The sequence below is a fragment of the Dama dama genome, chromosome 1, assembly GCF_033118175.1.
Source record: "Dama dama isolate Ldn47 chromosome 1, ASM3311817v1, whole genome shotgun sequence".
Classification (NCBI taxonomy): Eukaryota; Metazoa; Chordata; class Mammalia; order Artiodactyla; family Cervidae; genus Dama; species Dama dama.
In genome coordinates this window covers 84,603,588-84,668,595 of record NC_083681.1, presented here as the reverse complement: position 1 = coordinate 84,668,595, position 65,008 = coordinate 84,603,588, and the positions used below count along the sequence as shown (strand labels likewise).

Sequence of the window (65,008 nt, the reverse complement as noted above, 5' to 3'; positions counted from 1 at the left end):
AGTTCATCAGGCACTCTGTCTATCAGATCTAGTCCCTTAAATCCATTTCTCTCTTCCACTGTATAGTCATAAGGGATTTGATTTAGGTCATACCTGAATGATCTAGTGGTGTTCCCTATTTTCTTCCATTTCACTCTGAATTTGGCAATAAGGAGTTCATGATCTGAGCCATAGTTGGCTCCTGGTCTTGTTTTTGCTGGCTGTACAGAGCTTCTCCATCTTTGGCTGCAAAGAATATAATCAATCTGATTTTGGTGTCATGCATCTGTTGATGTCCATGTGTAGAGTCTTCTCTTGTGTTGTTGGAAGAGAGTGTTTGCTATGATGAATGCATTCTTTTGGCAAAACTGTATTAGCCTTTGTCCTGCTTCATTCTGTACTCCAGGGACAAATTTACCTGTTACTCCAGGTGTTTCTTGATTTCCTACTTTTGCATTCCAGTTCCTTTAATGAAAAGGACATCTTTTTGGGGGTGTTAGTTCTAGAAGGTCTTGTAGGTCTTCATAGAACTGTTCAACTTCAGCTTCTTCAGCATTACTGGTTGGGCCATAGACTTGGATTACTGTGACATTGAATGGCTTGCCTTGGAAACTAACAGGGATCATTCTGTTGTTTTTGAGATTGCATCCAATTACTGCATCTCAGACTCGTTTGTTGACTATGATGGCTACTCCAATTCTTCTAAGGGATTCCTGCCCACAGTAGTAGATATAATGGTCATCTGTGTTCAATTCACCCATTCCAGTCCCCCTTACTTTGCTGATTCCTAGAATGTTGATGTTGACTCTTGTCATCTCCTGTTTGACCACTTCCAATTTGACTTGATTCATGGACTTAACATTCCAGGTTCCTATGCAATATTGCTCTTGATAGCATTGAACCTTGCATCTATCACCAGTCCCATCCACAACTGAGTGTTGTTTTTGCTTTGGCTCCATCCCTTCATTCTTTCCGGAGGTATTTCTCCACTGATCTCCAGTAACATATCGGACACCCATCCACCTGGGGAGTTTCTCTTTCAGTGTCTTATCTTTTTGCCTTTTCACACTGTTTATGGGGTTCTCAAGGCAAGAATACAGAAGTGGTTTGCCATTCCCTTCTCCAGTGGACCACATTCTAACCCAAACCCTAATGTTAGTTCACTTATTCCTCAAATGTCAATGTTCACTCTTGCTATCTTCTTCTTGACCACTTCTAACTTACCTGGATTCATAGACATAAAATTCCACGTTCCTATGCAAAATTGCTCTTTACAGCATCAGACTTTACTTATACCACCATACACACCCACAACTGTTTCCGTTTTGACTTAGCCTTTTCATTCCTTCTGGATTTATTTCTTCACTCTTCTCCGGTAGCATATTGGGCACCTACCAACCAGGGGAATTCATCTTTCAATGTCATATCTTTTTGTCTTTTCATACTGGACAACTGAATATTAAATTCCAGCTGAATTGTTAGGCAGTTAATATTCAGGAGGATTCAGGTTTTTGTAGTTGTTCAGTTGCTAAGTCTTGTCTGACTCTTTGTGACCCCATGGACTGCCATACGCCAGGCCTCCCTGTCCTTCACTATCTCTGGGAGTTTTCTCAAACTCATGTCTGTTGAGTGGGTAAAGCCATCCAACCATCTCATCCTCTGCTGCCCACTTCTCTTCCTGTCCTCAATCTTTCCCAGCATCAGAGTCTTTTCCAATGAGTCAACTCTTTGCATCAAGTGGCCAAAAGATTGGAGCTTCAGTCCTTCCAATGAATATTCAGGGTTGATTTCACAAGAACTTTCTCTTTAACACATAAAAATTATTAGTACAGCTCAATTTAAAAAAAAAAAAACTCATGACAAAAACCACTACTATATTGTAAATTAGCCTCCAACTAATAAAATAAGTGAAAAAATAAATAAACAAAAAATAAATTTCATTCCCTTTAAAAAATAATAATAAAATAAAAATGAAAAAAAAAAAAAAAACAACTCACCAAAAAAATCAGCCAAAGGTCTAAATGCCTGTTTCTCTAAAGAGGTCATAGAGATGGTGATAAAAGCACATGAAAAGATGCTCAGCATCACTAGTTCTTTGAGAAAGGCAAATCAAATGTACCATGAGGTATCACCTCACATTGGTCAGAATGGCCACATCAAAAACCTACAACAATAAATTCAGCAGAGGGTGTGGAAAGAAAGGAACCCTGCTACACTGTTGGTGGGAATGTAAATTGGTACACCCATTAGGTAGAACATTATGGAGGTTTTTTTAAAAACTAAGCACAGATGTACCCAGTGACTTAGAAATCCAATACCTAGAAGTAGATACAGAAAAAAAGCAAAATTTAAAAGACACCTGCACTCCAAAAACCATGGCAGCACTAGGTATTGTACCTATTGTAGCCAAGACAGGGGAGCAAATTAAGTGTACAAGGACAGACGAACAGATACAGAAAATGAGGTACATATACACAGTGCAATATGGCTCAGACATAAAGAAGGACGAAATAATGCCATTTCCAGTTGAGGGGAAGAAACAAGAGGTGATCAACCTAAGTGAAATAATTGAGAAAGGGAAAGACAGATAATAGAGAGTATCACTTCTGTGGAATCTAAAAATGGATACAAATGAGTGACATTACAAAATGCAAACAGATTCACAGACTCAGAAACTTACACTTACCAAAATGGAAAGTTGGCTAGTGGTTTGGGGAATAATTAGCTGGTACAGATCGATATTAGCATGTCAAAACTACTGCGGTTTTGTTGTTTAGTTGCTCAGTCCTGTCCGACTCTTTGCAACCCCTTGGACTGTAGCCTGGCAGGACAAAGGAAGTCCATGGGATTCTCCAGGCAAGAATACTGGAATGGTTTGCCATTTTCTTCTCCATGGAATCTTCCCGACCCAGGAATTGATCCCAGGTCTCCTGAAAGTCTCCTGCATTGCAGGTGGATTCTTTTACCACCGAGTGAGCAGGGAAGCCATAAAACAGGTGCTGAAGGACTCCAAATAGTCACAAGTTTGACAGGGCTTTAAATGACATCTGCCCTCAAGAAATGTCCTGGGGTATTTCATCAGAAAAGAATTCCAAACAGGGCCAAGTTGCAAGAGGCCAGTTTCAAGAGATAAATTGTACTCACAAAGTATAAAATAATAAAGCACATGGATAGACAGTCCACACCAATAATTATTAAATCAATGCCAATCAGAACTACAATAAGGTGTCACCTCACGCTGCTCATGGTGGCCATCATCAAAATGATCTACAAAGAATAAAGATTAAATAAATAAAATAAAACATCTGCAGAGAATATACAGAAAATGAATCCTCCTACAATCTTTTTGGGAATGTAAATGGTAAAGGTGCTATGGAAAACAGCATGGAGCTTCCAAGAAATACAAGACATAGAGCTATCCTATGACCCTGCAATCCCACTCATGGGCCTAGGTCCAGAGAATGTGAAGTGAAAGTCACTCAGTCGTGTTCAACACTTTGCAACACTATGGACTATACAGTCCATGGAATTCTCTAGGCCAGAACACTGGAGTGGGTAGCCTCTCCCTTCTCCAACGGATCTTCCCAACCCAGGGATCAAGCCCAGGTCTCCCGCATTACAGGCACAAACTTCACCTGCTGAGCCACAAAGGAAGCCCAAGATTACTGGAGTGGGTAGGTAGCCCATCCCTTCTCCAGCAGATCTTCCTGTCCCAGGAATCGAACTGGGGTCTCCTGCATTGCAGGTGGATTCTTTACCAAATGAGCTATAAAGGGAAGCACAGTCCACAGAAAATCACCATTCAAAATGACACGTGCACTTTGATTTTCAGGGCAGGACTATTTCAATAGGCAAGACATGGAATCCACCAAAAGGTCCAGTGGAAGAAAAGTGAAGACAAGGCAGTACATCTATAAATGGAACACCATCAACCATAAAACGGAGTGAAACAAGGATGCTGTCAGCAGCATGGGTGTGCTAAGAAATCATCACACCAGGTGAGGGAACTCAGAGACAGAAAGACAAATATCATGAGATATCACTTACGGGCACAATCTATAAATTCATACCAATGACCTAATGTACAAAACGGACTTCACAGCCTGCGACAATCAAATTATGAGTATCAAAAGAAAGAAAGAAGGGATAAAGAGTTTAGGATTTATATACACACTAAGATCTAACAAATTGATAAGCAAATAGGACCTAGTGAAAAGAACAGGGAACTCTACTAAAGAGATTGTAATAATCTATATGAGGAAAAAAAATGGAAAAAGAATAGATTCACTTCTATGTAAAATCAAATTAAGTTCCTGTACAGCTAAAACTAATAAAACAATGGAAATCAACCTGACTCCAATAGAAAATCAAAATTACATTACAGAAAATCCATCTTGGGGACCCCAGACAGTGGCGACCCTACAGATTAGGTCTGTGATACACTATGATATTAATATGACACCGCCAAAGGTTTTCACCCAGCAGAACACAGAGCAGCAACCCATTCAAAGGTGCCTGACCTCATGTGAATGTCCCAAGATGAAGAAAAGAGAAAGGACCACAGGTGAATCAGGGCAACACCCTCCATTCAGATGTTGGCAATCTCCAAGGGGCAAGACACACAGAGGTGAAGAGCAGACACGGGGTCTCTGGGCACAGGATCCTAAACCGTGTGGACGGGGTGAGACCCACATGGTCCCCATACCCTGCACCTGGGGCCACATGACTCTTGGTTAGGACACCAGGTCCCTGATGGCTGGGCCCCAAAGGCGGAAACGAGTAGGTTCCTGGAAGCTTCTCTCGTCCCAGAGAAATCCTCCTCTCCTGCCCTTTGGTTCTGTCTGATACTGTTTTGACAGCTGTCACGATAATGTTGAACACACTGCTTTGGTTCCAGCAGGCTCCGTTCTTTGTTTTCCCACTGAGGTGTTGAGAAAACACACCATGCGCAGGACTAGAAGACGGGGGGCAGGTCTGGTGTCTGCTGAGCAGGGACGGCCGACGGGAAGGCGATCACATAGTAACCTCACCTGCTGCCCGTTGGTTTTTTGCCTGGTCCTTGTACCCTGGAATGAATTAACCAGGTGAACCTGCCTCCCTACTCAAACTGAATGCACTGAAAATCTGGGATAATTACCAAGTAGCCCACCTGAGGAGTCTCCATGAGCCTCAGGGCAGGTGAGCCTGGCAGGAGGATAGACTAAGGGCCCTACTGCAGTACTGACCCCTGGGAGGGCCATGGAACCCCACCCAATGTGAGGAGGGCACATTACCCAGAGAAGCCCACCTCAGCTCCAGACCCCAGACCTCTGATCACTGACATTCAGACACAGGCATGGAGTTTGCCAGGACGGAGGCCAGGCCCAGTCCGCCCCCAGGTCTCCACGCCCTCGTGCACACAGAACATGGTCAGGTGTCAATATTCTCATTGCAGAAAGCAAGCAGTCTTGTCTAAACATAATCAGTGCAGACAGGATTGAAAAGTCAAAGTATTCATCGTTCACACATGTCTGACTGTTTGTAACCACATGGACTGTAGCCCTCCAGCCTCCTCTGTCCATGGGATTATGCAGACAAGAATACTGGATTCAGTTGCCATTCCCTTCTCCAGGGGATCTTCCCGATCCAGAGATGAACCCAGTTCTCCTGAACTGCATGCAGATTCTTTTACCATCTAAGCCACCAGGGAAACTCCAAGACAAGACAGAGAGGTCTAAATCTACCATGCAGACAGAACTTGGTCAGGTTTAAACTAGCGAAAAGTTGCTCTCCCTGGAAGCACAGGTCATACACAAGCAGGGTCTCTCATCCCTGGACAGGGGCCTCACCCTAATGTGGGAACTAGCAAGTAAGTTTCTTAAAGAAAATATCACCACTGGGTCCCACATGTCACCCACATCAGGAAACCGAAAGAATCTTTGTCATTAAACACTTTAACAGGCAAAACAAATCTGTTACCAGTATCTTTGGCCATGTGGTGGTCAGGATCCAGGGAAGATCCAAGGATTTCTTAGAGTTGAGTCCAGTGTCTTGTAAAGACAGACAGACAGTGCCCTGATTCCTTCTCACATGTTTCCACAGGAGGCAGCCACACTGGAAGCCTTCTAGAAAAGGATACTCTTTATCAGAATAAAAATTGTTGAAATGGAAAGCATACTAGTTAGTATTTGCGAACCTAAAATATTCTTAAAAGCTTGGCCCCAGATCTTTGAGGTTCCCACTGGTTCCTTTGTGTTCAGATTGTCAGGTTAGAAACAATCCGTTGTTTCAAATTGGTTTCTTTTAATTCTGTTATTTCCTATTATATGAATGAAAGGTCACACTTGAAAAAATACAAAAGAAAATTCTTGTAAAAAAAAAAATTGAGTCAAGGAGCCCATAAGCTGTATGAACTCTGCCTTCTAATAATTTCAATTTCAAAGACTGAGGGCAGGAGGAGAAGGGGATGACAGAGGACGAGATGGTTGGATAGCATCAACAACATAATGAACATGAGTTTGAAAAAACTCTGGTAGATGGTGAAGGGCAAGGAAGCCCAGCATGCTGCAGTCTATGGGGTTGCAAAGAGTTAGACATGACTGAGCAACTAAACAACATCAAGCTTCAGTTTTATGCCTGGAGAAACCTGATAAAATAGGCACCATGATTTTGTCACTTCTCTGTTGAAACTCTGCTAAAATGAAATTGATATTCATATCAACATGTAAGAGTTTCTGAGTTTTGAGATGTCACACCAAGGTAAGAGGTGCTGGTGAGAATAGAACGCTGCCGGTGGGCAAAACGTTCTTCAAACAAAGCTCTGTTTCAAACTGGATTTAAATACAACACTACATGGGTACATGAAGTATGAACCAAGAGCCTAAATATAGCAGGCAATATGTAAAAACAAATTTGATATCCCATATGTGAGAGTAAACGCTACTGGTTTTTGCAGTAGTCATGTACGGATGTGAGGGTAGGACCACAAAGAAGGCAGAGCACTGAAGAAATAATGCTTTTGACCTGTGGTGCTAGAGAAGACTCTTGAGAGTCCCTGGGTCTGCGAGGAGATCAAACCAGTCAATCCTAAAGGAAATCAGTCCTGAACATACATAGGAAGGACTGACGCTGAAACCAAACCTCCAGTCCTTTGGCCCCTTGATGTGAAGAGCCGACCCACTGGAAAACACCCTGATGCTGGGAAAGACTGACGGCAAATGGAGAAGGGGATGACAGAGGAAGAGATGTTTGGATGGCATCACTGACTCAACTGTCATGAATTTGAGCAAGCTTCGGGAGTTGGTGATGGGCAGGGATTCCTGGCGTGCTGCAGTCCATGGGGTCACAAAGAGTCAGACACAACTTAGCAACTGAAGAGCAACTACAACAACATGAGAGTGAATGTTTCTTGTCAAACCTGCAGCTGGTATGCACACATTGGTTTAGGACACTCTCCAACACAGATTGTCTCTAAGCTGATGAAGTGTGTCACAAGTGCATGAATCAAAAGGTAATGGATTCATTCCAGAATGGGATAGAATGTAACTTTGAACAGTCTGTAAAACTTACAGAGTCTGTAATCCACTCAAGTTTCAAATAATAAAACATTCACCTGAAATTTAAAGCCTCTTGGAAAGTTGCATCCTATCTATGAAAACATTCCATAGATTTCTTTTCATAATCATTTTTCACAGTGATAACACATTAACTCTTCAGTTGCTGATATTTTTACAAAGATAAACTTGTCCTCATGGGTGTGGGAGATGAAGTGGATCCATTGTGATTGCTCTCTGGTCAAGTGTCTCTCGCTATTTCTAATTATGTTCTATATCCACAATGTTTATTTTTACATCCATCGAAGTCTACTTCTCAGATCTTTATGTACACCAAACAATAGATACCTGGTGAGTTCAGATTATATTAAACACTCTTTCCATAACTTTTCCAATGTCAACTGAATCAGAACAAGCTGAAGCAGGGAGAAGTGTTAAAATTTTAAATGATCTTTAAGGACCCTAAAAAAAAAAAAACTTTAGACAGAAATCCTAACCATTACTGGTCTATACAAAAGAATCACAATGTGTCTTTTTCATGAAACTCCAACAACTGACTAAATAGAGTTGCAACAAGTTGGAGTTATGCTTGATTTGAGTTGAAACAGTATGGATGTGGGCATAGGAGGATATATAGGTGATACATACTTAAGGAGGTAACAAGTATGAATCCAAAAATGTATAAGCTATACTTTGTAAACAAAGACGAAACATTTAACTTGTTTTCACTAACTCACCCTTCCAGACTTTGCCATCATCTACTGACCCCCTGTGGACTTGTTGGTTTAGTGCCCTCAGATTAAAACTAGTCACATGCATCTTGCTTAGCTGTGTTCTCTTTGTTTGAAATTGTTTATGTTTCTCTCTCCTAGTATGCTCTTATAAATGCCACTATCTGTATCACTTATTTTGTCTATAAGGTGGTCTCCTTCATTGTCCACTGTGTAACCATCCTCCGTGTATACAGATATTTACATGTCTATGTATATAGATATCTATGTCTATATGTATCTATAATAGATATTTATATCTGTATATACATAGATAGTTATGTCTATATGTACATATACATTTATATGTCTATGTATATAGATATTTATGTCTCTATGAACCTAAGTATTTATACATCTATGTACCTACAATGTGTATTTCTATGCATATAGACATTTGTATATCTACGTACCTAGACATTTATATCTCTATCTGGATATTTACATATCGATGTACCTAGATATTTACATTTATGTACACTTATGCATGTACAAATAGATGTCTTACCAGTATAACAGGGCCTGTAGCAAAGGGAGCACTCCTACAAAAAGACCTGACTTGGCAACTGAACAAAAACAAAATAGAAAATACACTCGCTTCACCTGCCACCAACAACACATGGTATATCAATGTTACTACAATATGAAATAAAGGTTACTTTAAAAAAAATAATGCTTAGGGGGACTTCCCTGCAGTCCAGTGGTTAAGATTCTGTGCTTCAAATGCAGGGGGTGAGGGTTCGACACTTGGTCAGGGAACTAAAAACCCCACATGCCACATGGACTTGCCAGTAAATTTTTAAAAATTGAAAATAAATAAATAAGAATGCTCAGAAAGAACACACAAGGTTTTGGGTGTTTCTTCAGGTACATTCCATATTGAATTACACTCTTGGGTTAAAACTTGAAAGTTTTCACTTTCAAGGCAATCACAACTGGGAATGAAAAAGTCCTGACGCCTTGTGGCCACTTCCTGCAATAGCACCCTTAAAACTTATGCTTAAGATTTGCATTTCTCTGATAATGAGTGATGTTGAGCATCTTTTCATGTGTTTGTTAGCCATCTGTATTTCTTCTTTGGAGAAACCCACTACAATATTGTAAAGTAATTAGCCTCCAACTAATAAAAATAAATGGGGGAAAAAAAAAAACTTATGCTTATGAGAACATTTCACGCAAAGATGGGCTCAGTAAAGGACAGAAATGGTATGGACCTAACAGGAGCAGAAGATATTAAGAAGGGGTGGCAAGAAAACACAGAAGAACTGTACAAAAAAGATCTTCATGAACCAGATAATCACGATGGTGTGATCACTCATCTAGGACCAGACATCCTGGAATGTGAAGTCAAGTGGGCCTTAGGAGACATCACTACAAGCAAAGCTAGTAGAGGTGATGGAATTCCAGTTGAGCTATTTCAGATCCTAAAAGATGATGCTCTGAAAGTGTTGCACTCAATATGCCAGCAAATTTGGAAAACTCAGCAGTGGCCACAGGACTGGAAAAGGTCAGTTGTCATTCCAATCCCAAAGAAAGGCAATGCCAAAGAATGCTCCAACTACTGCACAATTGCACTCATCTCATACACTAGCAAAATAATGCTCAAAATTCTCCAAGCCAGGCTTGAACAATACGTGAACTGTGAACTTCCAGATCTTCAAGCTGGCTTTAGAAAAGGCAGAGAAACCAGAGATCAAATTGCCAACATCCACTGAATCATCGAAAAAGCAAGAGAGTTCCAGAAAAAAATATCTATTTCTGCTTTATTGACTATGCCAACGCCTTTGACTATGTGGGTCACAATAAACTGTGGAAAATTCCCAAGCGATGGGAATACCAGACCACCTGACCTGCCTCTTGAGAAATCTGTATGCAGGTCAAGAAGCAACAGTCAGAACCAGACATGGAACAACAGACTGGTTCCAAATCGGGAAAGGAGCATATCAAGGCTATATATTGTCACCCTGCTTATTTAACTTCTATGCAGAGTACATCATGAGAAATACCGGGCTGGATGAACACAATCTAGATTCAAGTTTGCTGGGAGAAATATCAGCAATGCAGATGGCACAACCCTTATGGCAGAAAGTGAAGAAGAACTAAAGAGCCTCCTGATGAAAGTGAAAGACGAGAGTGAAAATGTTGGCTTAAAGCTCAACATTCAGAAAACTAAGATCATGGCATCTGGTCCCATCACTTCATGGAAAATAGATGGGGAAACAGTGGCTGACGTTATTTCGGGGGGGGGTCCAAAATCACTGCAGATGGTGACTGCAGCCATGAAATTAAAAGACACTTACTCCTTGGAAGAAAAGTTATTACCAACCTAGACAGTATATTAAAAAGCAGAGATGTTACTTTGCTGACAAAGGTCTGTCTAGTCAAGGCTATCGTTTTTCCAGTGGTCATGTATGGATGGGAGAGTTGGACTGTCAATAAAGCTGACTGCTGAAGAATGGATGCTTTTGAACTGTGGTGTTGGAGAAGACTCGAGAGTCCCTTGGACTGCAAGGGGATCCAACCAGTCCGTTCTAAATGAGATCAGACCTGAGTGTTCATTGAAAAAACTGATGTTGAAGCTGAAACTCCAAAGCTTTGGCCACCTTATGTGAAGAGCTGACTCATTTCAAAGGACCCTGATGCTGAGAAAGATTGAGGGCAGGAGGAGAAGGGGACGACAGAGGATGAGATGGTTGGATGGCATCACCAACTCAATGGACACGAGTTTGGGTAAACTCCGGGAGTTACTGATAGACAGGGAGGCCTGGCGTGCTACAGTCTATAGGGCTGCAGAGTCAGACACGACTGAGTGACTGAATTGAACCGATAAGGGGAAAGAATATGAAGAAGAATAGATATCTATATCTATATCAAGAATAGATATCTATATGTATACCAGACAAGCTGGAATGTAAGGGATGCTGATGGTGACTGGTTCTGACTCTCAAGACTTCAATCAACTGAAGCTTAGAGTCTTCCACAGCCCAAGACCCTTAATGAACACGCCTGTAAAGTTAAAGTGTTAGTCATTCACTCATGTGTGACTCTTTGCAACCCCATGGACCACTAGCCTCCTCTGTCCATGGGATTCTCCAGGCAAGAATACTGGAGTGGACTGCCCCGCCCTCCTCTGGGGATCTTCCTCATTTAGGGGTTGAACCCGGGTCTTCTGCTATGCAGAGATTGTTTACCATCTGAGTCAACACAGAAGCCGGAACATGCCTGTACTCATAGATTAAAGCTTACCCAACTTTGTGGTTTACAAAGACCCTGCTCTGGAAAGCTCCATGGTGTTCTCCATGGTTCTGCAAGTAATACACTTTTCCTTCCCATGAGCTTTGGCTGGGTTGTACCTTCTGGCTCTACACTCACCATGAGGTAAACTCGCTTCTCTGGTAACATTTCTCCATACAGACTCCCAACCACTACTTGACACTAATTCTACAGTCAGTCGCTTTGCTTCCAATACATGGAAATCACATTACTTTTCTGTGAGCAAAGCTACCTAAGGGCCAGAAACAGTGTCCCTATTTTATCTTGTGAAGCCAGTAGGTGTCACGCAATCTCAGCTCAGTGGATCGACAGTCCTCCAGATCTATGCCTCGGCTTACAGAAAACACTTTCAGGGCTTTCAGATTTTACTTATACCTCATTTCTGAAGGCTTTTCATACCTACATTACATATACAGATGGCTCATCAGTGCCCCTTCCACTTTCAGGTTAAAAATCCTCCAAGTTTTTTCTAACATCCTTATTCCACGCGTTGTGTTTAAATCTTTGATCATACGGCGTTTATCTTGTGTCTCATCAGAATGTAGCTAATTACACCGTTTCCCTTGAATACTGCAGTACTCACCACATAAGAGTTCTTGCCAAAACTGGATTTGACAAGGTAGGGCACAGGGGGGCTTAGGATACACTCCGGGAGCACGGTTACAGTCTGGTGGAGCCGATATACCAGTTGAGGGCACTGGAAAAAAACATTCAGCCTGAGGACAACCCGCCCACTTGAGGATCCAGGCCTAAGCGGCCATGCCTGAAAACAAAGAAACCAGCCAAGATGCACATGCGCGCTGGAGGCTTGACAGAGACGCCCACAGAGCAGCCAATCCCCGAGTGGAGGGGCGGGGCCTCCATCACGCTCCCCACCCTCCGGCCGCCTATTGGCCAGACTGCCTCAGTCACAACGCCGATTGGTCGCTTGTGCCTGACAGGGTACAGGCAGGCTGCTGGCCCTTCACTTCACCTCAGCGCAGAAGGACTGGACTTCGCTGAACCTCTAGCTCTCCTGGGGACAGGGTGGGCAGCGCGGCAGGACGGCGGGGAGGCTGACGGGAACGCGCCCTGCGCAGCCCTCATAAACCCTTAGCCTGTTGGCTTCAAATTCCGGGTTGGGAGGCCCGAAATCCTGTCAACGTTGAGTAACCTGAGTCTCGATCGGAAGGGGACTTGCCTCTCGTCAGCTTCAGGGATTACAAGTCCCTTCACCCACAGAAACACCAAACCCCTTAGTGTTGTGACCCTCAAATACCTAGATTAACCCCGGTTCCCCTCAGCCTGAGGCACCCTAAAAATAGCACCCGCAGAGAGACCAAATTTCCTCAACCTCGCAGACCCTGAATCCCTCCGCCTGGGAGCTCTTAAAACTCTTCCTCCTCAAGACCCTAAGTGTCCTGCCTGTCGGAGACCTAAAGTCCCTTACTAAGAAACCCCCGATTTCCTCAGCCTCACAGATCCCAAGTTTTCTCACCCTGCGCATTCTACATCAGCCAAAAGATCCCCAGTCTCCTCTGTCTGAGGACCCCAGTTATTTCAGCCCGTGGGACCCAGATCTCCTCAAGCCAAGCAACTTCTCCCTTAGACATAGAACCTACGTTAGGCCCAGATTTTTCTGAGTGTCCAGGAGGAGATCCTCAAAACCCTTCCTGGAGAAACATTCCCTCTGCTGCACTGGAACAGAGCCCTGATTTCAGCCTGACCCAAGTCCAGCAGTTACGGGTTTCTGGGTCTCCTCAAGAATCCCTCCGTCACCCACAGACACATCCCTCCCAGTGCCTTCCCTCAGAGGGGCTGAATTGTAGGGGAACCAAAGAAACCAAATCTAGTTCACATTAGGCTGATCTGTCATATCTAGTCAGGATCCGTCCATCCCACCAATACCCTCACCCTGACTTTCCCCTCACCTTCCTGCCCTGGACACTCCACCCAAGGAAGACAGACCAGGCTCTGGACACTGGTCTGGGCTAACTCAGCACCTTCTTCTTCCACAGGCACCTTGGCCTTGAGCACTCCAATGGCCATGAGGCCGAACAGGTCTCCAGAGGAGAGCACTGAGGGAGATGCCGGGAGAACAGAGCGGAAGCCCACGGTGAGAGGTGGAGGCAGCAAAGCTGGGCTCTAAGCCAGCTCTATAGGAAGGACCTGGCGCTGGTCCCTGAAGCACCACAGACTGCTTGCCTGGGCAGCTGAGTGAACTTCCCTGTGACCGTACACAGGATGGGAATGCCTGGTCCTGTTTGAGATGGTGGGGGGTGGAGTGGGACAAAACAGGACACTAGCTTCGTCAACTGCTCTGTGTCCAGGGAGAGTTAGGAAAATGCTCAGCGTTTGTTCAGTTAAGCAGGACACAGTCGGGAAGGAAAGTCTTCATCCCTGTCTCACACAGCGGTCTGTGAAGCCTGCAGCTTCAGGCTACTCCTGCACAAAAGGTGGAGGAGAAGGCCCAGCTCTAAGGTCTGACTTAGATTAGTAAATCACTGATGAAATCTATTATTTTCCTTAGGCCAAAGATGCTTTCAAAGACATCTCCGTATACTTCTCCAAGGAACAATGGGAAGAGATGGGAGAATGGGAAAAAATCCGATATAGGAATATGAAAAGAAACTACGAAGCGCTGATTGCTATAGGTAACAGGAAGAGCTGGGTGCCTGTGAGCTTGGGAAACATGAAACAGGTCTTCACCCTCAGTGTTCACTTGGCCCACTCTTTGGTGGCTTCATCTGCTCACAGTTCCCTTTTGTGTGGAGACTAAGGAAATGTTTACAGTTTTGTACCAAAGGGAGGTTGACCCTGCAGTGCAGAGCTCACCTCTTGCCTTATTCTAGATTCCCCCAGCCCATCCCACTGATTCCCTGACTTTGTGACACTTCCCATTGCTTCTATGCATTGTTTCTCCTTCTTAGAACAAATGTTTTGCTTCTTTCCAGGTTTCAGAGCCACTCGACCGGATTTCATGCATCACCGCAGGCAGGTCATCAAAACCCAGGTAGATGACACTGAGGATTCTGATGAAGAATGGACACCAAGGCAGCAAGGTGAGAGGCCAGGAGGATGTGGAGGTGTCTTCCTGAAACCAGCCTGGGCTTAGGTCTCAACTTCATCTCAGCCATTAGCAAGGAAAACATAACTTTCAGCATACCGAAGTGGTTGTGGCCAAATATTTACATAAGCCTGAATGAAGATGAATGTATAGGTTTTCCAGTGTAATTCTCAAAAGTTTTATGGTTAAAATTTATGACTCTTTTTAAAAAAGAATTATTTTTGCTAAACATTCTTAGTGAAAGGCAGTTAAAGAAACATTTGAAATAAATTCACCAAACAGATTTAATACTAATCTCATTGGTTATTGGATTAAATCTCCTCAAAAAGGAAATAATTAACATATTATGTCAAGATATATTATTTATGTATGTATATAAAACAAAACCTGTGATCTTCTTACCCTAAGGTTAAACTAATTCTATATTTTGATTCTGGGAAAGTGTTTGAGAGAACTATTTATTCTCCATGATCTTTCCCACATTTCACTGACCAGAGATGGCATCAGGTAAATAAAATGAAGTACACTTATTATAAAATAGAAGTGAGCGCTCACTTCTTCTTCTGCTGCTCAAACAGTTTAGAAGAGTTAATCTGCCTAGACTGGAGAAAACAATTTAGATAGTTCTATGATTCTCCATCTGTGGATTTCTGTTCTCCCAGATTTTTAAAAATTATTTATTTAGTTTTGGCTGCACTGGGTCTTTGTTGCTGTCCATGGGTTTCTCTGGTTGCAGTGAGTGTCTTCGCATTGCAGAGCATATGCAGGCTCTGTAGTTTGTGACACACAGGCTTAGCTGCCCCGCAGAAAGTGGCATCTCCCTGGACCAGCCATCAAACCTGTGCCCTCTGCATTGGCAGGCAGATTCTCATCCACTGTGCACCAGGAAAGTCCCTCTGTTCCGTTAGGTTATTAAAACTAGGGAAAGGGACATGAAAATCAAACATTTGGTTGTCTGCAAAGGTTTTGACATAAGGAGAGATTCTTCATAGGGAATACATACGCCTGGGTTCACCACACTCCTGCAGGTCTTTATTTACCTTTTTAACAATTTCTGAGTGTATGACACACTGTTGCTAACTATGTGCACGTTAGTGTTAGTGACCATAGTGCTAATCTTTCAGTCATGTCTGACTCTGCGTACCCATAGACTGTAGCCCACCAGGCTCCTCTGTCCGTGGGATTCTCTAGGCAAGGATCCTGGAGTGGGTTGCAATTTCCTGCTCCAGGTGTTCTTCCCAACCCAGGAACTGGGCCTGCATCTGTTGCATCTCCTGCATTGCAGGTGGATTTTTTACCGCTGAGCCACCGGGGATATATATACACATTGATGTACAACAAATCTGTAGAAATGTTACATCTTGCCTGACTGAAGCCCTAACCCACTGAGTAACAATTCTCCAATCCTTCCACCTCACAGCCCTTGGCAACCACGGTTATATTTTCTGTTTCCATGGATTTGATTAATTTAGATACCTCATAGAAGTGGAATCAGGCAATATTTGTCTTTTTTGATTTGTTCATTTCACATAGTATAATATCATCAAGGCCCATCCATGATATAGCATATGACAGAATTCTTTTTTAAGGCTTCAAAACATTCCGTTGTGTGCATGTGGATATAATAGCTATAACATATATCTTATATATAATCTTTATCTTTTATCCACCAGTGAACATTTAGGTTGCTTACACATCTTGCCTATCGGGAATAATGAGGCAATGACCATACATGTGCCCACTATTGATTCAATATCTTGCTTTCAATTCTTTTTGGAAACACACTGTTGAGTGGGATTGCTAGATCATACAGCAGTTCTAACTTTATGTGGAAACTCCATACTGTTTTCTAGAAAGTTTGCAACATTTTACATTGCCAACAATAGCGTATAAGGGTTCCAATTTATCCATATCCTTACCAAACTTGCTATTGTCTTCTTATACGTATTACCCATCGCAGAAGGTTTCAATTTGTGTTTCCCTATTGATTAGTAATATTGAGCATCTTTTCATATGTTTGTTGGCCATTTATATATTTTCTCTGGAGAAATGTCTATTCAATTCCTTCTCTCACTGTTAGTCAGCTCAGACTGCCATAACAAAGCAGACTGCATTCCTTAAACCACAGAAATTTGTTTTCTTACAAGGCTGGAGCATGGAAGTTTGATATCAAGGTGCCATCATGGTCAATCAGGGTCTCTTCCTGGCTTGTAGGTAGCCTTCATACTGGTGTATGCTTATTAACCCCTTATCAGATGCATATTTTACAAATATTTTCTACCATCCTGTAGGTGGGCTTTTCAACTCTGTTCAGTGTCCTTTGCTGCACAGAGGTTTTAAGATTAATCTCATTTGTCTATTTTTACTTTGTTACTAATACTTGTGCATTTGGCACCATATCTAAGAAATCATTGTTGATTCAATGTGTGAAGCTTCACCCTTGTTTTCTTCTAAGAGTCTTATCAAGTCTTGCATTTAGTTCTTTAATACATTCTGAGTTGATTTTTCTTCAAGATATAAGATGTTCATTATTTTGCATATGGTTATTTTATTTCTCCAGCACCATTCATTTCAGGGATTAAACTTTCCCCATTATCTTGACACCCTAGATGAAGATCATTAGACCATGTATCCAAGAGTTTATTTCTGGCTGTCTATTCTGTTCCATTGATTGACATATCTGTCTTTATGCCAACCAGCTTCCTCAGTGGCTCAGCAGGTGAAGAATCTGCCTTCAGTGCAGGAGACAGAGGAGATGCAGGTTCAATCTATGGGTTAAGAAGATCCCCTGGAGAAGGAAATGGCAACCCTGTCCAGTATTCTTGCCTGAGAAATCCCCTGGACAGGGGAGCCTGGTGGGCTACAGTCCAAAAGGTCACAAAAAGTCAAGAAGACTGAGTGACTAAGCATACCTATTTTTGTCAAATCTACACTCTTTTTGTTCCTGTACCTTTGTAGTATGTCCGGAAATCAGAGGCCTCCAGCTTTGCTGTTCTTTCGAAGATTGCTTTGCCTATTTGGGGTGCTCTGAGATTCTGTTTTAACTGTTGGATGGATTTTCTATGTCTGAAAAAACTTCCATTGGGATTTTAATAGGAATTGCATTGACTCTTTAAATTGCTTTGGGTAGTATGAACAGCTTAATAATATTAAGCCTCCAAATCCATAAACACGAGACACTTATCTATTTATGTCAGATTCCTTTCAGTGAACTTTGTAGCTTTCAACATATAAGTCTTTCATCTCCTTAAGTTTATTCCCAATTACTTCATTCTTTTCAATGCTATTATAAATAAGATTGTTTTTCCAGTGGCTAAGACTCCACACTCCCAGTGTAGAGAAGTAGGGTTCAGTCCCTAGTCAGGGAACTAGAATCCACATGCTGCAACAAAGACCTGGCACAAACAAATAAATAAAAATAAATATATTCTTTTAATTTAGCTCTTCACTATAGCTTTAAAAAAATAAAAAATAAATAGGATTGTGTTCTTATTTTCCTTTGTGAAATGGTCATTCTTCATGCATGGAATATATCTGAATGGTGATATTGTACCATGCAACTATCTGTGCAGGATTTTTGTGTGTGTGGATTTAAAGATTTTTCTGCACATAAAACCATGCCCCTGTGAACAGACATAATTTTACTTCTTTCTTTCCAAATGGAAGCCTTTTGTTTCCATTTCTAACCTAAAGCCCTGACTAGGAGTTCTAGTATCATGGTGAACAGAAATGTTGATAACGGGCATCCTTGCATTTTTTTCTTGATCGTAGAAGTTTTCAGCTTTTCACTGATGACTAGGATGTTAGAGGTAGACTTTCAATATATGACCTTTATTACATTGCAGTAACTTCCTCGTATTTCTACATTGATGAGTACTTTTGTCATGAAAGGCTACTAAATTTATTAGAAATTTATGAACATCAGATGAGGCACAGATGAAGTTTCATAATTTTTTTTAATTTTAAGAAAATTATGTAATGCTCCCAGTGAAACCATGGGAGTTGATGATACAGAAATCATCTTCCATTCCTCCTTTGGTAATCATTGTCTTTGTCACTCTCTGGCTTAGAATTATGTGTCCTTAATTAGAATACCCAGAGTTTGGAAACATTTACCAACCAAAACACTGATTATCATAATTTTTTAGGTAAACCTTCTTCAATGGCCTTCAGAGTGGAGCAGAGTAAACATCAGAAGGTGAGTATTTCCCAAATCCTGTTCCCAAAATATCCTCCTCATGGATCCAGTCACAGGTGAGAATAGGAGAAAACACAGAGATCCTGGAGACGGCTGCCTTCCTGCCCTGGATCTTTAGCACACTGTCTGACATCATCACCACCTTTACAGTTAGTAAGAACAACCACAGTAGTAGGCGGTTCTGTTGTTACATTTTTTTCATAGTATTTAAGACTTTAAGCATTTTATGTGAATAAACTTACTTAAACCTTAAATCAATCCTACAGTACCTATAAGTAGGTATATAGCTATCACCATTACAGATAACAAAACTGAGGTAAAAAAAAAAAAAAAAAAATGATTGATTATATGCCCAGGATCACAGTATCACTGGTAGTGCAATCTAAACCAAAGCACTTTCTCTAAACTCCTTACAAAATGATTAAAGCTTCCATGGTTCTATGAAGCTTATTCATACATCTTTATATCATTCATCTGAGAGATGTTTTCAACCTCAGTTCTTTTGTGCTGTGCTAGAGAGGGATATGCTAAGACATCTGACTAAGGGAAGCTTAAGGACATGCTGGGCAGTTTGTAGAGTGGACAGTCCAAGATGAAGAAGGAGACAGGATCCCTACCTCAGAGCCTCCCACTCCAATAAGAGGAAGCAACTCGCAACCCTGAGAAGCCTCAGGTTTATGACTGAAAAGCAACAAATAAGAAAATAACAGAAGGACTTCACATAGATTACCCACTTTTGAGTAGAAACTCATCATCTGGGCATCATTTCAAATGCTCCTTCTTGCAGGAGGAGTAACAGCTCCCCCTCTGAGCTCTAATAGGCAACTCTCCTGTTTGGAATCATTTGTTTAGCCTACCCCTGTGATGTGAGCTTTGGGAGCCTAGCCCACACCCATTCATTCTCAGAAGTCCAGGCCCAGCTCAAAGCCCCTGAGGGCCCCTGAATGTTTTGTGAATGAGTGACTCCACATTTGAGCATTCATCTAGGAGTAGAAAGGTCAAAGATTGCTGAAGATAGTGTCTGTGAGCTAGACTTCAAATATAGATGCAGTTTAGGGAATAAATTGATGCCAGGGATGTACGCTCACGTTCTTACTGTATTAAATAGCTCACACAACAATTTGTTGAAGGTTATTAAATTTCATGTCCACTATAACATTAAGAATTAGCCTGAATACCAATTCAAGGATCAGGAAACTGAGGAGAATCAGCTAGTCATACAGCCTTGTTCAAGGAGAAGTGATGTGACCAGTTACTTTAATTCCAAACATTGTCTCTAGGACATGGCAACCTGCAACTTTCATCTCATTTTCTTTATTGTCTAAATGTGTTTCTGCCGATCGTCTTTTCTCTTCTTAATCTCCTTGCATTGTCACCTTATTTTCCAGATGTGTTTTGTCCCCTCTGTAATTTTCCATACTTCCTCATCCATCAAAGGGCCACTAATTAATACAACCCCCCTGGATGTCTCTACGAGCACTTACCCTCTTCTTTCCCTGACCTCCAGCTATTCTCCCTGCCTTGCTCTCACTTTTATGCAGAAAGTTGAAGGGGAAGAACCTTAAGATATGAATTCTAGTTTTCATTCACTATCCACCTAGGTCCTTTTTTTACATTCCAGTGTTCAGCACCCCCCCCCATCCCCCAAATCAGGTATTTCCAAGAATTGTCAAAGTATTAACTAAAGTCATGCATGTGAAAACACTTCATAAAGTCCTAAAGAACTAAAGAAATGCCTGTTGTCTTTTACTCACATGGAAGAGAATGTCCAGGGCACCATTAAGTAAGGAATCTAGTTTGAAGGAATTGCCAGGAGTAGCAAAATTGCTGAAAACAAGTGGCTCCAAGCAGGCTCAGAAACCAGTGCCCCATCACAGAAAAGCAAGGGCCCCTGGACAGCACCCCAGACAAAAAGGCGGTAAGAGAAATTTGGGGACTTCCTCTAATTACTTCCTCTAATCCCTGTAGAAAAGCTAATAAGTGTGACCTAGGTGTGTGACATGGACTTTGGGTAGGCGGGGGTTTAAGCTGGACGGATCTGGGTCATGATGTTAGCACAGGGGACTGGTGAAAATTTTATACATTTTCTGAGTTGCTGATTGCTATGTGTAAAGTGAAGATAAGGATACATAACTCCTACAGTGCTTGAAATCCTTACATTAAATGCAAAAGTCTGACACCTACAAGTAGTTCGATAAACCCAGCTGTGATGATGGGAACCGAGCTTTGTTAGTGTTTATGCCCAGACCTCTGCTCAATGCCTTACGTGTCATGTGCCCTTAACATGTATTTTCTGAGTAGATGTGTCGGTGAACTATTTCCTAAGTAGGAAGGTTCGGAAGTTAAACCTACTAATGGGAAGTGCAGGATGCTATCACTGAACTGGACATCTGTGGTCAGTGGAGCCTCAGTCTCCTGAACCTGTAGTTAAAGGGACAAGAAGCAAAGTATAGAGAATGGAATTCCTGGTGGTGAAGTGGTTAAGACTCCATGCTTCCACTGCAGGAAGTGTGGGTTCCATTCCTAGTCAGGGAACCAAGATCCCACAAGCCATGCAGAGTGGAGAAGAAATAAATAATGTATCATTAAAAAATAAAATTACAAAAGTAAAAGTTTGAAAAATACATGTAAGAAAGTTTTAACAAAGTGTATAGTTGGACAGGTAGGAGATCTCATACTTTCCAATAAAACAGGGACTAACTCCCCAGACCCCACCGGCCTTGCTTAGCTTCTGTTCTCCATTTTAGAACTCAGAAGAAAAGAGACTGGAGTGAAGAAGTACAGTTTACGAGAAAGAAAGGGCCACATATACCAAGAGGTCAGCGAGCCCCAGGATGACGACTACCTCTGTGAGTGACCCCGGTGGCCCACTCACGGAGAAGGGGCTACAGGGCCTTGGTCCACTAACCTCACCTCACCATTTGGTCCCCCGTCCATCCCCTTCCTCTATGACTTGGGGTGCAGGGTCGAGGCCAAATGCCATGAGTGCCCCAGTTCTTTCTGAAGGGCTTTACGACCAGCAACATCACGATACCTCCTCTCATCCCTGTTCTCACCTCCAGATTGTGAGGAGTGTCAGAACTTCTTCATCGATAGCTGTGCTGCCCATGGGCCCCCAACCTTTGTAAAGGACTGTGCAGTGGAAAAGGGGCATGCCAACCGCTCAGCCCTCACTCTGCATCCTGGGTTAAGCATCAGACTGTCAGGCATCCCTGACGCTGGGCTTGGAGTATGGAACGAGGCGTCCGATCTGCCGCTGGGCCTGCACTTTGGCCCCTATGAGGGCCAGATCACAGACGATGAAGAGGCCGCAAACAGTGGATACGCCTGGCTGGTGAGAAGCACCCGTTTCCCTGTCCTCTGGCCTCTAATCGCTTGTGTGTGGTGGGGGGTACTTCATGTCTACATGCGAGGACACAGATGGTGATAACACGGTCGGCAATGATACAGTCAGCCCTGTGTACTGTGTGCCCTGGGCGTGAACACAGGACTTCCCTCTAAAGGTCAGAGGAGAGGTGGGAACAGTCTGCAGACACTCAGGACCTCTATCTAAAGGTCAGAGGAGAGGTGGGACCACAGTGTACAGAGACACAGAAGTGACTCCTCCCTTGTGGAGCCCTTGCCTTCAATGAACCAAGACACTCAGACTTGGAATGATGAGTAAGGGGTTTACCGTGGGGTCCGACTGGCAGGTGAATCCATGCAGGCTGAAAAGCACCAATGACTACAGACGGAAATAGCTCTTCTATTGCTTCCTACCAAAAAAAGAAAAAGAAAAGAAAGAAGAAAGCTTGTAAAAAATAAAAAATAAATAAATAGGAAAGCTTGTAACTCTTTCTCTGACACTCAGATCACCAAAGGGAGGAACTTCTATGAGTATGTGGATGGAAAGGACACATCTTGGGCCAACTGGATGAGGTGAGTGCAGTGAGTCTGCAGTGTGTAGACATCGAGACTCCCTCCATCCCACGCCCCTTTCATTCTCAACCTGGCTCCCTCAACAGCTTTCACATCTTCTTTCCTCTTTTCCCTCCATATCATGCCCTTTCATTTTAAAAGACACTAGAAAGAAGGAGATAAAAATATGGCGTGTGCTGTCAAGATATGAGTGTATATGCTGAACAAAACTGGTGGACTTGAAAACAACTTGAGGAGTCTAGATTCACCAGGGACACTTTAAATCACTTAATGGACACTTACCACGCACTTTATGTTTCAGTTTAGACAGTGAACTTCGTTACTGAAGCAGATCACACAACCCATGTCCTTTTGGAGAACATACTGCAGACAGACATTAGCCAATTGATTTTAGGAACAGTAACCTTATTTTTTCTATCTTTGAGTAACTACACAGCGCCAGGATAAACTAACACAGGAGACCTTGACTCTATGGGGGGAACAACCTCCTCAGGCTTGGTTGCAGTGAGAAGTGGGCCCTGAGGCCTCAGAAGGAATGGGGGGCAGGATTGTCCTGAGGAGGCCCATTCTCTGAGGGCCTCTCCTATCATCAGGGCAGGCAAACAGTGAACACACTATTACTGTTCTGTGTCTCAAGCTATATCAGAGCTCTCTCCAAGTTTCCGTGGGAGGGGGTGGGCAAGCAAATAAGACCCTGGATGGACGTGGGGAGATGGAAGAAAGCCTCGGGAGAGAAGGCAGGCTGGGGTGAGTGCTGAGGGCTGCGTGTTAGCCAAGGAGCACCAAGTCCTGTGGATGGAAGAGAACTTAATTCAGAGTTTAGAGGAGCTGGAGGTCACCAGCCTCAAGGACAGTCCAGGTGGAGATGAGTCTGGAACTGGGCTCCGGAAAATGGCTAATTAGGTAAGGAGAGAAAAGCATGGGAATTCACATGGCCTGGTCGAAGGTGTGAACAGAAGGGCCACATGAGGGGCGGCCTCAGAGGCGGAAGGCAAGGAGCTGGGCATGGTCGGAGAGTGGAGGACACTCATCACCTGAGATTTCTTTCCCTTTCCCGGCCTCGCCCCCAGGTATGTGAACTGTGCCCGGGACGACGAGGAGCAGAACCTGGTGGCCTTCCAGTATCACGGGCAGATCTTCTACCGAACCTGCCAGGTGGTCAGGCCGGGCTGTGAGCTGCTGGTCTGGTATGGGGACGAGTATGGTCAGGACCTTGGCATCAAGCGGGTCAGCAGGGGGAAGAGTGAGCTCGCGACCGGGAGAGGTGAGTGTCAGCCCTCTTCCAGCACCCCACCCCATCCTGGGAGCCTCCGTGGCCCGATTTCGAAGCAGAGGACAATCCAGTCCAAAGTCAGTAGAGTTGCAATTTAAATGCCTCAGAATTTTATTCTTGTCATATGATTGTAAGGAAAAATTTTTTATGGTAAAAATGCTAGTTCTAATTTTTCATATTTCATGCAAAAAAATATGTAACATCACCTTCTGCTGAAAGGCTTAGAAGCAAAAAGCAAGTTTTCTAGCACCTACCAGCTCTCTGCCCTTTACCTCTTTCTTCCTTATTCCCTCCCATTTCTTCTCTCTTTTTTTTTTTTTTCACTATAGGATAGACATTTTATTTTAAAATATTTATAGGACAAAGATATTTGAAGAGTCACACTAGGAAATTAATGAATGATATCTGCCAATTTAAAGACAGTAAATGGAATTCCTTAGTCATTAGTATTTTTTGCATTTATTTATTTATTTCATTTACTTTTATTAGTTGGAGGCTAATTAGTTTAAAATATTGCAGTGGTTTTTGTCATACATTGACATGAATTAACCATGGATTTACATGTATTCTCCATCCCGATCCCCCCTCCCACCTCACTCTCTACCCGTTCCCTCTGGGTCTTCCTAGTGCACCAGGCCCGAGCACTTGTCTCATGCATCCAGCCTGGGCTGGTGATCTCTTTCACCCTAGATAATATACATGTTTTGATGCTGTTCTCTTGAAACATCCCACCCTCGCCTTCTCCCACAGAGTCCAAAACTCTGTTCTGTATATCTGTGTCTCTTTTTCTGTTTTGCATATAGGGTTACCATTACCATCTTTCTAAATTCCATATATATGTGTTAGTATGCTGTAATGGTCTTTAACTTTCTGGCTTACATCACTCTGTATAATGGGCTCCAGTTTCATCCGTTTCATTAGAACTGATTCAAATGAATTCTTTTTAATCGGTGAGTAACATTTCATGGTGGATATATACCACAGCTTCCTTATCCATTCGTCTGCTGATGGGCATCTAGGTTGCTTCCATGTCTTGGCTATTATAAACAGTGCTGCGATGAACATTGTGGTGCACACATGTGCAGTGATGTGCATTCAGTTACTGTTCCAGTCTGTTGCCATGTGAGTTCATGCTCTGTGCCAGACAGGGCTCCACGCACCGAAACAGACAGAACCACTGCCTTGGGGCAGCAGGGGCTTCGTACCAGACAGGGGCTGGTGCTCTGAGGGAAACCAGCGCAGGGAACGTGCCTCGGGTCAGCGTGAGCAGAGGGTGGGGTGTGGTGCAGGATGGTGGGGCAGGGTCTGTGCAGAGATAACACCCGTGGGGAAGGATTCCAGGCAGGGGAGCAGCCAGTGCCGCAGCCCCAGTGCCGGGAAGAGAGGCCATGCCAGGGGTCGCGGGAGGAAGCACAGAGGGAGAGGAAGGAGGCTGGATGGGACACGGAAGCCTCAGGGCCTGTGTTCACGTGCAGGGCCCAGGGGTCCTCCTGGGTGACACAGAACAACCGCAAGGCTTTCTGCTGCAAGCAGCATGTTCTCTGTGCTAAGATGATGCTTTGATTCATTTTTGGGAAGAGACAGCAGCGGGGAGTCCCCTCAGAGGTCAGTTCATTGCCAGACATGAGGGGAGAGTGGGCTGGCCGAAGATGCTTGGGAGTGAAGGTGTGAAGAATCTTGCTGGAGATGTATTTTTAAATAGGGCTTCCTAGTGCATGTTAAATGGACTAAGCCTGAGTGAAATAAATGAGGTATGGATACTGGTGAGGATTGAGAAGGATATGCCTTTATTTTATGATTTATGGGAAACTGAGAGAGGAGCAATTTGTGAAACTGTTTGGGCAGCAGGGGCCAGAGACCTGTAGTCAGTGGGACCTGGGCAGCTCGGTCTCATCCAGTCTCAAACCCACTTCCTGCAGAGATCGGCACAAAGGCTGCTCTTTGAACAAGGAGCCACGAAGTCAGAGTTACCCACACCTGCTGTAACCACCCACTGTGCTGCCTCCCATATGCAGAGAGCTCCAGGCCAGGCGCCCCTAACTTAATAGACCCTTTCCCCTCACAGGGAGCCACTCAGGGGATTTCAACTAATTCATCAAGTCTTATCCCTCAGTAGGGTAAATACCTGTGGCCACTGTGACATGACATTTCAGACACTTACACGCAGGGAAAGTCCTAGCAGATCCATCTCTATCAGGAGAGACACTGCCTCTGATGCTGCTGGAAGGTCCCTATCTGGGTGATATGTAGAAAAGGCCCTTGACACCCGCTTTCTGGATTTCTGTAGATGTAGAGAATAAGAGTGGAGTGGAAAAGTGGACTGTAAAGACACTTGATGGGAGACAAATTGTGCACTGTCAACACTTAGATGATTAGGGGGGAGGGCCTGACCGAGCAAACCAGCTACCTGACCAAAAGCTTCCTCTTTCAGCAGAACCGAAGCCCAAGATCCACCCATGTGCCTCCTGCTCTCTGGCCTTCTCCAGTCAGAAATTCCTCAACCAACACACCCAACGCAGTCACCCCTCTCAGACCCTCCTGAGACCATCTGAAAGAGACCTCCTCCAACCAGAGGATCCCTGCCCAGGCAATCAAAATCAGCGATATTCAGATCCACACAGCCCGAGCGACACACCTGAGGGTCAGGAGGCCAAGGTCAGGCCCCAACAATTGCTGAAAAGCATAAGGCTGAAGAGGATTTCAAGAGCCTCTTCCTACTCACCCGGAGGACAAATGGGGGGCTCTGGGGTGCATGAGAGAATGACAGACAAGCCCAGCACAAGCCAGAAACTGAATCCAGAGGACACAGGCACATTGCTCACGGGAGCAGGGGTCTCAGGGATTATGAGAGTCATGTACCGAGAGTGTGGGCAAGGCTCCAAGGACAGGTCAAGTCTCAGCACACACGAGAGGACACACACAGGGGAGAAGCCCTATGTTTGCGGGGAGTGTGGGCGAAGCTTCAGTCAGAAGTCAGCCCTCATCAGACACGAGAGGACACACACAGGGGGGAAGCCCTATGTTTGCGGGGAGTGTGGGCGAAGCTTCAGTCAGAAGTCCGTCCTCATCACCCACCAGAGGACACACACAGGGGAGAAGCCCTATGTTTGTGGGGAGTGTGGGCGAAGCTTCAGTCGGAAGTCCCATCTCATCAGACACCAGAGGACACACACAGGGGAGAAGCCCTATGTTTGTGGGGAGTGTGGGCAAAGCTTCAGTAAGAACTTCAACCTCATCACCCACCAGAGGACACACACAGGGGAGAAGCCCTATGTTTGCGGGGAGTGTGGGCGAAGCTTCAGTCGGAAGTCCCATCTCATCTCACACCAGAGGACACACACAGGGGAGAAGCCCTATGTTTGTGGGGAGTGTGGGCGAAGCTTCAGTCAGAAGTCCGTCCTCATCACACACGAGAGGACACACACAGGGGAGAAGCCCTATGTTTGTGGGGAGTGTGGGCGAAGCTTCAGTAAGAACTTCAACCTCATCACCCACCAGAGGACACACACAGTGGAGAAGCCCTATGTTTGCGGGGAGTGTGGGCGAAGTTTCAGTCGGAAGTCCCATCTCATCTCACACGAGAGGACACACACAGGGGAGAAGCCCTATGTTTGTGGGGAGTGTGGGCAAAGCTTCAGTAAGAACTTCAACCTCATCACCCACCAGAGGACACACACAGGGGAGAAGCCCTATGTTTGTGGGGAGTGTGGGCAAAGCTTCAGTAAGAACTTCAACATCATCACACACAAGATGACACACACAGGGGAGAAACCCTATGTTTGCAGGGAGTGTGGGCGAAGCTTCAGTCGGAAGTCCGTCCTCATCTCACACCAAAAGACACACACAGGGAAGAAACCCTATGTTTGTAGGGAGTGTGAGTGAGTCATGACCAACAAACCACACCTTAGCCACAGGAGGATTACTGGAGCCACCCCATGCCTCAGCTCTAAGGGGGCCTCACAGGAGGTCTGTGACGCATTACTGTCCCCAGGAGTATCACGAGACACTTCCCAGGTGGTCCAGTTGCCAAGACTCCAATGCCGAGACCCACGTTCAATACCTGATTGGGGAACTAGCTCCCACAGGCTGCAACTAAGACACAGCACAGCTGAATAAATAAATATATGATAAATAATTTAAAGAAAGAGAGTGATAAGCACAGAATTACTTGTTAAATAGACCTTCCACTTTCGTGACAGGAGAGGAGGCAGATAAACAGCAGAGGATTTCTTAAGTGTTCTGGAGATGTTCATGCCAATTGCCTTCGTGGTTTTTTAGTACTTCTCTTCTAATAAATTTTGTCTCCAAACAAATCTGAAGCCCAGACTATGTACTCATTCCCCCCTTATCACTGACAGTAGTGGAGTCCAGTCATAGCTGAACCCCTAGGAAGGCATAATTCTGGAGCCAAGTCAGTTAGGTCACTGGACACTCAGTTCCTGGGTCCAGGGAGAGGAATGCAGAGTGGAGTCAGACTCACCAGGGAAAGGAATTCCCTGGCGTCCTGGGAAGTGGGGCCTCTCCTCCTTATAGACCCCGACTCTCCTTTGGCCTCTCCTAGTGGCCCTCTGGTTCCCTCTGACTTCTGTAGCCGCAAAGGTGAAGGCCATGTGTACGTGTGTGTGTGTGCCCGCACCTGGCTCAGCATGGGCCTTCTCGTCTCTGCTGCTTCCTCCGGGTCATCACAGCATCTGGACTCCAGATGCGACCACAGGGGTCCAGTTCTCAGCCCTACCCCCGGCAGCTGTGTGAGCTGGGGCAAGATGCTCAACCTCTCTGTGTCTCTATTCTCATCTGTGATACGAGGTGGGAGCACCAGCATTTTGGTCTGATGCGTAAGCACAGGCGTAATCTAGCAGAGGCTGGCTGAGAATGCAAGACCCACCTTTGCTTTCCTTTGTGTTTTTTTATGCTTTCGTTTTTTGTTTTTTAATAGAAGGATAATTGCTTTACAGAATTTGTTTCCTGCATGTCCCTCAGCCCCCACACCTTCCAGGTCTTCAGAGTTAGACGAGGAAGGGTCCGTTTAGGCACCGGGCTGCCCTGATGCGGGGGTGTGAGGTCAGGGGTGCGAAGGGAGGCCGACCTCCCTTCGCACCCCTGCCGTTCCTGCTGAGCTGGGCAGCCCCAGGGCCCCTCCACAGACAGGCAGTGCCCACAGTCGTCACCCTGCCGAGAACAGAGCCTGGAGCAGCGTTTGCAGGAAATCCCTCTCCGCCCCCATCCCACCCCCACACGGAGGGTCCTTGAATCCCACACGGTGGCTTCTCTCTGCATGGGCCTCGTACCTGTGCCCGTGTGCTGTGGTCAACACTATCGCGCCTTGAAATTGTTAACCATGGAAAAGTTCATCCTTACACTTCCCTGTCATGAGTGAAGTCTGATGGGCCCCGGGGTGCGCTGTGAGCAGAGCAGATGCACACACATCACGGGTCCCGGGGTGGCCAGGATGCACGAGGGGACAAGGTGGACACAAAGCCCCCCCACCCTGGGTGAGTGAGGGTGGGGACAGCACCAGGAAGCCACCCTTGCTCAGACCCGGAACCGAGCTGCGACACAGAGTGGGGGCCATGGGGTTCTTAAGGTCGACCACACCCTCCCCTCTGTGAATGACCTCTGCCCTGGCCTGGTCCTTCCAGAAGGGGTTCCGGAGGCTGAAGTCCACCCGGCCTCCAGAAGACACCAAGGGGAGAGTGGGCCACGGGGCGGGGGGCGGAGGATGCGAAGTCCAGGACTCGGGGCAACGGCCCTCAGTCCCCTCCATGTGCCAGGCTTGTGAAGCGTCTCTACATGAACCGTGTCAGTGATAACCACCCACTATTATTTTCCGGTATCAATGCTTTGTTAAAGGAACGTGTTTGTCCCTACAGGAAAGGAAGCCACGAAAACTCCCCATCTTCTGTGGCTTTAGGCCGGGGCCACAGGAGGGAGAGTTAGGGGTGGTGTAGTCAGAGGGGCTTCAACTGAAAAACGGTGGGATCCAGAAACCTGCAGGGGCTTCTCAGCTGCACCTCCCACCAGAGCTGGGCCTGGAATCCCCTGGAAGGCTGAACAGGTCAAAGCTTCTCCCTCCCCTCCGCTCTGCTCCCCTCCCCTCAAAAAGCTGACTCCTGGGGCCAGCCCACAACACTCCCAAATCCCCCATCACCCACAGCTCCACACAGGCCCTCCCTCACAGAAGTGGGATGACCTGGATGGTGGCACAGATGGTGTGTGACCCCAGAGCTGGGGGTCTCAGCTGACCTTGAGCAAGGGGGTTGATGCTTTACACAGCCTCCCAGCACAGGGAGAGGCCAGCACCACAAGCCATGATCTGAAGCGGAGCTCGGAGATGGGGAGTGGGGATGCGAGCTCTCTGAGGTCCCATCCTGTCCCCAGGACAGCAGCCAGGCCCCACCTGACACCGTCACTGCCCTGCACAGTCACACAGGACACCAGCAGTCACGGGACGGACAGCCAGCTGCCTCCGCCCCACGCTCCACCCTGACCACAGCGGCCCCAGGGCTGTACCAGCCCCACCTGTGGGCGGCTCTGCTTGGCTGCCAGGGCTCGGGGACCCTGGGTGAGTCGGTGAGGGCAGAGCTCCATAGGCCAAGCCTGTCTTCAGCCACCAGACCTGCCCTGCTTACTGGACTCATGAGCCCAGCCAGTATCTGAAGCCAAGATGCCTTTGGGAGAATGACACCACAGACGCTGACCTCAGAGCTCAGACTCCTGAAAACTTACTAAACAGATTATTTATAGCCTTTTTTTTAAATGGGATGTTGGCAGGAAGCAGGGAGGGGAATGACTCCCTTGGTGGTGCTGTGGTTAAGAATCCACCTGCCAATGCAGGAGACAGGGGTTCAGTCCCTGATCTGGGAAGACCCCACGTGCCATGGAGCAACTAAGTCCGTTCACAACTACTGCAGCCCAAGAGCCTCGAGTCTCTGCTTCCCAACCAGAGCAGCCACCACAGGGAGAAGTTCAGCGCAGAAACGAGAGAGCAGCCCCCACGCCCGACAGCCAGAGAAAAGCCCACACAGCAGCGAAGACTCAGCAAGCAGAAAATAAATAAATAACCTTGCTTTAAGTGGGAGATCGCAGCATTCTCTGCTGATCCAGAGCCTAGGACTCTGACCTCCCAACACAGGGGGCCACGTTCAACCCCTGGTCAGGGCACTAGATCCCACATGCTGCAACTGAAGGCCCTGCATGCCACAGCTAAGACCCAGCGCAGCCAATTAAATGAATACTGAAAAGTAGGAGGCTATTCATCTGTCACCATAGAAAACTGCAACATTTTAGGAAAAGAAAAAAAAAAAAAGTTCTTATTTTGCAAGTGCTCATGATTGATTGCAAAATTTTCTCATAATATGCAGCTGTTTAAAAAACAAGAAATTTAGCAAATACTGAAACTAAAACCCACCCATAAATGTGTGGGGAACACCAATTACTGCAGCATGCGGCCACCACACACGGGAACACACGTCCGAGTTTTTCTTCTACAAAGAAGCTTTCAGCCTCCATCCCCCTTCCCACCGGCCTCTGCTCTGCTCACCAAGAAGACTGCGCTTTGGCCTCATGACCGGGGGGTTTCTGTTGAACTCAGGGAGGCGGAGGAGCAGGGCTGTGTGGTTGGGGGCACCGTCTGGCCTGCAGTGAGGAGAGAAGCACGAGTGCTCCCCATCTGGGTCCAGTAAGTCCAGGGGCCTCGGGGAGCCGCCCGGGAAGAAGCCTCTCAAACACCTTCCCTGCAGTCTCCACAGTTACAGCACGTCCCACGTCTCGGAGTTCAGCTGTGGGTTAACAAGTCCTCTCTTGTTGGACAGAAAAGTGTTTCCACAGAGAATCTGCCTGGATCTTGGCCTCGGTTGGTACAGATGTAAGAGGCAGTACATTCAGGGCTCAGGGGAGTTAGTTCTGAAGCTCTCTGGGTTTAGGGATACAGCACCTCCTCACCTCCACCCCTTCCACGGTCATGGGGCCTTCTCTTCCAGAGGAAGGTGTTTAGCAACATCAGCCACAAAGACACATACTGAAGAGGAGAAAGGCCATGGCAGGCGGGGCTGGGTGTTCCTGGGGGAGCAGAGGGGCCTTGGACACTGCATGCTGGACCCCTGCCCCACCAGCTTCTCCTCCTTCTCGCTGGGCATGCAGCTTTCACCTGCTGGGTGCCCGCCAGTGAGGGGCTCCTAAGGCACCAAGCTGGGGTTGGCGATGTGGGAGCTGGATGCCAGGGAACCCGAGACCCTGCAGCAGGTCAGTGCACTGTGGACGAGGGCCGGCCTCACTGACCGGTTAGGCCCTGTGCGTTCAGGACACCCTCTCTGGACCCCAGGTGGAGGTGCTGCTGCCCCCAGGGCTCACCTGGGTCTCAGGAGGTGGAAGAGAGCCCGGGATGTCCTTCCCACCTCCTGCCCAGAGAATGACACAGGCCAGTTCCCAAAAGTCAGAGCAGGGAGGGCAGAGTGAGTCTTGGGTCTCACAGGGTCCCTGTGAAGAGGGGTTCACTGCTCCCTGGATCCCTCTTGGCTGGTTCTCCTTCTGTGTTGTCTTCACACCAAATCTCACAAGGACGAGGCAGTCCAGGTGCCCACAGCATCACTTGCCCAGGTGCTAACAACCTTCCTTATTAATTATGGGCAGGGAGACAGGGTGGCTGGTGTGACGCTCCCCTGGACCACAGAGGAGACCCCCTAGGCTGTGTTTCTTCTACTCCTGAGACCCAGGAGGGCATTGGGGGCAGAGCACCTCCAGGTGGGATCTGGAGAGGGTGTACTGAATGGACAGGGCCTAACTGTCCAGTGTGGCTTCAAGGGGTACGGGCAAGAGGGGTTCTAACTGCTTTCTAAATATTTCAGACAACCACTGAGGTCCTTCTGGTTTTTGGTTTCAGATCTTTTTATATGGTCCATTTTCAGAGTCTTAATTGAAATTGTTGCAATATTGCTTCCATTTTATGTTTTGATTTTTTGACTGCAAGGCATGTGAGATTGTTACCAAGTCCAAGCTCACTCTGCATGCCTCACAACAGGGCGATAAATCAGAGCTGAGGTGCTGAGGCAAGGAATATGACTTTACTTGGAAAGCCAGCAGATTGAGAAGATAGCAGACTAATATCTCCAAGAAACCATCTTGTCAGGTTCTGGATGCCAGTGTCTTTTATAGAACACAGAGCAGGGAGGTGAGGAAATAAAGTAAAAAGGCCATTAATCTGGCAAATGTCTCCTGGAACGGCCAGTCTCGGGAGGAGATGTGTTACTTTCTCCCTCCTGTAGCCATCCACAGGTGGACAGGTCCTGGACAGAGGCAGAGGGGCGGGGTTTCCTGAGGCAAGCCATTATGTATGGACAGCATCCCTGTAGCAAACAGGCCAACAGGAAGCAAAGGTTAGAGTAAAACATTCAACATGGAGTCAGATTTTGTTCTTCCCTGTAACAATTCCCAGTATCAGCGTCCATTCCACAATCTTATGGGAAAAGGGGTGATGACTGTTCTAACTGCCCCACTAGTTGTATCTTTTGGGGAGTGCCCACCACTGGTGCCAGTGTGCTGAATGTTGAGATTTGTCTTTGTTGTTCTTTGGAAAGTCTCTACTTCATATGGATAGACATAATAATATTATAATACAGGTGTTGAGAGTTGTTTTATTCAGTACAAATCTTTTAGGACTTCAAAACCAGGGGGCAGCATCTAAAGTTAAGGAACTTAGCACTTGTCTGTGTGTGGGAAGATGCACCAGCCATCTCGCTGAAATCATCCCCTTTGATACACACCTTACCACCTGGGACCAGCATCCTGACTTCTCCTTCCTGAGTTTCCTCGGGGATCACAGTGGGGAGTGGCTGCAGTCTGATGGCTGCTGGAAAGCAGGTATTCTTTTCTTTCCTGAGTTTCCTCAGGGTTCACCATGAGAAGTGGCTTCAGTTTGATACCTTCTACACAGTAGGAGGGGGAACCTGGGTCCCCATTGAAATCATCTCAGTAGAGAGAGCAAGCAGGTCCTGTGACTCCAGACAACCTTCCAACGTTCAGGGCTCAGCGTTCAGCCTGCAGGATCCACAGCCGTCAGCTCAGCCACCATGCTCTGCACTTAGTTGCTATGTAGCCCTGAAATCTGCACTGTAGAAGGCCCTCTAAATGTGGCGTCCTGTCCAGCAAACTCTCGGTCACACCCTTCAAGCCTCACCCAGGCCCAGCTCTGCTGAGAGGGTCTCACTGGGGACCCAGGTTCCCCCTCCTGCTCTCCCACATTCCATACCTGAATGGGGATAAGGCAGGGGATGGGGGCACAGTGCCTCCAAGCAGGTAGGGCAGATGTTCTCCCATCACTCCTTGAGGTCCATCCGTGGGAACACAGTCTAATGTCAGTTTTACCAGCAGAGGACATGTGCCCCCAGATCTGGCCCACTCTCTAGGGGGTGTGAGCTGTGAGCACTAACACAGGAAACCCCAAGTGACCTGCTTAGGCTGGAAGACTAGTTCCTGGAATGTGAGCTGAAGTCTGAAAGTAGCTTCTCATTGGGATTAGCCTTCTCCAGACGTAGCTTGGGGGCAGCAAGAGTGCAATAAGTGGCCTGCAGCTGGGGCAGCCACACGGTGCCTCTTGACAGCCCTGTGGAAACTGTGCACCAGAGTGACCAGGAGCCCACATTCACCCTGCACATGGCTTCTGAGAGATCCGTGACAGACTAAAGCAACCATGAGCCTGTACTCACAGCAGACAGCCTCTGAGAGGTCAGTGACAAGCCAGAGTGAACACGAGCCTGCACTCACCCAGTGGATGGCCTCTGATATAGGTCTGTGAGAGACCAGGGTGACCACAAGCATGCATTCACCCAGCGGATGGCCTCTGATATAGGTCTGTGAGAGACCAGGGTGACCACAAGCATGCATTCACCCAGCGGATGGCCTCTGAGAGGTCTGTGACAGACCAGAGTGACCACAAGCCTGTACTCACCCAGCGGATGGCCTCTGAGAGGTCTGAGACAGTTCAGAGTGACCACAAGCCTACACTCACAGGGTGGACAGCCTCTGAGAGGTCTGTGACAGGCCAGAGTGACCACAAGCCTGCAGTCACCCAGCGGATGGCCTCTGAGAGGTCTGAGACAGGTCAGAGTGACCACAAGCCTGCACTCTCAGGGCGGACAGCCTCTGAGAAGTCTGTGACAGGCCAGAGTGACCACAAGCCTGCACTCACCCAGTGGATGGCCTCTGAGAGGTCTGAGACAGGTCAGAGTGACCACAAGCCTGCACTCACCAAATGGTGAATTCTTGCTTGGAGAATCCCATGGACAGAAGAGTCTGGCGGGCTACAGTCCATGGGGTCACAAAGAATCAGACAGAACTGAACACCTGAGCACACACACACATGAAACAGAAATGGACTCAGGGACAGAGGGAACAGACTGGCGCTCTCCGAGGAGGAGGGGGCGGTGGAGGACCAGAGTGGGAGGCTGGGGTCAAAAGATGTAGCTTTTGTAAGTAGAATGGTTAAAGAAGGCCCTGCTGCATAGCAGAGAACAATATTCAGTATCCAATGATAAACTATAAAAGAATATTTTAAAAAAGAAGTGTTTAAGTGTATCTCTGAGCTATGAGCAGAAATTAACACATTGTAAACCAGCTATACTTCAAAAAAAAAAAAAAATACTGATTAAAAAAAAAAAAAACAAACCGTAGCCAATTACAATAGACACTCAACCCAGGAGCACCAAGTCCCGAGCAGTCAGAACATGGACTAATTAGTCAGAAGAGGGGCCGACAGGAGACGGGGTCCCACGGCGGCCCACAGGCTGGCTGGGAGCCCTGGGCGCCATAAGCCACAAGTGTCGCTGGAGGAAATGAGAACTCTACCCACACGAATCCCCCTCCAGCTCAAAACAAAGCGGCTCTGCTTCTCCTGACCCCTTAACTGAGGGGCCCCGGGACGCCCTGGCTTGGTGCTGGGACCAGGAATGTACTGGTCAGACCCCAATGCAGGGGAGGTCTGTGAGGGCAGCTCTGGAGCGGGTGGGCCAGGATGAGCGCAGCAGCTCCGCCCGTTGCTCGAAGGTCGGACAAAACAGAGCCCAGGAGGCCGGAAAGTGTCCTCATGGAGGGCAGGCCCCACGTGGGTGCCTCCGCTCTCTGGCTGAGGCCCAGCGCTGGCCCCCTGTGCCGGTCTGCAGTGCGTTCTGCACACGCCCTGACGGCTCAGCCACTGAGCCCCAAGGAGAAGGCTTGTGATGGCAGCCATGCCCACAGGCACCAGCAGCACTGACCATCTGGCTCCCAGCCCAACAGCGAGGTCCAGCTAAGACCAGCGGGCACGTGGTCAGCGGTGCTCCAGGGTGGGCCCTGTGTCACCAGTAAATGGCAGTGTCACGATGCAGGCTAGCAGGACTCAGCCTGGCGGATTGCTAGAATCAGCGGGGACACACCGACTCATGAACACTCCCAGCCCTGGGTCAGGCAGAGACCCGAACAGGCAGACAACTGCAGAGAGCAGAGCCCACGCACAGACAAGGAGCACCCGTCCACGGGCAGGGAACGGGCCCCATCTCAGGGGGCGCCCTTGGGATCCCCCAGCTTAAGCATAAAGAGGCTTCAGGCACAGGTGGGAGGAACAGACTTGGAGCTGCTTTTAAGTCATGCAGGACAGGACACGTAGGTGAGTGAAGGCCAGAGGGAATGTACCGTAGAAAACAGAGGGTCTGGGGAACAGATGGGCTTGGGTGGAGCCGAGCCCAAGGGGGCTGGGATTCCGGACTCAGCAACCCTGTATGTCTCTCTCCCATCTCGGCTTCCTAATCTACTTAACCCCCACTCTGCAGCCTGACGCCGCCTGTCCTGTGCATCTCCACAATCGGACCGTCCACTCATTCACAGATATTTGCGTAGCACCTGCCTCTGGCCAGGTCGTGTTCCAGGCACGGGACAGCCGTGAGGAGACAGACAATAACCCCAGTCCGTGGGGAGCAGAAACTCTACCAGAGGCCAGATGCGCCGCTCCTGAGGCCGAGCCCCGGCCTTGCCCTCCTCACCCACCGGCCGGCCCGCTGGAGCTCCGAGCCCAGATGCAGTTCTGTCTGAGCATCCCCCCTCCTCCAAGAAGGCGCCTCTCTGGACTCGCCGCCCGTCAGCCCCTGCCTCCCCGTGTCCTGTGTCCTTCTCAGCACAGACCACCATCTGAAACGGCCTCCCCGCCACCTGCGTGACCTCAGTGTACCTGGCGATCTCACATCCTTGGTGAAGGAAGGTCCCAGCTGCCCTCACGGCTTTCTGCTGAGTTCCCACCACAGATTCCCGTCCCGACGGCCTGGAAGGACTCTCCACATGGGTGTGGGGCAGGGGCTCAGTGGGGCCGGAGAGAGTGGGCCCCCTGGGCCGCTCCAGTGGTCAGGGTAGACAGGGACCTCCCAGCAGTGACTCAGACCAGCCGGCAGGCCGATCAGCTTCCTTCTCCCTGGGACCACGAGGGGGCGAGGCTCTCATCGCTTCTCATGGTCGTGGCTGCCCAGGAAGGGCTGTCAGTTCCACAGTCCTGAGCACCCTGTGAGCTATTACACATTTTGTCTCTGTGACCTCAGCTCCCTCAGGCAGAACGCTCTGGGCTACACACTTGGAAGAATCTACTGGAGTGATTTCAGTTCAGTTCAGTCGCTCTGTCGTGTCCGACTCTTCGCGACCTCATGGACTGCAGCACACCAGGCCTCCCTGTCCATCACCAACTCCCGGAGTTTACTCAAACCCGTGTCCATTGAGTCGCTGAGGCCATCCAAGCATCTCATCCTCTGTCTTCCCCTTCTCCTCCCGCCTTCAGTCTTTCCCATCATCAGTCAGACATGACTGAGCAACTGAACTGAACTGATGCTACTGTGAATAAATGCAAGAGGAAGAAATCAAAGTCCTATCCCCTGTGTTTATCACACTGCCTCCTGACTGTGAGCCCTTCCTTCTATGAGCCCCTAGACTCCTCAAGGGGGGCAGGCACAGGTCTTGAGGCATGAGCCTGCTGGGTTCCCCTCTCTGCCAGCTGAGAATTGAAGCCAGCTTTCTATTTCCTCCAGATTCTGTCTCCATGTTCTTTTATTCAGCTTCAGCAGGCAGAGAAGGCCAAGATTGTGGTCAGCAACAATACCACTAACCTGATCATCAGGTTAATCTGAATTAACACAACGACGCATAGCCTACTGATTAGACTCACAAGCCTACTCCTCCTTAATCAATGACAATAGCCTCAATTTCTCATTAGTTTTCTCCCACTCCCGATGGACACCACCACTGATTTTAACTACATGGTTATGACCCCTTATACTAATAGTCAACACCATGTATTAAAAGAATCTCTACCACAAAAAAAAAAAACAAAAAAAAATATATTATCACTGCTAGTCATACTATAATTACTTTAATTATAACATTTACTGCCATAATATTAATTCTTTTATATATTCAATTTGGAGCAACACTAGTTTCAACACTCATTATCATTACCCAAATAGGAAATCAAGCAGAACACGTCAATGCAGGTTTCTATTCATTTTATACCCTAGTAAGTTCTCTCCCCCTCTTAGGAATACTTGTCTACATTCAAAATACAGTAGGACCTTTAATTATTCTAATGCTGAGCCCAATCAGTATCCAGCTCTTGATCCAATGGTTTCATATGGTTAGCATGCATAATTGCCTTTATAGTAGAAACACCATTTTATGGCCTCCACCTTTGACTACCTAAAGCACATGAAGAGGCCCCTATTGCAGGCTTCACAGTTCTGGCTATGCTGCCAGCACTACTAAACTTTGGATGCTATGGTATACTATGAATTATGAATTACAACAATTTGAAACCCACTAACAGACTTCATAGGGTATCCACTCATTCTATTGTCCTTATGAGGCATAATTATAGCCAGCTCCATTTGCTTATGCCAGACAGACCTAAAATCACTCACTGCATACTCTTCTGTCAGCCACATAGCACTTTGCTATCCTTACCCGAACACCTTGAAGTTGTATAGGAGCTACAGCCCTAATAATTGCCCATAGTCTTACATCCTCACTTACAACAAATTTTTATCCTCAGGTCAGTTCAGTTGCTCAGTCGTGTCCAACTTTTTGTGACCCCATGAACCTCAGCACGCCAGGCCGCCTCGTCCATCACCAACCCCCGGAGCTTACCCAAACCCATGTCCATTGAGTTGGTGATACCATTCAACCATCTCATCCTTTGTGGTCCCCTTCTCCTCCTGCCCCCAATCCTTCCAAGCATCAGGGTCTTTACCAATGAGTCAGCTCTTAGCATCATGTGGCCAAAGTATTGGAGTTTCAGCTTCAACTTCAGTCCATCAAATGAACATCCAGCACTGATCTCCTTTAGTATGGACTGGTTGGATCTACTTGCAGTCCAAGGGACTCTCAAGAGTCTCCTCCAACACCACAGTTCAAAAGCATCAATTCTTCAGCTCTCAGCTTTCTTTATAGTCCAACTCTCACATCCATACATGACTACTGAGAAAACCATAGCCGTGTCGAGACGGACCTTTGTTGGCAAAGTAATGTCACTGCTTTTTAAAATGCTGTCTTGGTTGCTCATAACTTTCCTTCCGAGGAGGAAGCATCTCTTAATTTCATGGCTACAATCACCATCTGCAGTGATTTTGGAGCCCTTTTTCCACTGTTTCCCCATCTATTTGCCATGAAGTGATGGGACCAGATGCCATGATCTTAGTTTTCTGAATGTTGAGTTTTAAGCTAACTTTTTCACTCTCCTCTTTCACTTTCATCAAGAGGCTCTTTAGTTCTACTTCACTTTCTGCCATAAGGGTGGTGTCATCTGCATATCTGAGGTTATTGATATTTCTCCCGGTAATCTTGAATCCAGTTTCTACTTCCTCCAGCCCAGAATTTCTCATGATGTACTCTGCATATAAGTTAAATAAGCAGGATGACAATATACAGCCTTGACATACTTCTTTTCCTATTAGGAACAAGTCTGCTGTTCCAAGTCCAGTTCTAACAGTTGCTTCCTGACCTGCATACAGGTTTCTCAAGAGGCAGGTCAGGTGGTTTGGTATTCCCATCTCTTTCAGAATTTTTCACAGTTTATTGTGATCCACACAGTCAAAGGCTTTGGTATAGTCAATAAAGCAGAAATAAATGTTTTTCTGTAACTCTCTTGCTCAGCTTAATTCCGATTTACCTATATTAGTTTTAGTATTAGCTGCAACGGGAAAATTTGCCAACTTGGGCTACACCCATAATTACCCTCAGCAATTGAGGGCCCACATCAGTCTCAGCCCTACTCCACTCAAGCACAATAGTAGTAGCCGATAAGTTCCTACTCATCCACCTCTAGCCTCTGACAGAAAGCTATAAATGTACCCCATCAGTTACATTATGCCTAGGGGCTATCGCAACATTTATAGCAATATGTGCCATTACCCAGAACGATACAAAAAAATAAATAAATAAAAATCATTGCCTTCTACACCTCCAGTCAATTAGGCCTCTTGATAGTAACAATTGGCATCAACCAACTCTGCCCAGCATTCCTCTTTCTCCAAAAAAATGCTCTTGTCTTTCTCAAAGCCATTCTATTTATGTAAACCAGATGATTCACAACCTAGATGATGAACAAGATATTCAAAAAATAGGAGGTCTGTTTAAAGCTACACCTTTTACTACAACCGCCTTTATCATTGGCAGCTTAGCATTGACAGGAATGCCTTTCCTCACTGGATTCTACTCTAACGACCTAAATATTCAAACTGTGAGTATGCCTTATACCAATGCCTGATCCCCTCCACAAACTGCCACCTCACTCACAGCCGTCTCCATCATCCTCACTATCTTCTTCATGCTACTAGGACGGCCTCAGTTTTCTACTCTAAATATCATTAACAAGAACAACCCCCTCCTAATCAACTAAATGCCTACTAGTTGGAAGTATTTTTGCTGGCTTTATTATCACCAACAATATTCCCCCAACAGCAGTTCCACAAATAACCATACCTTACTACCTCAAAAGAACTGCCCTGGCCCTGAATATTCTAGGCTTCATCTTGGCACTCAAAACTAGCAGTAACACAAAACTTCAAGTTCAACTATTCAAATGTATTCAAGGATATCATACACCGCCTGACCCCTTATTTAAACTTAACCAGCCAAAAGTCAGCATCCCCCTTCTAGACTGAATCTGAGGAGAGGATATTTTGCCAAAAAACACCTCCCTCAACCAAATAACAATGTCTATATTAGTATCAGATCAAAAGGGGCTAATCACACTGTATTTCTTCTTTCTTTATCACCTTACTCATCAGCATAATTTAAATTTCCACAAGTAATTTCTGTAATAACAATTAATTATGACCAACTGGTAACATGGTTGGTCCCCCTTCTTAACAAGCTCATTTATTGCAGCACTTACTATAGTCCACTTACTATCTCTCCATGAAACAGGATCAAATAACTCAGTAGGAATTTCCTCTGATATAGACAAGATCCCATTTCATCTATATTATACATTTAAAGACATCTTGGGTGACTTGCTACTAGTTCTGGCATTAAAAATACTAGTTCTATTTTCACCTGACCTACTAGGAGACCCAGATATCTACACCCCGGCAAACCTCTCAACACGCCTTCACACATCAAGCCAGAATGATACTTCTTATTCACATATGCAGTCCTGCGATCAAGCCCTAACAAACTCGGCAGAATTTTAGCCTGAATCTTTTCTATCCTAATCTTAGTATTAATGCCATTACTTCATACATGCAAATGACAAAGCATGACATTCTGACCATTCAGCCAGTGCCTGTTCTGAATTCTGGTAGTGAACCTCTTAACACTCGCTTGAATTGGAGGACAACCAGTAGAACATGCCTTTATCATCACTGGACAACTAGTATCTATTACATGTTTTTCCTTATCATATTATCAATGCCAGTATCTAGCATACCTACAATAATCTAAAATGAAGAGAAGTCTTCATAGTATATCCATGCTTCTGGTCTTGTAAACCTGAAGAGGGAAACAATAAAACTCCCTAAGACTCCTTGCACAAGTTTGTGTCAGCAAACAGTATTACTCCTTGATGGTGAACAGTAAATAAAAATAATCTAATATTAGATTATTAATTGTACTGTTAACCCAACAGAGGCATTCCCTCAAGCAAAGATGAAAAGAGAAAAAAGAACTCAGCAAACATAAACCCCGCCTGTTTACCAAAAACATCCTCTCTAGCATCACTAGTATTAGAGGCACTGCGTGCCCAGGGACAATCGTTAAACAGCTGTGGTGTCCTGACTGTGCAAATGTAGCCTAATCACTGGTTCTCTACATAAGGAGTTGCATAAATGGCCGCACAAGGGTTTTACTCTTACTTCTCATCAGTGAAACTGACCTTCCCATGAAGTTAGGTGAAAAAAACCAATGAGATGAAAAGACCCTATGGAACTTAAATTAATTAGCCCCCCAAATAAAATTAAACCATTAAGGGATAACAGAACTTTTAATGAGCTAATATTTTTGATTGGGGTGACTTTAGAAAACAAAATATCCTACAAGTGACTTTTAAAAGCCAACACCTCCCAGTCAAATCAAATTATCACTTATTAATCCAAGAAATTGATCGATGGAACAAGTAACCTTAGGGATAATAGCACGGTCCCATTTTAGAGATCATATTAACACAGTGTTTACCACCGTGATGTTGGATCAGGACACCCGAATGGTGTGACCAGTATCAAAGGTTTGTTTTGTTCAACAATTAAAGTTCTACATGATCTGAGTTCAGACCAGAGTCATTCAGGTTGGTTTCCATCTATTATACAATTTTCCCAGTAGGAAAGGACAAGAAAAATAAGGCCAACTTTAAATAAGTGCCTTAAAATAATGAATAATTTTATCTTAATTGATAAGTAAAACTTTCCACCCAAAAACGGGCCTTATTTAAGGTGGCAGAACCTGATAATTGCATAAAACTTGAACCTGTATGATCAGAGATTTAAATCCTATCCTTAACAAGCTATTCATAATATTCTAATAGTTATTATGCCCATCCTCCTAGCTATAGCATTCTTGACACTAGTAGAATGAAAAGTTCTAGGCTATACACAATTCTGAAAAGGCCCAAATGTTGTAGGGCCATACGATGCAGTCAAACTACTTATTAAAGAAGCCCTATGACCAGCCACATCCTCAGTTTCTGTACTTATCCTTGAACCTATCTTTGTCTTCAGCCTAGCTTTCACCATATGAATTCCTCTACCCAAACCATCAGTTTAGTCATTCAGTCATGTCTGACTCTTTGTGACCCCATGGACTGCAGCAGGCCAGGCCTCTGTGTCCACCACCAACTCCTGGAGTTTGCTCAAACTCATGTCCATGGAGTCCATGATGCCGTCTAACCCTCTCATCCTCTGTTGCCCCTTTCTCCTCCTGCCTTCAATCATTCCCAGCATCAGGGTCTTTTCCAATGAGTCAGTTCCTCACATCAGGTGGCCAAAGTATTGGAGGTTCAGCTTTAGCATCAGTCCTTCCAAGGGATATTCAGGACTGATTTCCTTTAGGATGGACTGGCTGGATCTCAATGCTGTCCAAGGGACTCTCAAGAGTCTTCTCCAACACCACAGTTCAAAAGCATCAATTCTTCAGCCCTCAGTTATCTTTATAGTCCAATTCTTACATCCATACATGACTACTCTATAGTCCAACTCGCACACCCATACATACATGAAAAACCATAGTTTTGACTAGAAGGACCTTTGTTAGCAAAGTAATGTCTCTGCTTTTTAATATGCCATCTAAGTATTCCTTTCTTCTTTTCATTTCTTTCTTTACTTCCAAGGAGCAGGAGTCTTTGAATTTCACAGCTGCAATCACCATCTACAGTGATTTAGGAGCTCAAAAAAATAAAGTCAACCACTGTTTCCATTGTTTCCCCATCTACTTGCCATGAAGTGATGGGACCAGATGCCATGATTTTAGTTTTCTGAATGTTGAGTTTTAAGCCAACTTTTTCACTCTCCTCTTTCACTTTCATCAACAGGTTCTTTAGTTCTTCTTCACTTTCTGCCATAAGAGTGGTGTCATCTGCATATCTGAGGTTATTGATATTTCTCCTAGCAATCTCGATTCCAGCTTGTGCTTCATCCAGTTCAGCATTTCTCATGATGTACTCTGCATATAAGTTAAATAAGCATGGTGACAATATACAGCCTTGATGTACTCCTTTTCCTATTTGGAACCAGTCTGTCATTCCATGTCTGGTTATAACTGTTTCTTCCTGACCTGCATACAGATTTCTCAGGAGGCAGGTCAGGTGGTCTGGTATTGCCATCTCTTGAAGAATTTTCCACACTTTGTTGTAATCCACACAGTCAAAATTTTGGTATAGTCAGTATAGCAGAAGTAAGTATTTTCCTGAAATTATCTTGCTTTTTTGATGATCGAGTGGTTGTTGGCAATTTGACCTCTGGTTCCTCTGCCTTCTCTAAATCCAGCTTGAACATGTGGAAGTTCATGGTTCATGCTCTGTTGAAGCCTGACTTGGAGAATTTTGGGCATTACTTTGCCAGCATGTGAGGTGAGTGCAGTTGTACCATACTTTGAGCATTCTTTGGCATTGTCTTTCTTTGGGATTGGAATGAAAACTGACCTTTCCAGTCTTGTGGCCAGTCCTAAGTTTTATAAATTGGCTGGAACATAGAGCGCAGCACGTTCACAGCATCATCTTTTAAGATTAGAAATAGCTCAACTGGAATTTCATCACCTTCACTATCTTTGTTCATAGTGATGCTTCCTAAGGCCCACTTGATTTCACATTCCAGGATGTCTGGCTCTAGGTGAGTGATCACACCATCGTGATTATCTGGGTCGGCAAGATCTTTTTTGTACAGTTCCTCTGTGTATTCTTGCCATCTCTTCTTAATATCTTCTCCTTCTGTTAAGTCCCTACCATTCCTGTCCTTTATTGTGCCCATCTTTGCGAGAAATGTTCCCTTGGTATCTCTAAGTTTCTTGAAGAGATCTCTAGTCTTTCCCATTCTATTGTTTTCCTCTATTTCTTTGCACTGATCACTGAGAAAGGCTTTCTTATCTCTCCTTGCTCTTCTTTGGAACTCTGCATTCAAATGGGTATATCTCTCTTTTTCTCTTTGCCTTTCACTTCTCTTCTTTTCAGAGCTATTTGTAAGGCCTCCTCAGACATCCATTTTGCCTTTTTGGCATTTCTTTTTCTTGGGGATGGTCTTGATCACTGCCTCCTCTACAATGTCACAAAGTTCCATCCTTAGTTCTTCAGGCAGTCTGTCTAGCAGATATAATCCCTTGAATCTATTTGTCACTTCCACTATATAGTCATAAGTGTTTTGATTTAGGTCATACCTGAATGGTCTAGTGGTTTTTCCGATTTTCTCCTATTTAAGTCTGAATTTGGCAATAAGGAGTTCATGGTCTGAGCCACAGTCAGCTCCCAGTCTTTTTTTTTTTTTTTTTTTTTGCTGACTGTATAGAGCTTCTCCGTCTTTGGCTACAAAGAATATAATCAACCTGATTTCGGTATTGACCATCTGGTGATGTCCATGTGTAGAGTCTTCTCGTGTGTTGTTGGAAGAGGGTGTTTGCTATGATGAATGCATTCTTTTGGCAAAACTCTATTAGGGTTTGCCCTGCTTCATTCGGTATTCCAAGGCCAAATTTGCCCGTTACTCCAGGTATTTCTTGATTTCCTACTTTTGCATTCCAGTCCCCTTTAATGAAAAGGACAACTTTTGAGTTCCTGCAGCAGCCACTGCTCTTCCGCCAGCTTTCCCGGAGTTCGTAGAGCCGCTGTTTGGGCAGGCTCCGATCCCGGTGACAGAAGCCTCTGGCCAACACTTCCAGGATCCGGCTCCAACGGATCTGCCCAAGCTATACTGCCTCTCCTGGTGAGTACTGACAAGAGGGGGAGGGAGACGTTGGAATTAAGCAGAAACCGCGCTTTGCCAGAGAGCTGGAGGGAACGAAAGAGAACAGACAAGAGACTTACAGTGCAAGCTGCTGCTCTGGGAAAGTCTAACTCGGGCCCTCCAGAAAACCTCATCTGCCCCAGGGACACGACAGTCCTTCAGCCGGTCTCAAGGGAGGCCCTGGGCCCGTTACAGCCAAACCAGTGTGCCCGGCGCCAAGGTTTTGGCCACTGGAAGAATGAATGCCCTAAGGCAAGGAAGGAAGAGGAAGCTCCCGCAGTTGTGGGGCTTGCTGACTTGGAAATTAACTAGGGCTGCCAGGGCTCAGAGATATCAGGCCCCTCAGAGCCCATGGTAACCGTAAAAGTGGGGAACCAAAACATTGACTTCGTGGTGGATACAGGAGCAGAACTGTCGGTAGCAACAAAACCTGTGGCACCTCTGTCCACAAAGATTACCGCTGTAACTGGGGTATCGGGAGAAGAGATGATTAAATCGTTTTGCCAGCCCAGAAAATGTGAGATCGGGGGGCATCAAGTGATTCATGAATTCCTCTACATTCCTGAGTGCCCAGTACCCCTGTTGGGAAGAGACTTGCTCTCCAAACTAGGAGCACAAGTGACTTTCTCCCCTGAGGAGAGGCCCACCTTCTGGACGGACTCTATGACTTATTTGCCCTCTCTCTCAATACCAACCCAAGATGAGTGGAGGTTGCATGAGCCTCTGGAGGCAGAACCGGGTGGGCCAGAAGAGCATGAGGTAGCTAACTCAATTATTCCCTGAGGTCTGGGTGGAAGACAACCCCCCCCCCCCCCCCAACCAGGCTGGCTAAACATCATGCCCCAGTGATAATGGAACTCAAACCAGGCACCATCCCGATTAGAGGCTGCCAATATCCGCTATGGATGGAGGCCTGAACCGGCATATTGCCCCACATCAATCGATTGGAACAAGCAGGCATTCTAGTAGAGTGCCAGTCGGCTTGGAATATGCCAATCCTGCCAGTCAAAAGGGAAGGAGGACAGGACTATAGGCCTGTACAAGATCTCAGGCTAGTCAACCAGGCTACTGTGACTTTACATCCCACTGTTCCAAACCCCTATACCTTACTTAACCTCCTCCCACCGAGGACTAAAGTTTACACTTGCCTAGATCTCAAGGATGCCTTCTTCTGCATACACCTCGCCCCAGCGTCACAGCCCATCTTTGCCTTTGAATGGGAAGATCCAGTGGGGAGCACCAAACAACAGCTCATCTGGACTCCCCCACAAGGGTTTAAAAACTTCCCAGCCATCTTTGGGGAAGCCTTGGCTTCTGATCTAGACTCATTCCATCCAGAAGAGTATGGATGTCAGCTCCTACAACAGGGGGATGAGCTGCTGCTGGCTGCCTGAGACCAAGGAAAAATGCTGGAAAGGGACAAATGCACTGCTCCAGCTGTTGATGGAAGCAGGTTACCGGGTGTCGAAGAAGAAGGCACAGATCTACAAAGAGGAGGCCCAGAGTTCTGAGATGGTGGAATGAACCAACCGGACATTTAAAGAGACTCTCCAAGCGGATCAGAGAGACTGACTGCTCCTGAGTGGACTTGCTTCCAATGGCTCTGCTCAGACTCAGGATGACCCCACAGTTCCAAGGCTATTCTCCACATGAAATTGTGTATGGGAGGCCTCCTCCCATAATAAAACAGGTGTCAACAAATTTGCCTCAGTTAAAGTTGCAGGTATTGTCCCTTGATCCATCACACCAGAGTGAAGAAGGCATACCACGCTGACCTGGAGGACTCTGAGTGGACCACCCAGAAGGACCCCAGTGACCCACGGGAAACCAAGATCATTCTGAGGAGGAAGAAGAAAACGAGGTCCCAGACGAGCCCTCTCCAGGATGGAGCTGGGTAAATGACTCCTGCTGCTCGGCCTCACCAATGCAATTCTGAACTTGGATATGTGGGGCTATGCCCCTGTCAGTAATAGACAGACTCCCCTGGTGGGTATCGTCACTCCGTTATGGGGACTTTAACAACAGAAAGGAACTTTCCTCTCTCTCACCAACCATAACCTTTCTTTGCCCTCTGGTGTTAGAAGAAGCCATCAATGGCCAGGGACATAGGGTTACATTTAACATGAACACCAGCCTTATGGAGATAACAAAGGCTTATACCTCATATATGAGAATTAAAGAGGAAAAGGGCTCCCTTACAAAAGGGGGACAGGCCTCCCGGTGCCTTGAGCAATACTACCAGGTCTGGGATGAATATTTCTGGATGACTCCTGAGAAAGGACAGTTGATTGCCCCTGCTACTATTTGCTGGGAACAAAAAGAACAGAAAGTTGGATTTGGAGACCATCCTCTAGACCCAAAAGAACTGTTATTTGTCCCCTGAACAAAGTAAACAAATCTTGGAAGTTACTTATCACCCCAATCAGTCTGCTCAGTGGCCCGGTTCCGACTGGAAATATAATCCTGGAATCCGCTGGGTAGCCCCCAATGGGACCCAGTGGCTCTGTGGGCTTAACTTATGGCCATGGTTACCAGTCAGCTGGGTGGGGCGTTGCACATTAGGATTTGCTTTCGCCCATGGCAGAATTAAGCGTAGCCTACACCAGCCTCCAGTAAACCTGCCTTATCTGCATGCAAGATGGACACGATCCCTGTTCCAATGGTATGACTATCTTGCTGCCTTGTTTATACCCTCTGTAGGGACAACGGATATCATGGTTAAGGTAGAGGCCTTAACTAATTTCATTAAACAGGCCCTCTTAGACAGTACTAAAGCCATTCAAGCTTTGAACGAAGAACAGATTCAGATGAGGAAGGCAGTCATTCAAAATAGGATGGCATTAGACTTACAGCAGCCCAAGGAGGGACTTTGGCGAATGGTGTGTACATCCCTGACCTGTCTGAAGATGTATCTACTGCCTTGGAGGATATGCAAAATCAAGTGAAAGCCATGTCTAATGAACGGTTGTTATAGTAATCTTGATCATACTGCTTTGTGGGCCCTGCTTCCTACAATGCCTTGTGAATTTTGTAACCCAGAGGTTGATAGCATTCTCTCATGTGCGTGGCAGGAGGGCTAAGGTACAATACATCTCAATAAATGATGCTCGTTATGTAAACTAAGAGCATCAAGAGGGGGGAATGAAGAAGGAATTCACAGGGCCTGGACTCCATCTCAGGCCTGTCCCTGCTGATCGTGCGCAGCCACCTCTCCAGTGGACTCTGAACTCTGTGCTTAGCGCCTGTGGGAACGACAATGGAAGCATAAGACCCTCCTCCGGGCAGGGGAATCTTGAAGAGAAAACAGAACTAACCACCCCTGCCTCCAGAAAGTATCTATCGAAATGTAATCACAGGCTTATCGGTTATTAACTGGTTGGAATGTAACCGTGGGCTTATTGATTATTAACTGTTTGAACACATAACAGGTGAATGTTGGGGTTATTATGATTGTATTTACCCTTCCTTTGTAAGCCTCAAGGGATTTGGGGTGGTGGGTTTGGACAGGTACACATGGGGTATAAAAGATTTTCACAAATGCTGGTCGGGGCCGTTGGCTAAGAGGAGACTCTGCCTTGGGCCCGCCGGTGTAATAAACTGCACTCCATTATCAAAAAAAAAAAAAAAAAAAGACACCTTTTTTGGGTGTTAGTTCTTGAAGGTCTTGTAGGTCTTCATAGAACCATTCAATTTCAGCTTCTTCAGCCTTATTGGTCGGGGCATAGACTTGGATTACTGTGATATTGAATGTTTCGCCTTGGAAATGAACAGAGATCATTCTGTTGTTTTTGAGATTGCATCTAAGTACTGCATCGGATTCTTTTGTTGACTATCAGGGCTACTCCATTTCTTCTAAGGAATTCTTGCACAAAAGACATAATGGTCATCTGAATTATATTCACCCATTCTAGTCAATTTTATTTCGCTGATTCCTGAAATATCAATGTTCACTCTTGCCATCTCCTGTTTGACCACTTCTAATCTGCCTTGATTCATGGACCTAACATTCCAGGTTCTCCACTGATCTCTAGAAGCATATTGGGCACCTACCGACCTGGGAAGCTTATCTTTCAGTGTCCTATCTTTTTGCCTTTTCATACTGCTCATGGGTTCTCAAAGCAAGAATACTGAAGTGGTTTGCCATTCCCTTCTCCAGTGGCCCATGTTTTGTCAGAAATCTCCACCATGACCCGTTCGTCTTGGCTGGCTCTACACAGCTATGAACTATGGTTCATAGTTTCATTGAGTTAGACAAGGTTGTGGTCCATGTGATCAGATTGGTTAGTTTTCTGTGATTGTGGTTTTCAGTCTGTCTGCCCTCTGATGGAAATCCAATTTTCTGTTGAAGGGCGAGGCTCTATTCCCTCTCTGTTTTTTGACCTGAGGCCAAACTATGGTGGAGGTGATGAAGATAACGGCGACCTCCTTCAAAAGATGCCATGCGGGCCCTGCTACAGTCAGTGTCCCAACCCTGCAGCAGGCCACCACCAACCCACGCCTCCAGTAGAGACTCCTGGACACTCACGGGCAAGTCTTGGTCAGTCTCCTGTGGGTCACTGCTCCTTTCTCCTGGGCCCTGGTGTGCACTAGGTTCTGCTGTGCCCTCCAAGAGTCTGCTTCCCCAGTCCTGTGGACGTCCTGGCGGCTCTGTGGTGGGTTAACGTTGAACTTCTCCAAGAGGGCTTATGCCATACCCAGGTCTACTGCACCCAGAGTCCCTGTTCCTGTGGCAGTCTGCTGCTGACCCGTGTCTCCTGAGGACACACCCAGACACAGTTCTGTCTCAGTCTCCGTGTGGCTGAGGTCCTGGTGTGCACAGGGTGCGTTTGAGCCCTCTGAGTGTCTCTGGCAGGTGTGGGGTTTGATTCTCAATGTGACTGTGCCCCTTGTACCATCTTTCTGGGGCTTCTCCTTTGCCCCTGGACGTGGGGTATCTCTGCAGAGTCACTCGAGTGTGATGCAATTCCTGCTCAAGCATATGATAGAAACATCAGTCAGTCAGTTCAGTCGCTCAGTCGTGTCCGACTCTTTGCGACCCCATGGACTGCAGCACACCAGGCCTCCCTGTCCATCACCAACTCCCGGAGTTTACTCAAATTCATGTCCACTGAGTCGGTGATAACATCCAACCATCTCATCCTCTGTCGTCCCCTTCTGCTCCTGCCTTCAATCTTTCCCAGCATTAGGGTCTTTTCCAGTGAGTCAGTTCTTCACATCAGGTGGCCAAAATATTGGAGTTTCAGCTTCAACATCAGTCCATCCAATGAACATTCAGGACTGATTATGTTTAGGATGGACTGGTTGGATATCCTTGCAGTCCAAGTGACTCTCAAGAGTCTTCTCCAACACCACGGTTCAAAAGCATCAATTCTTCGGTACTCAGCTTTCTTTATAGTCCAACTCTCACATCCATGCAGGATGGCTGGAAAAACAATACCCTTGACTAGATGGATCTTTGTTGGCAAAGTAACGTCTCTGCTTTTTAACATGTTATCTAGGGTGGTCATAACTTTTCTTAAAAGCAGTAAGTGTCATTTTATTTCATGGCTGCAATCACCATCTGCAGTGATTTTGGAGCACAAGAAAATAAAGTGAGCCACTGTTTCCACTGTTTCTCCATCTATTTGCCATGAAGTGATGGGACCAGATGCCATGATCTTAGTTTTTTGAATGTTGCTGCTGCTGCTGCTGCTAAGTCGCTTCAGTCGTGTCCAACTCTGTGCAACCCCATAGACGGAAGCCCACCAGGCTCCACCAACCCTGGGATTCTCCAGGCAAGAACAGTGGAGTGGGTTGCCATTTCCTTCTCCAATGAATGAAAGTGAAAACTGAAAGTGAAGTCACTCAGTCATGTCCGACTCTTCACAACCCCATGGACTGCAACCTACCAGGCTCCTCCTACCAAGGGGTTTTCCAGGTAAGAGTACTGCAGTGGGGTGCCATTAACTTCTTCTCTAAATATTGAGCTTAAAGCAAACTTTTTCACTCTCCTCTTTCAGTTTCCTCAAGAGGCTCTTTAGTTCTTCTTTACTTTCTGCCATAAGGGTGGTTTCATCCACATTTCTGAGGTTATTGATAATGCTTCCAGCAATATCGATTCCAGCTTGTGCTTCCTTCAGCCCAGTTTTTCTCAAGATGTACTCTGCATACAAGTTAAACAAGCAGGCTGACAATATACAGCCTTGACATGCTCCTTTCGAATTTGGAACCAGTCTCTTGTTCCATGTCCAGTTCTAACAGTTGCTTCCTTACCTGCATGCAGGTTTCTCAAGAGGCAGGTCAGGTGGTCTGGCATTCCCATCTCTTTCAGAAATTTCCACAATTTATTGTGATCCACAGTCAAAGGTTTTGGCATAGTCAATAAAGCAGAAATAGATATTTATTGGAACTCTTTTGCTTTTTCAATGATCCAATGGATGTTGGAAATCTGATCTTTGGTTCCTCTGCCTTTTCTAAAACCAGCTTGAACATCTCAATGTTCACAATTCACATATTATTGAAACCACTATATCTACTACTGTGGGCAAGAATCCCTTAGAGGAAATGGAGTAGCCATCATAGTCAACAAGAGAGTCTGAAATGCAGTACTTGCATGCAGTCTCAAAAACGACAGAAGTATTTCTGTTCATTTCCAAGGCAAACCATTCAATATCACAGTAATCCAAGGCTGTGCCCTGACCAGTATTGCTGAAGAACCTGAAATTGAACAGTTCTATGAAGACCTGCAAGACTGGGATGCAAAAGAAGGAGGTCAAGAAACTCCTGGAGTAACAGGCAAATTTGGCTTTGGAGTACAGAATGAAGCAAGGCAAAGGCTAATAGAGTTCTGCCAAGTGAATGCACTGGTAAAAGCAAACACCCTCTTTGGAAAAAAGTGTACTTAAAACTCAACAATCAGAAAACTAAGGTCGTGGCAACTAGCTTCATCACTTCATGGCAAATAGATGGGAAAACAATGGAAACAGTGACAGAATTTATTTGTGGGGTGGAAGGGGGGGAGGTGTCCGCCAGGCTTCAGCAATACGTGAACTGTGAAAGTCGAGATGTTCAAGCTCGTTTTAGAAAAGACAGAGGAACCAGAGATCAAATTGCCAACATCCACTGGATCATCGAAAAAGCAAGAGAGTTCCAGAAAAGCATCTATTTCTGTTTTATTGATTATGCCAAAGCCTTTGACTATGTGGATCACAATAAACTATGGAAAATTCTGAAAGACATGGAATACCAGACCACTTGACCTGCCTCCTGAGAAACCTGTATGCAGGTCAGGAAGCAACAGTTAGAACTGGACATAGAACAACAGATTGGTTCCAAACACGAAATGGAGTATGTAAAGGCTCTATATTATCACCCTGCTTATTTAACTTATATGCACAGTACCTCATGAGAAACCCTGCACTGGAGGAAGCACAAGCTGGAATCGAGATTGCCAGGAGCAATAACAATAACCTCAGACATGCAGATGACACCACCCACATGGCAGAAAGTGAAGTAGAACTAAAGAGCCTCTTGATGAAAGTGAAAGAGGAGAGTGAAAAAGTTGGCTTAAAACTCAACATTCAGAAAACTAAGATCATGGCATCTGGTCCCATCACTTCATGGTAAATAGATGGGGAAACAATGGAAACAGTGACAGACTTTTGGGGGGGCTCCAAAATCACTACAGATGGTGACTGCAGCCATGAAATTAAAAGATGCTTACTATTTGGAAAAAAAAAAAAAAAAAAACAACACAATGACACACCTAGACAGCGTATTAAAAAGCAGTGACATTACTTTGTCAACAAAGGTCGGTCTAGTCAAAGCTATGGTTTTTCCAGTAGTCATGTATGGATGTGACAGTTGGACTATAAGGAAAGCTCAGTGCCGAAGAAAGGATGGTTTTGAACTGTGGTATTGGAGAAGACTCTTGACAGTCCCTTGGACTGCAGGGAGATCCAACCAGTCCATCCTAAAGGAGATCAGCTCTGGATGTTCATTGGAAGGACTGATGCTAAAGCTGAAACTCCAATACTTTGACCACCTGATGTGAAGACTTGACTTATTTGAAAAGACCCTGATGCTGGGTCAGATTGAAGGCAGGAGGAGAAGGGGACGACAGAGGATGAGATGGTGAAATGGCATCACCGACTCAATGGACATGGGTTTGGGTCGACTCCAGGAGTTGGTGATGGACAGTGAGGCCTGGAAAGCTGCAGTCCATGGGGTCACAAAGTGTCGGACGGGACTGAGCAACTGAACTGAACCAAATCACTATTATTAACAGTCTCCTTCCTATCAATTTGAGCATTAGACCCCTGATTCCAATATGACCAATGAATACATTTACTCTCAGATATTTTCTATCCCTAACACTAAGCCCTATGCATATGACACATATCCTTATCCATCCTATTATCAAGTACTCTTCCACAAGCATAAGAAATGTGTCAGACTAGAGTTACTTTGAGAGAGTAAATAATAGAGATTTAAATCCTCTTATCTAGAATTGTAGGAGTTGAACATACCCTTAAGAATCCAAAGTTCACTGTGCTACCAAATTACACCACATTCTATAAGTAAGGTCAGCTATTTAAACTATTGGGACTGTACCCCAAAAATGTTCACTTATACCCTTTCTGTACTAATAAATCCCATCATCTTTATCATTATCCTATCAACTATTTTCTCAGGATTTATTGTCATTATAATTATCTCCATTGATTACTTATCTGATTTGGCTTTGAAATATATTAGGCATGATCCCCATCATAATAAATAAATTCAACCCAGGAGCAACAGAAGCATCAACTAAATACTTGACACAATCCACCACATCAATATTACTCATGATAACTGTCATTATTTATTATTCTCAGGCCAATGGACTGCCTCAAAACTATTTAATCCAACAGCATCCATATTAATAACAATAGCCTTATGAATAAAACTGGCAATATCTGCATCTCACATTGGAGTACCAGAAGGTATACAAGACATTTTACTAACATCTGGCTTCATCCTGTGAGCATGACAAAAACTTGCACCCATGTCTGTGCTATACCAAACTTCACCATCAATTAATTTAATAGTGTACTGTGTGCTGGGCTTAGTCGCTCAGTAATGTCCGACTCTTTGCAACCCCTTGGACTGTAGCCTGCCAGGACAAAGGATGCTCATGGGATTCTCCAGGCAAGAATACTGGAGTGGTTTGCCATTTCCTTCTTCAGCGAATCTTCCCAACCCAGGGATGGAGCCCAGGTCTCCTCAAAGTCTCCTGCATTGCAGGTGGATTCTTTTACCACCGAGTGAGCAGGGAAGCCATAAAACAGGTGCTGAAGGGCTCTAAACAGTCACAAGTTTGACAGAGCTTTAAATGACATCTGCCCTCAAGAAATGTCCTGGGGTATTTCATCAGAAAAGAATTCCAAACAGGGCCAAGTTGCAAGAGGCCAGTTTCAAGAGATAAATTGTACTCACAAAGTATAAAATAATAAAGCACATGGATAGATAGTCCACATCAATAATTATTAAATCAATGCCAATCAAATCTACACTAAGGTATCACCTCACGCTGGTCACAGTGGCCATCATCAAAATGATCTACAAAGAATAAAGATTAAATAAATAAATATCATAAAACATCTGCAAAGAATACACAGAAAATGAAATCCTCCTACAGTCTTTTTGGGAATGTAAATGGTGAACGCGCTATGGAAAACAGCATGGAGCTTCCAAGAAATACAAGACATAGAGGTATCACATGACCCTGCAATCCCACTCATGGGCCTAGGTTCAGAGAATGGGAAGTGAAAGTCACTCAGTCGTGTTCAACACTTTGCAACACTATGGACTCTACAGTCCATGGAATTCTCTAGGCCAGAACACTGCAGTGGGTAGCCTTTCCCTTTTCGAGGGGATCTTCCCAACCCAGGGATCAAGCCCAGGTCTCCCGCATTGCAGGCAGATTCTTTACCAGCTGAGCCACAAAGGAAGCCCAAGAATACTGGAGTGGGTAGCCCATCCCTTCTCCAGCGGATCTTCCTGTCCCAGGAATCGAACTGGGGTCTCCTGCATTACAGGTGGATTCTTTACCAACTGAGCTATAAAGGGAAGCGCGGTCCACAGAAAATCACCATTCAAAATGACACGTGCACCTTGATTTTCAGGGCAGGACTATTTCAATAGGCAAGACACGGAATCCACCAAAAGGTCCCGTGGAAGAAAAGTGAAGACAAAGCGGTACATCTACACTGGAACACCACTCAACCGTAAAACAGAGTGAAACAAGGATGATGTCAGAAGCATGGGTGTGCTAAGAAATCATCACCCCAAGTGAGGGAACTCAGAGAAAGAAAGACAAATATCATGAGATATCACTTACGGGCACAATCTATAAATTCATACCAAAGACTAATGTACAAAACAGACTTCACAGCCTGCGAAAATCAAATTATGAGTATCAAAAGAAAGTAAGAAGGGATAAAGAGTTTAGGATTTATATACACACTAAGATCTAGCAAATTGATAAGCAAATAGGACCTAGTGAAAAAGAACAGGGAACTCTAATAAAGAGACTGTAATAATCTATATGAGGAAAAAGTGGAAAAAGAGTAGATTCACTTCTATTTAAAATCAAATTAAGTTACTGTACAGCTAAAACTAATAAAACAGTGGAAATCGACCTGACTCCAATAGAAAATCAAAATTAAATTACAGAAAATCCATCTTGGGGACCCCAGACAGTGGCGACCCTACAGATTAGGTCTGTGATACACTATGATGCTAATATGACACCACCAAAGGTTTTCACCCATCAGAACACAGAGCAGCAACCCATTCAAAGGTGCCTGACCTCATGTGAATGTCTCAAGATGAAGAGAAGAGAGAGACCACAGGTTAATCAGGGCAACACCCTCAATTCAGATATTGGGAATCTCCAAGGGGCAAGACACACAGAGGTGAAGAGCAGACACGGGGTCTCTGTGCACAGGATCCGGCCCCTGTGGATGGGGTGAGACCCACACAGTCTCCAAACCCTGCATCTGGGGCCGCATGACTCTTGGTTAGGACACCAGGTCCCTGATGGCTGGGACCCAAAGGCGGAAACGAGTGGGTTCCTGGAACCTCCTCTCGTCCCAGAGAAGTCCTCCTCTCCTGCCCTTTCGTTCTGTCTGATAGTAACTGTTTTGACAGCTGTCATGGTAATGTTGAACACACTGCATTGGTTCCAGCAGGCTCTGTTCTTTGTTTTCCCACTGAGGTGTTGAGAAAATACACCATGCACGGGGCTAGAAGAGGAGGGGCAGGTCTGGTGTCTGCTGAGCAGGGACGGCCGATGGGAAGGCGATCACATAGCAACCTCACCTGCTGCCCGTTGGTTTTTGCCTGATCCTTGTACCCTGGAATCAACTAGCCAGGTGAACCTGCCTCCCTACTCAAACTGAATATGCTGAAAAACTGGAATAATTACCATGTAGCCCACCTGAGGAGTCTCCATGAGCCTCAGGGCAGGTGAGCCTGGCAGGAGGAAAGACTAAGAGCCCTACTGCAGCACTGACCCTGGGAGGGCCATGGAACCCCACTCAGAGGAGGGCACATTACCCAGGGAAGCCCACCTCAGCTCCAGGCCCCAGACCTCTGAGCAGTGACATTCAGACACAGGCACGGAGTTTTCCAGGACGGAGGCCAGGCCCAGTCCGCACTCAGGTCTCCACGTCCTCGTGCACACAGAACATGGTCAGGTGTCAATATTCTCATTGCAGAAAGCAAGCAGTCTTGTCTAAACATAATCAGTGCAGACAGGATTGAAAAGTCAAAGTATTCATCCTTCAGACAAGTCTGACTGTTTGTGACCACATGGACTGTAGCCCTCCAGCCTCCTCTGTCCATGGGATTCTGCAGGCAAGAATACTGGATTCAGTCGTCATTCCCTTTTCCAGGGGATCTTCCAGATCCAGAGATGAACCCAATTCTCCTGCACTGCATGCAGATTCTTTACCATCTAAGCCACCAGGGAAAATCCCAGACAAGACAGAGAGGTCTAAATCTACCATGCAGACAGAACTTGGTCAGGTTTAAACTAGCGAAAAGTTGCTCTACCTGGAGGCACAGGTCTCTCATCATTGGACAGGGGCCTCACCCTCAGGTGGGAACTAGCAAGTAAGTTTCTTAAAGAAAAAATCATCACTGGGCCTCGCATGTCACCCACATCAGGAAACCGAAAGAATCTTTGTCATTAAACACTTTAACAGGCAAAACAAAACTGTTACCAGTATCTTTGGCCATGTGTTGGTCAGAATCCAGGGAAGATCCAGGGATTTCTTAGAGTTGAGTCCAGTGTTTTGTAAAGACAGACAAAAAGTGCCCTGATTCCCTCTCCCATGCTTCCAGCAGGAGGCAGCCACACTGGAAGCCTTCTAGAAAAGGATATTCTGTATCAGAATTAAAATTGTTGAAATGGAAAGCATACTAGTTAGTATTTGCCAACCTAAAATATTCTTAAAAGCTTCGCCCCCATATCTTTGCGGTTCCCAGTGGTTCCTTTGTGTTCAGATTGTCAGGTTAGAAACAATCCGTTGTTTCAAATTGGTTTCTTCTAATTCTGTTATTTGCCATTATATGAATGAAAGGTCACACTTAAAAAAATACATAAGAAAATTCTTGCAAAAAAAAATTGAGTCAAGGAGGCCATAAGCTGTATGAACTCTGCCTTCTAATTTCAATTTCAAAGACTGAGGGCAGGAGGAGAAGGGGAGGACAGAGGACGAGATGGTTGGATAGCATCACCAACATAATGAACATGAGTTTGAGCAAACTCTGGTAGATGGTGAAGGACAGGGAAGCCCAGCATGCTGCAGTCTATGGGGTTGCAAAGAGTTGGACACGACTGAGCAACTGAACCACATCAAGCTTCAACTTTCTGCCTGGAGAAACCTGATAAAATAGGCACCCTGATTTTCTCACTTCTCTGTTTAAACTCTGCTAAGATGAAATTGATATTCATATCAACATGTAAGAGTTTCTGAGTTTTGAGATGTCACAGCAAGGTAAGAGGTGCTGGTGAGAATAGAACACTGCTGGTGGGCAAAACGTTCTTCAAACAAAGCTCTGTTTCAAACTGGATTTAAATACAACACTACATGGGTACATGAAGTATGAACCAAGAGCCTAAATATAGCAGGCAATATGTAAAAACAAATTTGATGTCCCATATGTGAGAGTAAACGCTACTGGTTTTTGCAGTAGTCATGTACGGATGTGAGACTAAGACCACAAAGAAGGCAGAGCACTGAAGAACTAACGCTTTTGAACTGTGGTGCTAGAGAAGACTCTTGAGAGTCCCTGGGTCTGCGAGGAGATCAAACCAGTCAATCCTAAAGGAAATCAGTCCTGAACATTCATAGGAAGGACTGACGCTGAAAGCAAAGCTCCCATCCTTTGGCCCCCTGATGTGAAGAGCCGACCCATGGGAAAACACCCTGATGCTGGGAAAGACTGAAGGCAAATGGAGAAGGGGATGACAGAGGAAGAGATGGTTGGATGGCATCACTGACTCAACTGTCATGAATTTGAGCAAGCTTCGGGAGTTGGTGATGGGCAGGGATTCCTGGCGTGCTGCAGTCCATGGGGTCACAAAGAGTCAGACACAACTTAGCCACTGAGCAGCAACTACAACAACATGAAGTGAATGTTTCTTGTCAGACCTGCAGCTGGTACACACACATTGGTTTAGAACACTCTCCAACACAGATTGTCTCTAAGCTGATGAAGTGTGTCACAAGTGCATGAACCAAAAGGTAATGGATTCAGTCCAGGATGGAAGAGAATGTAACTTTGAACAGTCTGTAAAATTTGCAGAGTCTGTAATCCACTCAAGATTTCAAATAATAAAACATTCACCTAAAATTTAAAGCCTCTTGGAAAGTTGCATCCTATCTATGAAAACATTCCATAGATTTCTTTTCATAATCATTTTTCACAGTGATAACACTGAGAGGGTAACAGGCAGGAAAGCCAGGGGTCTCCAAATGGAGGAAAGAGGCTGCGAGTGCCAGACATTTTTATCTCTCTTAAGCAGCAGGAGGAAAAAAACCAGCGATATTTTTCTTCTCTATACAAATTTAAAAGGAGGTTTCTCTTAAAATGCTGTGTTGCCATGACAGGTGATTTCACCTGAAGCTAACTACTCTCAAACCTTGAGTTAACCAATACATTTCTTTTTCTTATGGAAATATTGTCTTAAACTATGTTAATGAACCCCAGACTCTATCTTCAAGTTGGTTCCACCAAATGGCCCAACCTACTTACTCAGGTATTCTTCCCCTAATCTATGTAAATGAAACTATTTGTTGGTATTCTGCCCTTCTACAAGATTCAAGTCAATCGTTTTATGGTCAGGGATGAATTATCTGGTGCCATTCTAAATTTTATGACACTCCTTTCTTTTCATTAACAGACTGTGAGCACTCCTTTCTTTTCATTAACAGACTGTGAGTGACTATATAACATACAGCTACAGAGAAGGAGAGGGGCACTCTTGCCCCTTTCTGATGCCTATGTCAGAAACTTTCTCTATCTCCTTTATATTTTAATAAAACTTTATTACACAAAAGCTCTGAGCGATCCACCCTCGTCTCTGGCCCTGGATTGAATTCGTCTCCTCCGGAGGCCAAGAATCCTGGTGTCTTATCCTTCAGCAACAACTTTTAAACATTTTAACTCTTCAGTTGCTGATATTATTACCAAGATAAACTTGTCCTCATGGGTTTGGGAGATGAAGTGGATCCATTGTGATTGCTCTCTGGTCAAATGACTCTCGCAATTTCTAATTATGTTCTATATCCACAATATTTATTTTTACATCCATCGAAGCCTATTTCTCAGATCTTTATGTACACCAAACAATAGATACCTGGTGAGTTCAGATTATATTAAACACTCCTTCCATAACTTTTCCAATGTCAATTGAATCAGAACAAGCTGAAGCAGGGAGAAGTGTTGAAATTTTACACGATCTTTAAAGACCCCCCCCCAAAAAAAAAAAAAAAAAAATTAGACAGAAACCCTAACCATTACTGGTCTATACAAAAGAATCACAATGTGTCTTTTTCATGAAACTCCAACAGTTGACTTACTAGAGTTGCAACAAGTTGGAGTTATGCTTGATTTGAGTTGAAACAGTTTGGATGTGGGCATATGAGGGTATATAAGTGATACATACTTAAGGAGGTAACAAGTATGAATCCAAAAATTTATAAGGTACGCTTTGTAAACAAAGGTGAAACATTTAACTTGTTTTCACTATCTCACCCTTCCAGACTTTGCCATCATTTACTGACCCCCTGTGGACTTGTTGGTTTAGTGCCCTCAGATTAAAACTAGTCACATGCATCTTGCTTAGCTGTGTTCTCTTTGTTTGAAATTGTTTGTTTCTCTCTCCTAGTATGCTCTTATAAATGCCACTATCTGTATCACTTATTTTGTCTATAAGGTGGTCTCCTTCATTGTCCACTGTGTAAACATCCTCCGTGTATACAGATATTTACATGTCTATGTATATAGATATCGATGTCTATATGTATCTATAATAGATATTTATATCTGTATATACATAGATAGTTATGTCTATATGTACATATACATTTATATGTCTATGTATATAGATATTTATGTCTCTATGAACCTAAGTATTTATACATCTATGCACCTACAATGTGTACTTCTATGCATATAGACATTTGTATATCTACATACCTAGACATTTATATCTCTACCTGGATATTTACATATCGATGTACCTAGATATTTACATTTATGTACACTTATGCATGTACAAATAGATGTATAACAGGGCCTGTATAATAGGGCCTGTAGCAAAGGGAGCGCTCCTACAAAAAGACCTGACTTGGCAACTGAACAAAAACAAAATAGAAAATACACTCGCTTCACCTGCCACCAACAACACATGGTATATCAATGTTACTACAATATGAAATAAAGGTTACTTTAAAAAAAATAATGCTTAGGGGGACTTCCCTGCAGTCCAGTGGTTAAGATTCTGTGCTTCAAATGCAGGGGGTGAGGGTTCGACACTTGGTTAGGGAACTAAAAATCCCACATGCCACATGGACCTGCCAGTAAATTTTAAAAAATTTAAAATAAATAAATAAGAATGCTCAGAAAGAACACACAAGGTTTTGGGTGTTTCTTCAGGTACATTCCATATTAAATTACACTCCTGGGTTAAAACTTGAAAGTTTTCACTTTCAAGGCAATCACAACTGGGAATGAAAAAGTCCTGACGCCTTGTGGCCACTTCCTGCAATAGCAACCTTTAAACTTATGCTTAAGATTTGCATTTCTCTGATAATGAGTGATGTTGAGCATCTTTTCATGTGTTTGTTAGCCATCTGTATTTCTTCTTTGGAGAAACCCACTACAATATTGTAAAGTAATTAGCCTCCAACTAATAAAAATACATGGGAAAAAAAAAAAAACTTATGCTTATGAGAACATTTCACGCAAAGATGGGCTCAGTAAAGGACAGAAATGGTATGGACCTAACAGAAGCAGAAGATATTAAGAAGGGGTGGCAAGAAAACACAGAAGAACTGTACAAAAAAGATCTTCATGAAACAGATAATTACGATGGTGTGATCACTCATCTAGAGTCAGATATCCTGGAATGTGAAGTCAAGTGGGCCTTAGGAGACATCACTGCAAACAAAGCTAGTAGAGGTGATGGAATTCCAGTTGAGCTATTTCAGATGCTAAAAGATGATGCTCTGAAAGTGTTGCACTCAATATGCCAGCAAATTTGGAAAACTCAGCAGTGGCCACAGGACTGGAAAAGGTCAGTTTTCATTCCAATCCCAAAGAAAGGCAATGCCAAAGAATGCTCCAACTACTGCACAATTGCACTCATCTCATACACTAGCAAAATAATGCTCAAAATTCTCCAAGCCAGGCTTGAACAATATGTGAACTGTTAACTTCCAGATCTTCAAGCTGGCTTTAGAAAAGGCAGAGAAACCAGAGATCAAATTGCCAACATCCACTGAATCATCGAAAAAGCAAGAGAGTTCCAGAAAAAATATCTATTTCTGCTTTATTGACTATGCCAAAGCCTTTGACTGTGTGGGTCACAATGAACTGTGGAAAATTCCCAAGCAATGGGAATACCAGACCACCTGACCTGCCTCTTGAGAAATCTGTATGCAGGTCAAGAAGCAACAGTCAGAACCGGACATGGAACAGCAGACTGGTTCCAAATTGGGAAAGATCATATCAAGGCTATATATTGTCACCCTGCTTATTTAACTTCTATGCAGAGTACATCATGAGGAATACTGGGCTGGATGAAGCACAATCTAGATTCAAGATTGCTGGGAGAAATATCAGCAATGCAGATGGCACAACCCTTATGGAAGAAAGTGAAGAAGAACTAAAGAGTCTCCTGATGAAAGTGAAAGACGAGAGTGAAAATGTTGGCTTAAGGCTCAACATTCAGAAAACTAAGATCATGGCATCTGATCCCATCACTTCATGGCAAATAGATGGGGAAACAGTGGCTGACGTTATTTCGGGGGGCTCCAAAATCACTGCAGATGGTGACTGCAGCCATGAAATTAAAAACACTTACTCCTTGGAAGAAAAGTTATTACCAACCTAGACAGTATATTAAAAAGCAGAGATGTTACTTTGCTGACAAAGGTCTGTCTAGTCAAGGCTATCGTTTTTCCAGTGGTCATGTATGGATGGGAGAGTTGGACTGTCAAGAAAGCTGAGTGCTGAAGAATGGATGCTTTTGAACTGTGGTGTTGGAGAAGACTCGAGAGTCCCTTGGACTGCAAGGGGATCCAACCAGTCCATTCTAAATGAGATCAGACCTGAGTGTTCATTGAAAAGACTGATGTTGAAGCTGAAACTCCAAAGCTTTGGCCACCTTATGTGAAGAGCTAACTCATTTCAAAGGACCCTGATGCTGAGAAAGATTGAGGACAGGAGGAGCAGGGGACGACAGAGGATGAGATGGTTGGATGGCATCACCAACTCAATGGACACGAGTTTGGGTAAACTCCGGGAGTTACTGATAGACAGGGAGGCCTGGCGTGCTACAGTCTATAGGGCTGCAGAGTCAGACACGACTGAGTGACTGAATTGAACCGATAAGGGGAAAGAATATGAAGAAGAATAGATATCTATATCTATATCAAGAATAGATATCTATATGTATACCAGACAAGCTGGAATGTAAGGGATGCTGATGGTGACTGGTTCTGACTCTCAAGACTTCAATCAACTGAAGCTTAGAGTCTTCCACAGCCCAAGACCCTTAATGAACATGCCTGTAAAGTTAAAGTGTTAGTCACTCACTCATGTCTGACTCTTTGCAACCCCATGGACCACCAGCCTCCTCTGTCCATGGGATTCTCCAGGCAAGAATACTGGAGTGGACTGCCCCGCCCTCCTCTTGGGATCTTCCTCATTTAGGGGTTGAATCCGGGTCTTCTGCTATGCACAGATTGTTTACCATCTGAGTCAACACAGAAGCTGGAACATGCCTGTACTCATAGATTAAAGCTTACCCAACTTTGTGGTTTACAAAGACCCTGCTCTGGAAAGCTCCATGGTGTTCTCCATGGTTCTGCAAGTAATACACTTTTCCTTCCCATGAGCTTTGGCTGTGTTGCACCTTCTGGGTCTACACCCACCAAGAGGTAAACTCACTTTTCTGGTAACATTTCTCCATCCAGACTCCCAACCACCACTTGACACTAATTTTACAGTCAGTCACTTTGCTTCCAATACATGGAAATCACATTATTTTTCTGTGAGCAAAGCTACCTAAGGGCCAGAAACAGTGTCCCTATTTTATCTTGTGAAGCCAGTAGGTGTCAGGCAAACTCAGCTCAGTGGATCCACAGTCCTCCAGATCGATGCCTCAGCTTCCAGAAAACACTTGCAGGGCTTTGAGATTTTACTTATACCTCATTTCTGAAGGCTTTTCATACCTACATTAGATATACAGATGGCTCATCAGTGCCACTTCCACTTTCAGGTTAAAAATTCTCCAAGTTTTTTCTAACATCCTTATTCCACGCGTTGTGTTTAAATCTTT

The 65,008-nt window shown here is 45.2% G+C and overlaps 1 protein-coding gene across 1 annotated transcript; it reads left to right on the top strand.

Moving 5' to 3' along the window:
• Positions 1–13,580: 13,580 nt before the first annotated feature.
• On the top strand, positions 13,581–27,871 carry LOC133042042 (histone-lysine N-methyltransferase PRDM9-like). The gene is made up of 10 exons (XM_061122734.1): positions 13,581–13,656; positions 14,071–14,187; positions 14,488–14,595; positions 18,749–18,798; positions 20,560–20,716; positions 21,546–21,647; positions 21,861–22,132; positions 22,649–22,716; positions 23,787–23,980; positions 26,424–27,871. The coding sequence occupies exons 1-10, from the start codon at positions 13,581–13,583 to the stop codon at positions 27,869–27,871; spliced, it is 2,592 nt and encodes an 863-aa protein (XP_060978717.1).
• Positions 27,872–65,008: the final 37,137 nt, after the last annotated feature.

Bases quoted from the DNA above. Each gene is read 5' to 3' on its own strand.
- LOC133042042 (XM_061122734.1), top strand. From the start codon at position 13,581: ATGAGGCCGAACAGGTCTCCAGAGGAGAGCACTGAGGGAGATGCCGGG. The intron at 14,188-14,487 runs GTAACAGGAAGA...GCTTCTTTCCAG, and splicing joins CGAAGCGCTGATTGCTATAG to GTTTCAGAGCCACTCGACCG. The intron at 22,717-23,786 runs GTGAGTGCAGTG...CCTCGCCCCCAG, and splicing joins TCTTGGGCCAACTGGATGAG to GTATGTGAACTGTGCCCGGG.